The sequence below is a fragment of the Coregonus lavaretus genome (genome assembly GCF_964263955.1).
Source record: "Coregonus lavaretus genome assembly, chromosome: 26".
Taxonomy (NCBI): domain Eukaryota; kingdom Metazoa; phylum Chordata; class Actinopteri; order Salmoniformes; family Salmonidae; genus Coregonus; species Coregonus lavaretus.
In genome coordinates, this window is record NC_140013.1 from 8,348,362 (window position 1) to 8,409,309 (window position 60,948).

The following is a 60,948-nucleotide window of genomic DNA, read 5'->3' on the forward strand; positions in this document are numbered from 1 at the left end:
ATTTGTATTACATCCGGTTATGCAAACCTAGAGCTTAATCGGTGTTAACATGCTTGAAGGGAGTGTGATCAAGACAAAACACATCCTTTCCACTATTATCACACTGATTTAGGTCAAGTTATGGCATGGCACTAAGAGGTGATATCTACCTTAGTCAACAAGAAGAATGAGACAAGAAAGTAGGGACAGACGATTAAAGTAGTTATACTCCTTTCTTTCCTATGAGTTTCACATAATTAACACTAAATCATTTCTGGAGATGCATCACAAAGCACATTGCATCTCTACATTCCTTATAGATGCAACAGAATTAAGCATGAAGTCTCCCACAAAATATATATATTTTTTTTTTTTTTTACTCTTCCGAGTCGGCGAACGCTTCGGCGCGTTCAAATCGCGGGCCGGCTTTAGGACCGCGCAGCATCCAAACCAAGTGACGCAGAGGGCTGCCGTCGATTTCATGCAGAAATGGAGACCCGAAGCTACGTTTTGAGTGTTTGTTTCATGTAAATACACCAACTAAAACCAAAGTTATGATAATTTCAATTCCATGAAAAAAGTGCGTCAAAATATGCGCTCTTTTATGAGCGCTTTGCATTTATTATAATAACTTTGTCGTCTTTTGTGATAAAAAGGAACGGAAAAAAACGTGTGCTTGTGCTAACCCGGTTCTTCAGGATGCACACGAGTATATAAACATTCATTCCCATGACAACTAGCCATTGCGAAAGAACGAACGAGAGGAATTAGTTCAGTTCATGAGTAGTTTTGGAGAGTTTTTCACGAGCCATGTTCCTGTGGCCATTGCCAATGTTGCAGAGGCCAAAGACAAAGCCACAGCAGGCCGCAGGGTTTGTCAACGCTGTAAACAAGTTGACAAGAAGAGGTTTGTCACACCATGGAAGTGCAAGGCCTGTGATGTGGCTCTCTGTGTCATTGTGGACAGGAACTGTTTTGAAGAGTGGCACAAATAGGGTAAAGGCCAGTGGCTATACCTACTTTTTTTGTAAATAGTTGTGTATTGCTTGTATATATCTCAAGAATACTTTTATATGTTCATATTTGCACTTTGTGGTTCAATTTGAAGCTTTTTTTTTCATTTTGGACAGAAACTGTTTTGAGGAGTGGCACAAAAAGGTTTAGGGTTAGAATAGAAGAAAAACGCCAGTGGTTATACCTACTTTTTATTGTAAATAGTTATTTATTGCTTGTATATATCACCAAAATACTTTTATATGTTCATATTTGCACCTTGTGGTTCAATTTGAAGCTTTTTAAATGCTTGGTTCACCATGTTTGAGGGTTTTACAATAAAAAAACCATCTTTTTTCTAAACGGACTTTGTGTTTTCTGTGTGTGTTTGGGTCCAGTGTGTTGAAATAGTATGTCAAAGTGAAAAACTTACTAACAGATCATATAGGTGAGGTTGTGCTGAAAAAAAAGATACCCAACATTGGTCTGGTAAACATTTCTTTATGTAGTATATCAGGGCAAAATTGAAGGTACCCAAAAACGGCCAAAAAAGCTCCAGACTCCGAAGAGTTAAAACATAGGAGAGATGGGAGGCATGAGTGGATATGAGGGGTGCATAGACTTAGAAAAGAGAAAGGCCATCCATCTTAGAACCTACTATCTCAGGTAAATATCATAAATATACTTACCGTAAGATAGAAAAACAGATAGGATTTAAAATCATTCAAACACAACACTGGAATCAGTGCACATAATGGATTGGTCTAGATTAACATATTATACATAATGTAGCAGCCATTGGGCATAACTACAGTAAACACAATGCATTTTGTGATTTTAGAAGGTACAGTAAAGGAACAGAAGAACACAAGAACCATGGTCTTGTGTTAAAGTGCAATATGCCTTTCCTGCTACTCCCTACCTAGTGGCCATCCTTTCATCCATCCTTTCATCCATCCTTTCATCCATCTATCTATCTATCTATCTATCTATCTATCTATCTATCTATCTATCTATCTATCTATCTATCTATCTATCTATCTATCTATCTATCTATCTATCTATCTATCTATCTATCTATCTATCTATCTATCTATCTATCTATCTAGATCTGTCAATCTAATATCATTCTGAGAGACTTCATGGTGTGATGGTCAGAGAGGAAGGAGAAAGCAGGCCGCCCTCAGTCTTTAGGAACTGGATGAGGCGAGGTCACTGGAAAGGAAGTGGCATCACGGACTTTCCAGCTGCAGAGGGAACAATGAGAGTTAACATATATATATATACACAAACGTATGTGGACACCCCTTCAAATTTGTGGATTCGGCCATTTCAGCCACACCCATTTCTGACAGGTGTATAAAATCGAGCACACAGCCATGCAATCTCCATAGACAAACGTTTGCAGTAGACTTACTGAAGAGCTCAGTGACTTTCAACGTTGCACCGTCATAAGATGCCACCCTTCCAAATTTCTGCCCTGCTAGAGCTTCCCCGGTCAACTGTAAGTGCTGTTATTGTGAAGTGGAAACCTCTAAGAGCAAGAACGGCTCAGCTGCAAAGTGGTAGGCCACACAAGCTCACAGAACAGGACCGGCAAGTGCTGAAGCGCGTAGCGTGTAAAAATCGTCTGTCCTCGGTTGCAACACTCACTATTGAGTTCCAAACTGCCTCTGGAAGCAACGTCAGCACAAGAACTGTTCGTCAGGAGCTTCATGAAATGAGTTTCTGTGGCAGAGCAGCCGCACACAAGCCTAAGATCACCATGCGTAATGCCAAGCGTCGGCTGGAGTGGTGTAAAGCTCGCCGCCATTGTAAACGCATTCTCTGGAGTGATGAATTACGCTTCACCATCTGGTAGTCTGACGATCTAATCTGGGATGGCGGATGCCAGGAGAACGCTACCTGCCCGAATGCATAGTGCCAACTGTAAAGTTTAGTGGAGGAGGTATAATGGTCTGGGGCTGTTTTTAATGGTTCTGGCTAGGCCCCTTAGTTCCAGTGAAGGGAAATCTTAATGCTACAGCATACAATGACATTCAAGTCAATTCTGTGCTTCCAACTTTGTGGCAACAGTTTCCTGTTTCAGTAGGACAATGCCCCTGTGCACATAGCGAGGTCCATACAGAAATGGTTTGTCGAGATCGGTGTGGAAGAACTTGACTGACCTGCATAGAGCCCTGACCTCTACCCCATCAAACACCTTTGGGATCAATTTGAACGCCGACTACAAGCCAGGCATAATCGCCCAACATCAGTGCCTGACCTCACTAATGCTCTTGTGGCTGAATGGAAGCAAGTACCCACAGCAATGTTCCAACATCTAGTGGAAAGCCTTCCCAGAAGAGTGGAGGCTCTTATAGCAGCAAAAGGGGGACCAACTCTATATTAATGCCCATGATTTTGGAATGAGATGTTCGACGAGCAGGTGTCCACATACTTTTGGTCAAGTAGTGTAAGTCAATGGAAGGTGAGCTGTGTATTAGGCGTGTATTGCATGGTGTGGTTTGATAGAACACAGGCAATCCAGGTAGTTTCTCTTCATCTCACCTGCATCTTGCTGTAGATCCAGGGCAGTAGGTTGGACACCTTGGTGTAGACCCCTGGCCTGTTACTCTGCCCACAGCCGCTGCCCCAGCTGGTCACTCCCACCAGCTGCCAAAGGTTGTCACTGGCCTGGCACACCAGAGGACCACCACTGTCTCCCTGTGAGAGGAGAGAATGGATGAGTGAACAGTTGAAGTGGTGTTGAAATCACCTGCCACAATATACTGTATGTTTTCAAGTTGTGGATAGCAGATGAGGTAGAAGGGAATTTTCTCAGCCTAAAGGCATCTAAGATGAGGACAAGAGTTGGTGAGTAGCAGGAGAGGACAGTTAGACTCTGGGAAGAAATCAGAATGTTGCTGTCATGGAACATCTGGTGTCCATATGGAGGACAGTTTGCCAAACTCTGCATCTATGGCTCTGTAAAAAAAAGAGCATATTTTCAACGTCTTTTGTATGTTAAATGGAATAGGGAGAGAGAGAGAGGTGAAAGGTAGGAGAAAGAGTGCTGAGAGTAGTGGGCCGAAATCGAAGCCATGCTGACAGCGGTACATTGTACATGTGCTCCAGAAGCAGCGGCTTAGACCTCTAGAGCACCCCAGGGGCCTCATTTATAACCGTTGCGTAAATTTCACACTCAAAATATTGAGAATTATAAACTTGGTGTGTAAACAAGCATTACTCAGCCTGGAAAACACCCTCCATTCACCTTTTTGAACAGCGCCGGAAGAAGATGGCTGCCGTTTTACAGCCCTCTAACCAATTGTACTATTATGTGTGTTTTTCCGCGTTATTTGTAATTTATTTTGTACATAATGTTTATGCCATCGTCTCTTATAACCAAAGAGAGCTTCTGGATATCAGGACAGCGATTACTCACCTCGCGTTGGACGAACACTTTTTTTTCAACGAGGCGTTCGCGAAGGATATTCTACAGACTCCAGACAAGGCCCAGATCCCCGTCATTCGCGTGAGGAAGAGACGGAGATACCGTGGACGTAGGTCGGGGTGCCTTGTAAAGATCCGACGGCGAACGAGTAAACTGCCTCTCCCATCAATCCTATTAGCCAACGTTCAAGCTTTGGATAATAAAATGGACGATTTAAGATTACGGTTATCCTACCAACGGGACATTAAAAACTGTAATATCTTATGTTTCACGGAGTCGTGGCTGAATGACAACAATGACAACATTCAGCTAGCAGGCTATACGCTACATCGGCAGGACAGAACGGCAGACTCGGGTAAGACGAGGGGTGGCGGTCTCTGTATTTTTGTAAACAACAGCTGGTGCACAAAATCAAATACTAAGGAAGTCTCAAGGTTTTGCTCGCCTGAGGTAGAGTATCTTATGATAAGCTGTAGACCACACTATTTACCAAGAGAGTTTTCATCTATACTTTTCATAGCTGTCTATTTACCACCACAAACCAATGCTGGCATTAAGATTGCACTGAATGAGTTGTACAAGGCCATTAATCAACAGGAAAACGCTCATCCAGATGCAGCGCTCCTAGTAGCAGGGGACTTTAATGCAGGGAAACTTAAATCCGTTCTACCTCATTTCTACCAGCATGTTAAATGTGCAACCAGAGGGGAAAAAACTCTAGACCACCTTTACTCCACACACAGAGACGCATACAAAGCTCTCCCTCGCCCTCCATTTGGCAAATCTGACCATAACTCTATCCTCCTGATTCCTGCTTATAAGCAAAAACTGAAGCAGGAAGCACCAGTGACTCGGCTAATAAAAAAGTGGTCAGATGACGCAGATGCTAAGCTACAGGACTGTTTTGCTAGCACAGACTGGAACATGTTCAGGGATTCTTCAGACAGCATTGAGGAGTACACCACATCAGTCACTGGCTTCATCAATAAGTGCATCGATGATGTCGTCCCCACAGTGACCGTACGTACATACCCCAACCAGAAGCCATGGATTACAGGAAACATCCGCACTGAGCTAAAGGGTAGAGCTGCCGCTTTCAAGGAACGGGACTCTAACCCGGACGCTTATAAGAAATCCCGCTATGACCTCCGACGAACCATCAAACAGGCAAAGAGTCAATACAGGTCTAAGATTGAATCATACTACACTGGCTCTGACGCTCGTCGGATGTGGCAGGGCTTGAAAACTATTACAGACTACAAAGGGAAGCACAGCCGCGAGCTGCCCAGTGACACAAGCCTACCAGACGAGCTAAACCACTTCTATGCTCGCTTCGAGGCAAGCAACACTGAAGCATGCATGAGAGCACCAGCTGTTCCGGACGACTATGTGATCACGCTCTCCGTAGCCGATGTGAGTAAGACTTTTAAGCAGGTCAACATTCACAAGGCCGCAGGGCCAGACGGATTACCAGGACGTGTACTCCGAGCATGTGCTGACCAACTGGCAAGTGTCTTCACTGACATTTTCAACATGTCCCTGACTGAGTCTGTAATACCAACATGTTTCAAGCAGACCACCATAGTCCCCGTGCCCAAGAACTCTAAGATAACCTGCCTAAATGACTACCGACCCGTGGCACTGACGTCTGTAGCCATGAAGTGCTTTGAAAGACTGGTCATGGCTCACATCAACAGCATAATCCCAGAAACCCTAGACCCACTCCAATTTGCATACCGCCCCAACAGATCCACAGATGATGCAATCTCTATCGCACTCCACACTGCCCTTTCCCACCTGGACAAGAGGAACACCTACGTGAGAATGCTATTCATTGACTACAGCTCAGCATTCAACACCATAGTGCCCTCAAAGCTCATCACTAAGCTAAGGATCCTGGGACTAAACACCTCCCTCTGCAACTGGATCCTGGACTTCCTGACGGGCCGCCCCCAGGTGGTAAGGGTAGGTAACAACACATCTGCCACACTGATCCTCAACACGGGGGCCCCTCAGGGGTGCGTGCTCAGTCCCCTCCTGTACTCTCTGTTCACCCATGACTGCATGGCCAGGCACGACTCCAACACCATCATTAAGTTTGCCGACGACACAACAGTGGTAGGCCTGATCACCGACAACGATGAGACAGCCTATAGGGAGGAGGTCAGAGATCTGGCCGTGTGGTGCCAGGACAACAACCTCTCCCTCAACGTGACCAAGACAAAGGAGATGATTGTGGACTACAGGAAAAAAAAGAGGACTGAGCACGCCCCCATTCTCATCGACGGGGCTGTAGTGGAACAGGTTGAGAGCTTCAAGTTCCTTGGTGTCCACATCACCAACGAACTATCATGGTCCAAACACACCAAGACAGTCGTGAAGAGGGCACGACAAAGCCTATTCCCCCTCAGGAGACTAAAAAGATTTGGCATGGGTCCTCAGATCCTCAAAAAATTCTACAGCTGCACCATCGAGAGCATCCTGACTGGTTGCATCACCGCCTGGTATGGCAACTGCTTGGCCTCTGACCGCAAGGCACTACAGAGGGTAGTGCGTACGGCCCAGTACATCACTGGGGCAAAGCTCCCTGCCATCCAGGACCTCTATACCAGGCGGTGTCAGAGGAAGGCCCTCAAAATTGTCAAAGACTCCAGTCACCCTAGTCATAGACTGTTCTCTCTGCTACCGCACGGCAAGCGGTACCGGAGTGCCAAGTCTAGGTCCAAAAGACTTCTCAACAGCTTCTACCCCCAAGCCATAAGACTCCTGAACAGCTAATCATGGCTACCCGGACTATTTGCACTGCCCCCCCACCCCATCCTTTTTACGCTGCTGCTACTCTGTTAAGTATTTATGCATAGTCACTTTAACTCTACCCACATGTACATATTACCTCAACTAGCCGGTGCCCCCGCACATTGACTATGCAACGGTACCCCCCTGTATATATAGCCTCCCTACTGTCACTTTATTCTATTGTATATATAGCCTCCCTACTGTCACTTTATTTTTTACTTCTGCTCTTTTTTTTCTCAACACTTTTTTGTTGTTGTTTTATTCTTACTTTTTTTGTTTAAAATAAATGCACTGTTGGTTAAGGGCTGTAAGTAAGCATTTCACTGTAATGTCTGCACCTGTTGTATTCGGCGCATGTGACCAATAAAATTTGATTTGATTTGATTTGATTTTATGGTGACAATAATGCCTTTTATTTTCTGTAACATTTGGAACTATTGGAATTAGGCCACAGCAGTTTCTAAAAGAAAGAGCAATTGCAAATTTGATTCAATGTTTTTGGAGGTGTTGGCAGAGTCTTTTAATATTTTGCAATAACTTATGCTGTATTTGGCAAAGGACTGTGACAGTTTGTGAAAGAAAAAACTATGGGAAATTGTTGTGGACCTGCCAGCAGAACATTTGAATTCAACAATGTTTTGCATTTACTTTTCCCCTCAACCTAAATATGCTGGACTGTGAATTCTGAAACATTGTCTAGCCTAATTTAAAACATTTTAAATTACAGTAAGCTACTCACAGTAGTTGCATACATAATGCAATGTAAAATATAAACTGTCTGTTCACCTGTTAAATTAAACTGTATGTTATAAACCGTGCTGCCTATGGGATCGCATAGGCTTCAGCAAAACTTGAAATACATAGCCTATCTATTTACTAGGCCCAATTAAATGAGAGATGCGCATGGTCTTTTTTCATATGGCTACTTCGGGAATGCATCACGGCCAGAAAAGGTGAGGAATTTCTTCTGCAATTGTTATAAAAAATAAAATAAATAGGAAATAGGTGTGTCTAATCATTTTAGATTCCAAAAACAAAACACATAGATTTTCGCTCTTCTCACTAATGGCAAATGGCTGCATCTTGTTTCCTTTTCCCCCCCTTGTTTAATAAGCGTGTCATCATATCCCCCATTTGCAACAAATACTTACTTGCCTGCTTGCAATACAATACTTCAACCACTAGAACATTTGTGTAGGCATGGTCTGATGTTTTTGCGCGGAGGCAAGCATATCCTCACGCCGAGTTCAGTGCGGCAGTTTTACCGCACGCATGTTTTGGGATATATTTTCTACGTACGATATGTTTATAAAATGAGTCCCCAGACCTGTAAATAGAAGAATTACACAACAGTATGTGGACATGTACCTGACAGGAGTCCCTGCCCCCGTTGAGCTCTCCGGCACACAGCATGTTGTTGGACACACTGCCGGAGTATACTTTGGAGCTGTTACAGACACGCACATCAATGATGTCAACGGTCACCTCCATCAGGTCTTTGGAGGGTTTAGCTGTGAAGGGACACATACAGTACACAGTCTTTCTCCAAACATACACACACACACACTTCAGCTAGCGACACTATAGCTAGTTGCTCTACGCAAACTGTTGCTCTACTGAATATAGCATGGTTTTCTGCAATGAGAAGACATTAAAATAGGATGAATAATGTATGTGTAGCCTCCGTTCTCCACATCACTCTCTCTGTATCACAGAGACGGACAGGCCATAAGGCAATTCTGGAAAATGCCAGATGGGCTGGTTCATTTTTAACCCAGGGGGACTGTACAAATTGTTGTTGTTTCTTATGCAAAATAATAATTATTTGGCTAATAACAGGGGACCTCCAGGGGGGAAAAAAGGGCTGGTGTTGGGGACTCGAGGATAGAAATGGGCCGGTGTGTTAGAAATACCCAGTCCGAATTTTGGTCCCAGTCTGTCCCTGTTGTTTCACTCTAGATAAGCATTCTTTCCTTTAGTATAGTCCGTTTCTCCCTCCACTCCCTTGTCTCTCTTCCTACCTGCCCCCTCATCTGTTGTCCCGAATCCCGAGGTCCAGCATTTGGTTCCTTTGGGGAATGTCTGGTCAAAGGCTGGCAAACAGGCAGGCTGAACTGCATCTGAATAAAAAAACACACACAGGAAGTTAGATAAACAGAGTGGCATACTGACTTCAGACACAAGCACACACAGTTACAAAAATCATACACACACACACGCAAATGAGATTACCATTCTGGACAGTGGATGCATCCCAGACATTTAGACTCAAAGGTCAAACATTTTTACAGTGCTGTCCCAACGTTGATGCTAGCGTTTCCCTAGCGTTTCTCTGATATTGAAGGAATAGAGCCAGACTCACTAGTGAATTCAACTGGTGAGGCCAGCTTCAGTATGGCAATGTCCTGGTCGTTGGTTACGTTGTTGTAGTTCTCATTCAAGATGATCTTCTCTATGAGGTAGGGAGAAGGAAGCTTGTCTTGAGACACCACTCCTCCGTACACACGCCACCTACTAGCATCAAGAACCGGGGGGAAAGACCTTCAATGGGCAAGGAAAAAAAGACAATAAAATATATATTAATTTACTTCTCAAACCAAGGCTGTAGCTTATGACACGGATGTTATTATTATTATTATTATGGTAATAAGGTGTTTAATTGAGTTATGGAGATTGGTTGTCAAGGTGAGGGTGTTGAGGTGATGGGTTGTCGTGCTGCTTGTTCTTGAGTAACGCTGAGCAAGTTGCTGCACAGATTCGCTACTAGTCTGTGTTTTATATGGATATGTGTAAGTGAAAGGACTGACATTCTCCTTAGGCTAATGTCGCGTTCATGACATGTCGGAAACTCAGAAATACAGGCTTCAGAGTGGGACAAAATATATTTGAACGGTCCTCCAACTAGTAATTAAAAGTCAGAAACCCTGGCATCATCCGAGTACTCCGACTTGCTGAACTCTGACTAAGGAAATTACTTCGACAACAGCATTTTTGGAAGTTAAACACAACAATAAAAAGTAATTTATCAAAAACAATCTATTTATATGTTTTTTTTACACTGTTTATGAGCATTATAGCTGTACTTTCTGTTTATGGTTGGAGTAGCTAGCTTGCCGTTAGTCAATTGGCATTCTCAACGAGTTCAAAACAAGTCGGATTTCACTCTGACTTGTCATGAACACAGCAGGGAGGGTAAGGTGGAGCTATTAGCAAGGATCTACATAGCGTGTCTAGAATTAGAGCCAAGGGATCAGTTTGGAACTGAGCATTGTTGTCCTCTAGTCACTGACCTGGGGAAGCAGTGGGCAGCTGTCACCACAAAGTCAGGGGACACCAGGACCCCTCCACAGATGTGTGTTCCACCAAAGTGTAGAGAGAGTTGCCAGGGCCATTGGCCCAGCTTGGCAACACTGCCCCCTATGATCCGGGAGGACAACTGCTGACGCCCACAATCTGGGGAAAGGGGAAAAAGTGGTCAAATGTTTGTATCTAATTTAACTAGAAGTCATATTTCAAACAGAAGGTTGATATGGGCCTGCCTGGCTGAAATATGTGAAATATGAACAGATGAGAGCTCCTTACCAATACACTTTAGAGAGACTGTGTTCTGGTCAGGGCAGGACGAGCTACATAGCAACACAAGCACAACCATGTCAGGAACTCAGGATCTAACATTAAACCACACTGGGATATGTGCAGCATGGCTACAGTTGATTTGAAACAGCCTTCATGAGGCCTATAATGCAGCTATAATGATGACATAACATTACATCCCAACCAGTCATGACAGGTAATGACAGTGTATGACTTAACGCCATCATTCCCTCAACATGACTGGGACTAAAATGTGTAAATACATACGTGCTAAGGTTTGTAGAGGAGTTGAGCTCTCTTACCTGACATTGACCTGGCCCTGGATGGGTAAAGACGATCTGTTGTTCAGGGTTAGACCAATGGACTGCTGGGATTTCACTGCCTTGGTTGCAAAGGACCTGCATGGTCGACACACACAAACACATTTAGATTTTGTCTGCCAAAGCAATACTATAATCAATTCCCCTCCCATGAAGCATTCCCAGAAAGTACATTTGCCACAGGCACACCAACCCCAGAGAGAGAGAGGAGTGCAGAGAATCAATCTGAGAGTAAATACTGAAAATGGCAGCAGTGAAATTAGATGTCACTGAGCAAATGTCTGTGAGTGAAAGTAGTTGCTTTGAGAGGTAGCCTATAAAATGGCTGTTGTGAAATAAGATGATGTCTTACTTTCTGAAGCCCAGTTGGGCACAGGTTTGGTTGGCGTAGCTCTGGTCCCATCCCTGGTAACACACTGGGAGGAAACGACCGTCCTGTGACGTTCTGACATGTAGAGCACCATCCGCCCCAAACCTCACTGCAGAGAGAGGGAGAGGAGAGGATAGAATAATAAGATACGAAAAGGGTTATGTTTGTCTGCTTGTCATACGTCGAGTGTATGTCTACCTGTCCCCCTGGCTTTAATTTCTCTACATCTACCTGCAAGTCTGGTATGTCTGTCTGTTGTGTGAGTGTGCTTACCACAGTTGGACTCGTCGGTGCCCAGTTGGCAGTCCCGCAGAGCGTCACATTGGACGGTGGAGTTGGAGCAGGTGTCATGCACGGGCACGCTCAACTGCACGGGCACGCTCAACTGCTTCTCATAGTGCCCCTCATCCTCATCCTCATGGTGGTCGATGATGGCAGCCGCTTTTGCTAACCTGGGACCGTAACACACTACCCAGAGAGAGAGAGAAAGACATTGGAAATTAAAGAGACCGAGAGACAGAGAGGCGGGGGAAGGGTTGGATGGGGTAGGTTGGGGGCACAGAGAATGTGTAAGGGTGGGGAGAAGAGGAGAGACAGAGGTAGGAGAGGAAGACTGTCAATGTCTACACAAATACAGTAGGGGAGGGAAAGGGGGTACCTAGTCACTTGCGCAATTGTATTCATTCAACCGAAATGTGTCTTCCGCATTTAACCCAACCCCTCTGAATCAGAGAGTAGCTTATGAATAAACAGGCATACATATACATGAGTAACAACATATGAATAAATATGACGACAACCCTGGCCTTACCTCCGAGCCAGATGGCAATGGCCAGGAGGAGCAACAGAACGATGCCCCCTGACCAGCCAAAGCACTTGGCACTATGGTGGCAGCAATTGTATTTCTTCTTCTTGTCAGGAAGAGCTGGAACAACACACGCCATACACGTCAAACAGATATATCCTACTCAGGAGACCATATACAAACCATACACTGTGTCTACAAAACATTAGGAACACATTCCTAATATTGAGTTGCACCCCCTTTTGCCTTCAGAACAGCCTCAATTCATTGGGGCATGGACTCTACAAGGTGTCAAAAGTATTCCACAGGGATGCTGGCCCATGTTGACTCCAATGCTTCCCATAGTTGTGTCAGGTTGGCTGGATGTCCTTTGGGTGGTGGACCATTCTTGAAACACACGGGAACTATTGAGTGTGAAAACCCCAGCAGGGTTGGAAGTTCTTTACACACTTAAGCCAGTGTGCCTGGCACCTACTACCATACCCTGTTCAAAAGGCACTTCAATCTTTTGTCTTGCCCATTCACCCTCTGAATGGCACACATATATAATCCATGTCTCAAGGCTTAAAGATCCTTCTTTAACCTGTCTCCTCCCCTTCATCTACACTGATTGAAGTGGATTTAACAATTAACATTTATAAGGGATCATAGCTTTCACCTGGATTCACCTGGTCAGTCTATGTCACGGAAAGAGCAGATGTTCTTAATGTTCTGTACACTCAGTGTATAGCCACTACATAATGCAGACACATAATGAGGGAGTTAAAATCCCACTTCTCAAGGATGTTTTTTTATTGCTACCACTTCTGTTTCAACTTGTATTATTTTACACTACTTTCACTGGTGGTTTGTAGTCCCCTGAAAGCAAATAACAAACGGAGGGAACTGGACTGGGACAGAACTGGGATAGTCAGGCAGTAGATAGAGAGTACTACTCACATATACTGGGCTGACATTTGTGCTCCGCAGCCACTGGTGGGGGGTGCTGGGGGATGTAGTATAGCTGGTTGGGAGGAGTGTGCCTTGGACCCGCTCCATAGACTACCTCTTCATAGGACTGGAGGGGCGGGAGGGTGTGCACCTCAACAGAGTAGTATGGAGGAGGGAGCTCGTTCTGCAGGGGAGAACACAGAGAAAAAGACAAAAGGCTAAGAAGTCAGTCATTAAAAATATATTCGGATCCAACACCCATGCGGGAACTTAAAGGTCCAGTGCAGTCACAAACGTGATTTTCCTGTGTCATAGTTAATAATACTTTGAAATTGTGAAAAAGATGATAATGCCCTTTTAATGTAAGAGCTGTTGGAAAAGAGTCTGAAATGTCATTGTTTTGGTGGGATGGAGTTTTGGCCTGCCTGGCGACATCACCAGGTGGTAAATTAGTTAATAGACCAATAAGAAAGAGAGTTCGAAAACTCTCTGCCAATAACAGCTTTTCTTCAGTTTTCCCCTCCCCACTCAGACACTCCCAGACATTCTTAGCAAAATTATTTTTTGAGAAATAGTTTTTTGCTAAAAAGCTATTTTTGTTTCTTTTACTATTTTAATGGAAAACTATTACAGTAAGCCACTAAATTGCTACCCAGAAATGATTTGATATGGAGATAAAAACCGGTTGCATTTGGCCTTTAATAATCCCAAGTAAACAACTTCCATGCAGGAACCCCGATTCTTCCATGAACAACAGTGTATGGGGTGCTCCCTAGAGTACACATGTTGATTGCGAACAGGGCTTACAGATGCTTGATGATTGGTGAAAATCGAGCATGTTTGAGATCCCAACACCTGAATAACCAACTCAAGCACAATGGAAGGTCCCATGTCTCTAGGCAACAACGTGCCGAGATTCCCAATGGGCCCCTTATTCATTTCCTCCTCTCTTTATCATGCTCTCATTTCTGCTTTACATTCATCTGCTCTCCATAGCGCTATCAAGCATCTCAGATAATAGAGCTAATCAACGTCACCAGGGCCGCGGCCGAGCTCACATTGCCCCCCGGGAGTCTCTATTGTTGCCACGCAGAAGAAGGGTGGAAGTTGTGGTCGTCCCCTGTCCCTGGCTGGCTGCTGCCTGGTTGTATCACACACACAGTTGATTGTAACCCACATCCACACACAGGTGATTGTAACCCACATCCACACACAGGTGATTTGTAACCCACATCCACACACAGGTGATTTGGAACCCACATCCACACACAGGTGTAGGTCGGTTAGTCTGATAGTGTGCTCTTCCCCCCTGGGGCTGGATGACAGACAGCCAGGGTTCAATATTGGCTTTGAGTTCTGTCTCTCTTGTCCTTGACGACAAAAGGATGCCTTTGGGCGGGGTGGTGGATGGCATTACAGTCATGTTTCCTTGTAGGGATGACATTGCTTTTAACTTCCCTAACTGGTTCTGATGTTGGTACAACATGCAACATTGCAAGATTTTCAGGTGGAGTTTTGATTTCAGAGGGGGCTAGGCTATAGTGATGATCACAAGGATCACAAAGACCATTAGATCCTATAGGTCTACAGCGGACGTGGATCATATTGATGTGTTTGTCTGGTTGAGGATAAAGAGTGCTAACCAAAAATGTGTTGCGTCTACATTGGGGTTTCCATGGCAACTGGTCGACCCAATATTATTTGGACCGATAGTCACTACCCTTGTTGTTCCAAGAACTCAGTCTGTCAGTTCCAGGGCATCTCAGTCAATCCCAGTAACTCTCTCACCCTAGAGAATGGACCATTAGCACTATAATAAGACCTTCCTGAATCACAATAACCTTCACACAGGCACGTACTACCACGCTCCATAGGAAGCCAAGAGGCAGGCATGTACCATATGTGTCTTCTCTACATCTAAAAATCCAAACACCCACTGTATGGTTTATTAGCTCCTACACCTCCATTTAAAGCACCCAATGTATTTTATCAGGAAGTCCATGGAAGGTGCCATTTGACCTAAACTAATAGTATACACAGAAGGAGTTCCTTTCATGAACCTCTATCCTTAGTTCCCCTAAACTATGTGACTATTTAACATACATCTATGTGTTGTCATGGTCACTCTTCCTATATTGCCATACATGTATACAATATACCAATGCAGAACAATAGACAAAGATGGGATTTGCTGTTATCCGTCTTGGTGACATAGAGAAGATTCCTAGGCTCAGTCAGTAATAATACTAGTTTATAACCTAAACCTTTTCTTTGGTAAACAGCTCCAGTTTCATGACCATAGGCACCCAACTCCTACGCAAATGAACCAGAATACTGTACCAAGTGGATTTTCAGTTGGTGGTAGAACCAGTTTGCCTGAATCGATGTAGGTCAATAGACATTGTTCCCCCTTGGCAATTTCCAGTAATTACTGTAAAATGATGAGGTTTTAGGTTCAAGTTACATTTCAAAGGGAAGATGGTACTTATAAACAATGAAGTTGTTATATACTGTAATTTTGAACTTCAATTCCAAAAGAGTCCCTTAGAGCTCAATAGTAGATTTCTAGGTAAAATGGAACCAGCCCACATTGATGGTTGATTCAGTAATCAGGACAGATAAATCCTCTCTGTTACAGATGGAAGTCCACAGTAGCAGCATAGAGCCTATTGGGCTCATTTCCACCTCAAGTCTTATTTCACAATCTGCCCCCGTATTTTGGTTAGACAAACTGGGTGAAAAGACTAGTTTGAGACATAAAACCACTATCCATTCAGACTAAGAACCCCTACTTTCAACACAATATTTATATAGGAGGATTCAACATAAATTCAACACACAATGCGAAGCAACACAGTACAGAGATCAGAGACCGAGACAATCGCAATGAGATCATACGGGGCTCCAGCTACACACCAGCCTGACCCTGTGCCTTAGTCTCCTAGTAGCATATCAACACAAATTGGTTCACATATCCTGCAATCTGTCCATGACGTGGCAAAAAGTACAACTTTTGAGAACATCAGCAATACACAAGGAAAGGCCACTTTTACTTAAACAACCCAACCTGACAGAGGGACAGTGAGAGTACGAGTACAGGATGGTCAGTGTGTGTGAGAAAGAAAAGACTCTTGTTCTGGTGACAGAAGTCAGCCCAGGGGAAACAGATAGAGAACCAGAGAACAAGGAGGAGAGGATAAAGGAAGAACTTACAGGGTCATGCTTTGCCATCGGACGCTGAGGGAGCAGTGAGAAGTGGAGGTGAGATCTGGAAGAAGGGGCTTTTCACAGGGCCACTCAAACAGTCACAGAACAGTGATTAGAGCATAATGACGCCACATTTGACACTCCCCTCCTTCTTTCCTCTCACTGTCTATCCCTGACCCCCTCGTGTGTCGCAGTGTGCTACTTTCCCACCTGCCAGACCGGTTTCAAGGTAGCCAAGGAGAGACAAAGATTGATTCACACCGTGTGGCCTGCTCCATTCCCGGCTCAGGTGACACCAGCTGGGCAATCAGAGCCAGGGACCAAACTGTCGTCCTCTCAGACAGACACATTTTATTTATGTGGCAGATCTTTTTCTCAGGACCTCAGTTTGAAAAAGAAAGTCAGTAAAGTCACAACTAATGTGAGATAGAGTTGTTCCAAATACATAGCAGTTGATCCAATCAAATATGTAGACATTATATTGAAATATTGAGTTGAAATAACTATCAAACTCAAATAAATGTACAAAACAAAATCTTGCTGCCCATACACATACTTCATAATCATGTAACACAGGGATGTTCATGAAATGAACACTGCTTAGGGAAACAAATAGAATGGCGCCTTTTCAATGCAGTTAATGAACTTTAGATATCTTACTCAATATGCCTTTGTGAGCCCACAGTATTTACAGAAAGTGCTTTGTCATAAAACAAGAGCTTCCTTATGGGAAGAATGTGTTTATTTTGTGAAGTGTTTTTTTTTCAGGTAGAAAATATTTGATAGGTGACACATCAAAGTAGCCCAAGAAACATTCCTGAATAAAGCCCTGACCATCCACATACCTGACGATAACTGAAAACTGCAAGCAGACTAGTGGCACCATAGGTCCCAGATTGGTGGGGCAATTTTTTCCCCCTGGGGCACAGAGTTTTTCCTGATCTGTTAACCTAACCAGGAAAACTCTGGACCCTATAAGGTATGAGAGTGATTAATCCGTTGTAAAAAGGTTTTATATGGGCTATGATGGGACCAATTTCTCCTAATAATCCTAAACCTGTCAAACTGCTGCAAACTTATACTTGTTCATATTAATTATATTTAGACTAGATTAATTGGGGGTTTCCATTACCCAGACACAGAGACAACAACTGATAGACAATAGAACTCACTGGGCAGAGTTGCTTTATGCATGTTTGCATCATGCAAGCCTATGCAACTGTAGGCTTACTTAAAAATGTACTCACATCTTCATCACTATTATGTTGATTGATAAATTCCAGTTAATAATTTTGGATTGAAAACGTATAGGCAGCGTAGCCAGCCCAAGTTTGAATATAAACCAAATTTGATCACATTCATATTTTCTCCTGACACACAAATTGACTATTAATTCATAACGTTACCCATTTGTTCACCCTGTCCAGATGGGCAGGGCGCATAGCTGCTATTATTAGTAGCATACAGTTGATCAGATAGAAAAATGGTCTTGTTGTTTAGGTGTAGCCTAGGCTGCTGCAACATTTATGTAATTAGTTTTTGCTTGTGTCTGTCCGGAGTTATTATGTGTTATCACCTTTGCTAAATAAATATAGAAGGAAAGTGGAAAGCCTACTTGAGCGCTCGCCAAAAAATGAGCTGTCAACCTCTCTTTAATCTCACTTTTAATGGATGATGCGATTGATGCTATTAAATCATTTTGAATTGATTTCGACATCCCGTAAATCACAGTCCAACGTTCCTGAAGGGCAAAAATAATTTCCTTGTTTGAAGAAGTAAAACCATAATGGTGTGCTGAGTAGATAGGTCTAGGGACAGTTTGGGCCTCTTGAGGGGACACAGCTCAAAGAGCAGTAGTGGGTTAGATCGACAAATTGGCCAGAAAGCCCAACCTGATTTCTACTTGTTCAAATGCATCAGGTACAGTTTTAATGCATAAGGACCCCACTCTGTGGACTTAGGGAATACTACACCTCCTGAGAGAGAGTCATCAACCCAAGTACTGTAGCAACTTTCAAATTGCCTTGAATGGAAATGCAAAGATCTGTGGTCATGTTCTTCATCTTCAGATTAAGGACCAGAGAGGGCATGACTGCCAAAACGGGCTTGATGAGACCCATTTTATGCATAATGAACACACTGCTTCCCTAATAGGAAAAAAGGGCACTTTTTATTAAATGTATTCCACAACATCAAATTGAAATGGCGTCCTGTGGAAATCTATGATGAGTGCCAGTTGATCCTTTTGAAAAAATGCTATCCTTCTGCAGTATTGAGATGGACAGTCATGGAACAGACATATTTTAGAGCTCCTTTCTAAATCCATTATTCCAGTGATTGAGAAATAAACTGGGTGTGCGTTGTTCATGACTAACACTTGCTAAAACCATTTCACATTTTTCTCATGAATTGATCGAGACATACTGCAACATTTCTATTTCCAGTTTTGAACCCCATTTGAACCCATATGTTATGTTACAGTGGTAAAGTAAGACAAGTGAAACACACATGCAAACACACCTGCTCAGATAAATATGAGCAAATAAATATCTCTGCAATAAGTATCTATGTAAAAGTGGATGACACCTCCCAAGCAGTGCACAGAACCCCCTTGGTCTATGAGGAGAGATGGAAAGAGAGATGGCCTGTCAGAAAGAAAGAAGGGAGAGACAGATCAGAAAGCGGTGAAGAGCGAGAGGAGGGAAGCGCTATGCTACAGTCAGAACAGGAAGCCCGTTGTCAGCAGAGCGAGAGAGAGAGAGTAGAGGTGTGGGAGGTCATATGAGGAAATAAACACATGGCCTCCTCACACTGTCACACAGATCAAACAAGACTGTGAGACTAATGTCAACTATTAACTGTAACTGAGTAAAGTCTCTCATATCACAACATAGCAGTCCAACTGAGCCATCCTGAAATCCACATTTACAGAGGTGATGTAATAGTACAGTATGTTAACACAAAGCAATGAACACAGCCCTTGAGGATGGGTAACGGTTGGCTGATGTAATAATCATCAAAAGTGAACATATGTTAATTTATGCTATCTGTTCACAAGACATAGACCAGGGGTGTCAAACTCATTTTAGCTCAGGGGCCACATGGAGGAAAATCTATTCCCAAGTGGGCCGGACCGGAAAAATCATGGTATATATAACTTAAAAACATCAACTTCAGATTGTTTTCTTTGTTTTAATACGATCAACATACAACATAAAGCTGGAGCCTGAGGACAGTGTGTCCAAAATAGTACAAGCACAACATCACTATTAATCATAAAACACGTCAAGTTTATTTGAAAATTCTAAAGAAAAAGAACACACAAACACACAATGCCTCAGTGATTAACAGAACTGTTTCACAGATCACAGAACTATATCAGGGTGTCATTTCTCTGGCAGAAATGTAGATAAAAATAATGAAATCCTGTTCCCCAAACAAGTGCAAGAACCACAGAGTCAAGAATAGGTTAAATATACAAATAAAATCAATTAAAAACAATAGCACATCAACATAAAAACATATAAACATAAAGCTGGAGCCTGAGGACAGTGTCCAAAAGCACAACATCACTATTAATCATAAAACACCTAAAGTTATTTGAAAGTTCTGAGGACAAAGAACACACAAACACACAATGCCTCAGTGATTCACAGAAGTATATCACAGATCACAGAACTATATCAGGGTGTCATTTCTCAGGCAGAAATGTAGATAAAAATAATGAAATCCTGTTCCCCAAACAAGTGCAAGAACCACAGAGTCAAGAATAGGTTAAATATACAAATAAATTCAATTAAAAACAATAGCACATCAACATAAAAACATAAACATAAATCTGAAAGCGTTGCTCAAACTCCCGTAACAGTCCCGTTATTTTATCTTTGAACCGCTTCATGTCTGCCACATGTTGGGTCGCGCACACATTTTTCAGACAGGGGAAGTGAGCTGCATCACCACCGGCAAGTTGCGTCTCCCACAATGACAGCTTCAACTTGAAAGAACGTATGCTGTCATAATACTGCGTGACAACTTTGTTGCGCCCTTGCAGCTGTTTGTTCAAGTTATTCAGGTGCTCTGTAACATCCACCATAAATGCAAGGTCCTGCATCCATTCTGCGGAATGAAATTCTAACACTGGTTTGCCCTTTTCTTCCATGAACTGTTCAATTTCTTCTCGTAAATCAAAGAAACGCCTCAGCACAGCACCTCGGCTTAACCATCTTACCTCAGTGTGGTATGGCAGGCCATAGATGTGGTCTTTCTCTCTGAGAAGGCTGTCAAACTGACGGTGATTCAGGCTTCTGGATCGGATGAAATTAACAGTTTGGATGACCACCTTCATGACGTTATCCATCTTTAATGACTTGCAACACAAAGCCTCCTGGTGCAAAATACAGTGAAAAGTCAAGAAATCACGTCCTCCATTTGCAGATTGCACTTTCTCTCTGAACTTTGTCACAACGCCTGCTTTTTTCCCGATCATTGAGGGCGCACCATCTGTAGCCAGGCTGACAGCGCGGGACCAGTCCACTCCGACCCTGTCCAGCGCGCCGACGAGTGCGGTAAAAATATCAGCTGCTGTCATTGTATCTGTCATCGCCACCAACTCCACGAACTCCTCGGTGACGGTCAATGTGTCATCAACTCCGCCGATGAAAATGGCCAGTTGTGCAACATCTGTAATGTCCGTGCTTTCATCAATTGCAACCGAAAACGCAATAAATGACTTTACTTTTTGCTTCAACTGGCTGTCCAAATCCACTGAAAGATCGGAAATCCTGTCTGCAACTGTATTTCTTGTCAGGCTGATATTTGCAAAAGCCTGCCGCTTTTCAGGGCACACAATCTCCGCTGCCTTCATCATGCATGTTTTTACAAATTCACCCTCACTAAATGGTTTTGAAGCCACTGCGATTTCATTAGCAATGAGGTAGCTAGCTTTCACTGCAGCGTCACTGATGTCTCGGCTGTGAGTAAACACAGACTGCTGTTTCTTCAGACCCGCCAACAGTTCATTCACCTTCTCTCATCTCCGCTGTCCTTGAAAGTTGTCATATTTGTCGGCATGAAGACTCACATAGTGGCGACGAAGGTTATATTCTTTCAGCACTGCAACATGCTCTGAACACACCAAACATACAGCTTTCCCATTCAATTCCGTGAATAAATAGGATGACCATTTTTCTTGGAACACTCTGCACTCTGCGTCCACTTTTCTCTTTTTTGACAGAGACATATTGGGGCAATGAGGGTGCCAAAGCACATAATGTTAAAAGTAGAAGCCGTAATAAATATCGCGGGCAAAACAAAGTAGCTCATTGGCTGCACGTGCTTGACCTACTTGCTCTGCCCCGGTATAAACAGTTTGCTTGCTTAACACAATTGCTATTTCGCCATCCAGTGGATGCAATTGGAACAGCAGTTTATTTTATTGAAAAATTGCAGCGCATTTTTATACTTTACACACAAAAAATAAAAAAAATAAAAAAATGTATTTATTTATTTATTTATTTATTTTTTTAAATCATCTCGCGGGCCGGATTAAACCCGTTTGCGGGCCTGATCCGGCCCGCGGGCCGTACGTTTGACACCCCTGACATAGACGTATCATGATTCTTACATGTTTCCAGGAGAGTTTGTCTTAAAATGATTGGGAAGGTGACCCTCAGCTAAATTAAATAAAACATTGAAATATTGACGAGGAATAAATACACAGTGAATAACTAATAACAATAAGGAGTAAAAATAACATGCTATATACAGGGAGCACCAGTACTGAGTCGATGTGCAGGGGTACATAGTTGAGGCTGGTGACTTGAAAAATTGAGGAGAATGGGAGACCCACGGTATAAGCGCGGAACGCACGGAGACAACAAAGCGTGTTTCAAAAATTGTCAAAGACTAATTATTTTCACCTAAAGCATGTAATAAACACATTTATAGTACAATATTATAGGGAATGGGAATGAGAGAGCTACTTACACAGTGTTGGGAAGGGATCACAGCAGGGTATGAGGCATGAGTTGAGGTGTTCAGAGGCTTGACTTCAATGCAGGACAAGGGTTGAGGTGTTCATAGGCTTCAGTGCAGGACAGGCTCATCATGGATGGATGGTGTTGGAGAAGAGATCAACTCTTCCACTGAGTGCAGGACAGGATTTGACTGGGAAGACAAAAAAACAATAACACAATACACTACACAGTTAGACAAAAGAGTTAAGAATGAGTTAGTCCATGCAAGGAGTAAAATCATTGATGTGTAATAATGTGATTGTGTTTGTGTGTGAAATTGACTCTTGCGAAATACTTCACCCCCCTTGGTATTTTTCCTATTTTGTTGCCTTACAACCTGGAATTAAAATGGATTTTAGGGGGGTTTGTATTATTTGATTTACACAACATGCCTACCACTTTGAAGATGCAAAATATTTTTTTTTTGTGAATCAAGCAAAAAATAAGACAAAAAAAACCCAGAAAACTTGAGCGTGCATAACTATTCACCCCCCCCAAAGTCAATACTTTGTAGAGCCACCTTTTGCAGCAATTACAGCTGCAAGTCTCTCGGGGCATGTCTCTATAAGCTTGGCACATCTAGCCACTGGGATTTTTGCCCATTCTTCAAGGCAAAACTGCTCCAGCTCCTTCAAGTTGGATGGGTTCCGCTGGTGTACAGCAATCTTTAAGTCATACCACAGATTCTCAATTGGATTGAGGTCTGGGCTTTGACTAGGCCATTCCAAGACATTTAAATGTTTCCCCTTTAACCACTCAAGTGTTGCTTTAGCAGTATGCTTAGGGTCATTGTCCTGCTGGAAGGTGAACCTTCCCTCAAGAAGTTCCCTGTATTTAGCGCCATCCATCATTCCTTCAATTCTGACCAGTTTCCCAGTCCCTGCCGATGAAAAACGTCCCCACAGTATGATGCTGCCACCACCATGCTTCACTGTGGGGATGGTGTTCTCGGGGTGATGAGAAGTGTTGGGTTTGCGCCAGACATAGTGTTTTCCTTGATGGCCAAAAAGCTCAATTTTTGTCTCATCTGACCAGAGTACCTTCTTCCATATGTTTGGGGAGTCTCCCACATGACTTTTAGCGAACAACAAATGTGTTTGCTTATTTTTTTCTTTAAGCAATGGCTTTTTTCTGGCCACTCTTCCGTAAAGCCCAGCTCTTTGGAGTGTACGGCTTAAAGTGGTCCTATGGCCAGATACTCCAATCTCCGCTGTGGAGCTTTGCAGCTCCTTCAGTGTTATCTTTGGTCTCTTTGTTGCCTCTGATTAATGCCCTCTTTGCCTGGTCCGTGAGTTTTGGTGGGCGGCCCTCTCTTGGCAGGTTTGTTGTGGTGCCATAATCTTTCAATTTTTTTTATAACCCAACCCTGATCTGTTCTTCTCATGGTGCCCCTTGCTTAGTGGTGTTGCAGACTCTGGGGCCTTTCAGAACAGGTTTATATATTCTGAGATCATGTGACCAGATCTTATTTAGGGGATTCATAGCAAAGGGGGTGAATACATATGCACGCACCCCTTTTCCATTATTTTTTTTATTTCAATTATTTGAAACAAGTTATTTTTTTCATTTCACCTCACCAATTTGGACTATTTTGTGTATTTCCATTACATGAAATCCAAATAAAAATCCATTTAAATTACAGGTTGTAATGCAACAAAATAGGAAAAACGCCAAGGGGGATGAATAATTTTGCAAGGCACTGTACATTACGAAATAGCCGTAGTTTGCATAACTGTGCATGATGTGTTTTAGAATATGCATAGCCGAGATAGTCTAGCTCATCATTGACGCTGTGCCTGGCGCGAGCTTCGCGAGTCTGCCACTTTCTCCGATCCTAACCTGTGGCTTTACCACCAGACTTGCCAATATTGTGGAAGACTGAGGAGTATTCAAGTGCTTCAAATAATTCGTTCTACATACCATTTAGACTAGGGCTAACTATACAAACGGTTGCATGTTTTGTGTCTGCTCTGCACGAGAAGATTTGGCTGATCTAACATCATACACTGCCACTGTGAAAAGGACACACCCTCATGGCATAGAATAGATGGCATTCAAAAACAACGCTCGACACCACACAGGTTAGGCCTATTTGAAAAAAGATGATGCTTGTACAGACGTTATTTTTGCAAAATAAAATGCAATGCAATGAGTGATTTTTAAAAATTTTATATCCATCATGCAACTTATATTAGGCATGCATAGGCCTATACAAATTGAGACAAGTTGAAGTTCTCAATAAATGATTCACATCAATATTTGAGGAAATTAAATGTTGGCTATATTATTGATTAGCCAATACACCCCTCACAATAAAACCCACATAAAAAACAACAACATGTTATTATCCCCCTAGCACTCGTTTGACCAGAAACCAGATTCCAACATTTTTGCTCCAACTAGGCAGACAATACCACACTGTAGATATGAAAACGCACACAACCCTTTTGCATTATGTCGAAAAACAAACATGCCCAATTGATCTTCTTACCTCTTTCTAGTATCTTGACGTTGAACTATAAATTGATTGAACCCAATCCAAATCAACGACAATGATCAGCTTCTTCTCTCAAAGCGTTATTGTTCAAATTTGTATAACCCGTACCTTCGCACTGTTCAGTTGCAGTCCACGAAGGGTTCTTGATCGAGTTGCGCTCTTAGAATGCAAAACGTAAAAATAGTTTGCCAATGTCTTTGTTGGAGAATCTCAATGTTTCTTTTGTTTTTACAGGTTCATAAACGTCTCTTGATGTCTGTCACTCTCTCTGCCTCACACACGACCACTGTTCATGTTCGTGAGCATCTAGCCATCTACCCACATCTTTGCGCGCGTCTCCCAGTTGGTGAATGGGGTACCCGACTGGTTACAAATATACACTGATTGTGTTTAGATGTAGGCTACAGTGTATTCTGTGTTACACCATCAATATTGGGAGACTGGAGAGAGAGATTTACATAAGGAAGCATTCGAAATGTACACAATTGTTACCTGGAGGAAAATGGGGGAGGGTCATGTTTTTTTCAATTTCAGTCAGGGGGAGGGCTTAGTATTTATTTATTTTTTTTTCCAGGGGAGGGTCATGTGATTTGTAATAGATAAAATGTCATATTGCTCAGGGTTTGAGAATTAGTTGCTTATTATAGTATCTAGATGTGTGCCCAATGATGTGTGCATCCTTGATTCTCTGCTGGGCGTGCAATATCAAGTGGGCCTAGTGTGGTCTCAATAAAATGATTCATAGCCTATATGAAGAGCATGCTCGGAGAAGCTCAGGGCAAAGTTAGAAAATGTACTTCCTGAGTTTTTGCGCTCTTGGGATGGTGTATATAAAACTAGGCTACACTGCATTACACATGGCAATGAATAGGCCTTCCCAATAATGAGCCCCAGCCTGCCCTGCTCTTGCTGATGGAACAACAAGCTCTCACAGCTTCACGTCAGACTTGGACGTTCATCCATGTTTCTCAAACTTCAAATTTGGAAGTTGTTCAAACGGGAAATTTCAAAGTGATTAAGGTTAAGCGTAGGCATTAACTCCAAATTTAAGGTTAGGGTTAAGTTTAGATATTAACTCCAAAATCTTAAGGTTAGGTATTAACCTCTGAATGGTTAAAGAAAGGGTTAAGGTTTGGGATAGGCTTTAAACAAAAATCTCAAAAACAACTTTCTATCGGGGGCTTATAACATGCAACCTTTGGCACCAGAGGCAGATGCTTACCTACTTGAAGGTAACAGCGCTCACTGTTGCCCCTAGTGTCCGGTTTCCATGTCATCTCCCGACATCCTCAGACATGTATGGATGTCGAATACTGACTTCTATCATGGGTGACCTGGCTGGATGTAAACCCTTTTGTGCACCAATGACTGTGCTGTGGCACTTCAGGAGGTGATTTGTCAAAACAATTATAAATCTGTGCACGCAGACTAGGCCTACTGATGTCCTGTTCAGTTTGAGAAGGAGAGCGTGAAGAAGAGGAGCAGGGCTGGCTGTAAGCTTTCTACTGCTCTAATTGATTTGAATAAAAACAATGTTTCGTTGCCCATAATGAAGCTATTTATCAGCGTTATTGACCTCACAATAAGCCATATTCAAGTAATTTACATAACTTACATTACTATGAAACGGCATCCACGGAAATGGACAGCGCATGGGTTCTGAAAGTAGGCAAATTCGATGAGGCCTAATTAATTTCAACAGTCTTTATTTTAATTTGACTTTAGGCTACTAAGTAGAGGGCTTTGTGTTGGAGCCTATTTCTTCCTATTCAAGAAATAAGAGGTAGGCCTACCTGTTTGACAGACAAAATTATAGTCTACTATCCATACATTTTGATTTTGTCAGCAAATCCCTTCAGTCACCATGCACTCCTTAAATATCTCAGTGTCAGTGAAGATCTTGGTGTAAGTTAAAACCAGGGCTCGAATTGAGGGGGTATGTGAAGGTAATTTGGCTTTTGTTAAAGAATATGGCTAAAGGCATACCCATTTTAGTTTAAGACTTAAAAAAAATAAAACATACTTAGAAATAAATGATAATGAAACGAAAAATGCTTTATTAGGCTTTATACAACGTGTGGGTCTAATCCTGAATGCTGATTGGTTAAAACCGCAACAGCGGAGAGTCGGGACGAAATAAATGATAATGAGCAATTATTAGGAAATGGAAGACATACAAGACCACTGATAATCTCCCTCGATCTGGGGCTCCATGCAAGATCTCACCCCGTGGGATCAAAATGATCACAAGAACGGCGAGCAAAAATCCCAGAACCACACGGGTGGACCTAGTGAATGACCTGCAGAGAGCTGGGACCAAAGTAACAAAGCCTACCATCAGTAACACACTACGCCGCCAGGGACTCAAATCCTGCAGTGCCAGACGTGTCCCCCTGCTTAAGCCAGTACTAGTCCAGGCCCATCTGAAGTTTGCTAGAGTGCATTTGGATGATCCAGAAGAGGATTGGGAGAATGTCATATGGTCAGATGAAACCAAAATATAACTTTTTGGTAAAAACTCAACTCGTCGTGTTTGGAGGACAAAGAATGCTGAGTTGCATCCAAAGAACACCATACCTACTGTGAAGCATGGGGGTGGAAACATCATGCTTTGGGGCTGTTTTTCTGCAAAGGGACCAGGACGACTGATCCGTGTAAAGGAAATAATCAATGGGGCCATGTATCGTGATATTTTGAGTGAAAACCTCCTTCCATCAGCAAGGGCATTGAAGATGAAACGTGGCTGGGTCTTTCAGCATGACAATGATCCCAAACACACCGCCCGGGCAACGAAGGAGTGGCTTCGTAAGAAGCATTTCAAGGTCCTGGAGTGGCCTAGCCAGTCTCCAGATCTAACCCAATATAAAATCTTTGGAGGGAGTTGAAAGTCTGTGTTGCCCAGCGACAGCCCCAAAACATCACTGCTCTGGAGGAGATCTGCATGGAGGAATGGGCCAAAATACCAGCAACAGTGTGTGAAAACCTTGTGAAGACTTACAGAAAACGTTTGACCTGTGTCATTGCCAACAAAGGGTATATAACAAAGTATTGAGAAACTTTTGTTATTGACCAAATACTTATTTTCCACCATAATTTGCAAATAGATTCATAAAAAATCCTACAATGTGATTTTCTTGATTTTTTTTCCTCATTTTGTCTGTCATAGTTGACGTGTACCTATGATGAAAATTACAGGCCTCTCTCATCTTTTTAAGTGGGAGAACTTGCACAATTGGTGGCTGACTAAATACTTTTTCCCCCCACTGTATTCCCATGCCACAGTCAACCCACATCTACTCTGTAACAACAATATCATTGAAACAAATGAATACATTTGAAAATGATATAGTTTCCCAAATGATAAAAAGTTACAAGTGCATATAGGCCTACCTGATGATATGTGGCTGCTGTGTTTGCTTTTTCTTGAATTCATTGATGATCAGATACTTAAGTTGGAACTGGTTCTGTTGCGCTACATTCTTACAGTTGATACACAACTTTAGCACTGTTTCAAACTTAAGACTATCCTCTTTTTTAACAATAGCCTGTATAGAAATCAAAACGTCTCCGTTGCTGCAGCATGCACTCATTCGTTGTCATACTCGGTTGTGGTATTAAAAAAAGTCTCTGCTTGTCTCCAGTCATGTAAAATGAATTGTATGAAATGTGTTTATGAAAAGCAATTTTTTCTTTGTTCTCTGCTACCCAATTTATGTTTGAATTATTATTTTGGGTATGGGGAGGGTCACTTGTATTTTTTCAAGCGTTCAGGGAGGGTCAGGTAAAAATATATTTTACTGAAGGGAGGGCCATCCATTTTAATTTCAGAGTGGTCTGATCTTCTTAGGTATCTCTCATTATAAACAACGTACAGTCCCTTATACAGAACATTTGTATTACATCCGGTTATGCAAACCTAGAGCGTAATCGGTGTTAACATGCTTGAAGGGAGTGTGATCAAGACAAAACACATCCTTTCCACTATTATCACACTGATTTAGGTCAAGTTATGGCATGGCACTAAGAGATGATATCTACCTTAGTCAACAATAAGAACGAGACAAGAAAGTAGGGACAGACAATTAAAGTAGTTATACTCCTTTCTTTCCTATGAGTTACACATAATTAACACTAAATCATTTCTGGAGATGCATCACAAAGCACATTGCATCTCTACATTCCTTATAGATGCAACAGAAATAAGCATGAAGTCTCCCACAAAATAATTTTTTTAAACATGTTTTTATTAAACATAGGAGAGATGGGAGGCGTGAGTGGATATGAGGGTTATATAGACTTAGAAAAGAGAAAGGCCATCCATCTTAGAACTTACTATCTCAGGTAAATATTATAAATATACTTACTGTAAGATAGAAAAACAGATAGGATTAAAAATATTTCAAACACAACATTGGAATCAGTGCACAGAATGGATTGGTCTAGATTCACATGTTATACATACTGTAGCAGCCATTGGGCATAACTACAGTAAACACAATGCATTTTGTGATTTTAGAAGGTATAGTAAAGGAACAGAAGAACACAAGAACCATGGTCTTGTGTTAAAGTGCAATATGCCTTTCCTGCTACTCCCTACCTAGTGTCTATCTATCTATCTATCTATCTATCTATCTATCTATCTATCTATCTATCTATCTATCTATCTATCTATCTATCTATCTATCTATCTATCTATCTATCTATCTATCTATCTATCTATCTATCTATCTATCTATCTATCTATCTATCTATCTATCTATCTATCTATCTATCTATCTATCTATCTATCTATCTATCTATCTATCTATCTATCTATCTATCTATCTATCTATCTATCTATCTAATATCATTCTGAGAGACTTCATGGTGTGATGGTCAGAGAGGAAGGAGAAAGCAGGCCGCCAGCGGTCTTTAGGAACTGGATGAGGCGAGGTCACTGGAAAGGAAGTGGCATCACGGACTTTCCAGCTGCAGAGGGAACAATGAGAGTTAACATATATATATATATACACAAACGTATGTGGACACCCCTTCAAATTTGTGGATTCGGCTATTTCAGCCACACCCATTTCTGACAGGTGTATAAAATCGAGCACACAGCCATGCAATCTCCATAGACAAACTTTTTAGTAGATAGGCCTTACTGAAGAGCTCAGTGACTTTCAACGTTGCACCGTCATAGGATGCCACTGTCACGGTTTCGGCCGAGGCTGCCTCTCTCCCTTGTTCGGGCAGGCTTCGGCGTTCGTTGTCTCCGGAATACTAGCTGCCACCGTTGTATGTTTCATGTTCGTTTGCTTTTGTCTGTTTGTTGTCACACCTGTTCTTGTTTAAGCCTAATTAGTGTTCTATAAGTTTCTCGTTGTGTTTGTCTAGTGTTGTGTGTTATTGATTTTTTTCAGTCGTGTATAGGGCGTGTTTCCTGTATTTCGCTCGGTTGAGCTTCCCTCCACTGTTGGAGTATTTACGCACCTGTTTGTGCGCTTTTGTTTTGTTCGCCTTCGTGCGTATTTCGCCTTCGGGCAAGAGTGGACCTATTGCCGTGTTTGGCGATCACTAAAGTCTGTTGGATTATCCGTCTGTGTCCTGCGTTTGATTCCACCACTGCACCCACCTACAGCACGCGTTGACAGAATAACACACCTTTTAAATGGAATCAGCAGGAGCCGCAGCAGCCCAGGCGACACTGGAGGACAGGGTCCGGGAACAAGGTGACCAGATCCTGCAGATGGGGACCGCACTGCAGGAGGTGATCACCACCATCCGAGGCTGGGGGATGCCTCCACCGCCACCCGCCCTGCCAGCACCATCGGCCAGTCAGCCTATTCCCGCACCGGAACCCCGAGGAGTCCGACTCTCGCTCCCGAGGGCTTACGATGGAACCGCGGCCGGGTGCCAGGGTTTCCTTCTCCAGGTGGAGCTGTACCTGGCCACCGTGCACCCGGCGCCCTCGGGACATGAGAGCGTGTCCGCTCTGATCTCCTGCCTGTCCGGGAAGGCGTTGGAATGGGCCAACGCGGAGTGGAGGAGGATCGACGCGGACACCATAACCTACGAGGAGTTCTCCCGCCGCTTCAGGGCGGTGTTTGACCATCCCCCGGAGGGGAAAGCGGCGGGGGAGCGTCTGGTCTTCCTCCGGCAGGGGAGGAGGAGTGCTCAGGAGTTCGCCCTCGAATTCCGTACTCTAGCGGCAGATGCAGGGTGGAATGATCGGGCTCTCGTCGATCACTACAGATGTAGTCTACGAGAGGACGTCCGTCGGGAGCTGGCCTGTAGGGACACCAGCCTCACGTTCGACCAGTTGGTCGACATGTCCATCAGGCTGGATAACCTGCTAGCTACCCGCGGACGTCCCGAGGGTGGTCCGTCCATTTCACCCTCCAGCGCCTCCGAGCCGTGCCCCATGGAGCTCGGGGGCGCTGGCGCTAGAGAGAGGAGGGGTCGGCTTACTAGGGGGTCCATCCCCTGCACCAACTGTGGTCGGGGAGGACACACCGCGGCTAGGTGCTGGGGATGGCCTCCTAGGGGAGAGGACGACAGGTCCCGCACTGGGGATTCCTTCCAGGTGAGTAGGCGCCCCACTCACCCAGAGCTCTCTGTTGCACATTTCTGTATACCTGTGCGTTTTCCACAGGTAGCACCTCATTCCCAGCATAAGGCGCTGGTAGATTCAGGCGCGGCTGGGAATTTTATTGATAAGAAGTTTTGTTTAGCTTTAGGGATTCCCCTTCTTCCTGTTGATGTCCCTTTCCCCGTTCATGCCCTAGATAGTCGTCCGTTGGGTGCGGGCTTGATCAGGGAGGTCACTGCGCCACTTAGGATGTGTGCGCAGGGGGGTCATCAGGAGATGATTCAGCTATTTCTGATTGACTCTCCTGCGTATCCGGTGGTGCTGGGCATGCCCTGGTTGAGTACCCATAACCCATCTATTTCGTGGCAGGAGAGGGCTCTGATGGAGTGGTCTGCCCAGTGTGTGGGTAGATGTTTAGGCGTTTCCGTAGGGGCTACCTCGGTGGAGAGTCCAAACCAGGTGCCCGCATTGCACGTTCCCCCTGAGTATGGGGATTTGGCTATTGCGTTTAGTAAGTCGAGGGCGACGCGGTTGCCGCCCCATAGGCAGGGAGATTGTGCGATAGACCTCCAGGCAGGAGCTGCGCTCCCACGGAGCCATGTGTATCCTCTGTCTCAAGAGGAGAAAAAAGCTATGGAGACCTACATAGACGAATCTCTGAGACAAGGATACATACGGCCTTCCACTTCCCCTGCGTCCTCAAGTTTCTTTTTTGTGAAGAAGAAGGATGTTGGTTTGCGCCCGTGCATCGATTACCGTGGTCTCAATCAGATTACGGTGAAGTACAGTTATCCACTCCCGCTGATTGCGACCATGACTGAGTCATTGCATGGGGCGCGCTTCTTCACTAAATTAGATCTCAGGAGCGCGTACAACTTGGTGCGCATCAGGGAGGGCGATGAATGGAAGACAGCCTTTAGTACCACCTCGGGCCATTACGAGTATCTGGTCATGCCATACGGGTTGATGAACGCTCCGTCAGTTTTCCAATCATTCGTGGATGAGATCTTCAGGGACATGCAGGGGCAGGGGGTGGTTGTGTACATAGATGACATTCTCGTGTACTCGCCTACCCGTGTCGAGCATGTGGCCCTGGTGCGCCGAGTGTTGCGGAGGCTGGTGGAGCACGACCTGTATGTTAAGGCAGAGAAGTGTCTGTTTTTCCAGGAGTCGGTCTCCTTTTTGGGGTATCAGTTGTCTGCGTCAGGGGTGAAGATGGAGGTAGACCGGGTGTCGGCCGTGCGTAATTGGCAAACACCAACCACTGTGAAGGAGGTGCAGCAGTTTTTGGGGTTTGCAAATTACTACAGGAGGTTTATCCGGGGTTTTGGACAGGTGGCAGCTCCCATCACGTCTCTTTTGAAGGGGGGTCCGGTGCGTCTGCAGTGGTCGGCCGAGGCGGACAGGGCGTTTGGGAGGCTGAAGGACCTGTTTACCTCGGCCCCGGTGCTGGCGCATCCGGATCCCTCTTTGCCGTTCCAGGTAGAGGTGGACGCGTCAGAGGCCGGTCTAGGAGCCGTGCTTTCACAACGGTCTGGCGCGCCACCTAAACTCCGCCCCTGTGCTTTTTATTCTAAGAAGCTCAGTCCGGCGGAGCGGAACTATGACGTAGGGGACAGGGAGCTGTTAGCCGTGGTACAGGCCCTAAAGGTGTGGAGGCACTGGCTTGAGGGGGCTCAACACCCTTTCCTCATTTTGACGGACCACCGTAACCTGGAGTACATCCGGGCAGCGAGGAGGCTGAACCCTCGCCAGGCAAGATGGAATATGTTCTTGACCAGGTTTACATTTAAGATCACGTACATCCCTGGGTCACAGAACGGTAAGGCAGATGCGCTGTCTCGGCGGTATGACACGGAGGAGAGGTCCGTGGAGCCCACTCCCATACTGCCGGAGTCGTGTCTGGTGGCACCGGTAGTGTGGGAGGTCGATGCTGAGCTCGAGCGGGCGTTACGCACCGACCCTAGTCCACCGCAATGCCCTGAGGGTCGGAAGTACGTTCCGCTCGAGGTTCGGGATCGATTGATCTATTGGGCTCACACGTCACCCTCCTCTGGACATCCTGGTATCGGCCGGACAGTGCACTGTCTTAGTGCCAAGTACTGGTGGCCCACGTTGGCGAAGGATGTGAGGGTTTATGTTTCCTCCTGCTCGGTGTGCGCCCAGTGTAAGGCGCCTAGACATCTGCCTAGGGGTAAGTTACTACCCCTGCCCGTTCCACAACGACCATGGTCTCACCTCTCGGTGGATTTCATTACTGACCTTCCTCCTTCACAGGGGAACACCACTATACTGGTCGTTGTGGACCGGTTTTCTAAGGCCTGTCGTTTGCTCCCCATGCCGGGCCTTCCTACTGCCCTGCAAACCGCCGAAGCACTATTCACCCATGTGTTCCGGCACTACGGGGTACCCGAGGATATTGTGTCTGATCGGGGTCCCCAATTTACCTCCAGGGTCTGGAGAGCCTTTATGGAGCGGTTGGGGGTCTCGGTGAGCCTCACCTCGGGTTACCACCCGGAGAGTAATGGGCAGGTGGAACGCGTGAACCAGGATGTGGGTAGGTTTCTTAGAACATACTGCCAGGACCGGCCGGAGGAGTGGGCAAGGTACGTTCCCTGGGCCGAGATGGCCCAGAATTCCCTACGCCATTCCTCCACTAACCTAACCCCTTTTCAATGTGTGCTAGGTTACCAGCCGGTTCTGGCACCTTGGCAGCAGAGCCAGATCGAGGCTCCTGCGGTGGATGAGTGGGCGCGGCGCTCGGAGGAGACATGGAACGCTGCACACGTCCACCTGCAGCGGGCCCTCCGACGTCATAAGGCGAGCGCCGATCTCCACCGCAGTGAGGGACCGGTGTACGCACCTGGTGATCGAGTCTGGCTCTCTACCAGAAACCTGCCCCTCCGCCTGCCCTGTCGGAAACTGGGTCGGCGGTTTGTAGGGCCATTTAAAGTCCTGGGAAGGTTGAACGAGGTGTGTTACAAATTACAACTGCCTGTTGAATATAAAAGTATTAACCCCTCGTTCCATGTGTCCCTTCTCAGGCCGGTGGTAGCTGGCCCACTCCAAGAAAGTGAGATCAGGGAGACTCCTCCGCCCCCATTGGACATCGAGGGGGCACCGGCGTACACTGTGAGGTCCATCTTGGATTCGAGACGTCGGATGGGGGGTCTCCAGTATCTAGTGGAGTGGGAGGGGTACGGTCCGGAGGAGCGGTGCTGGGTGCCGAGGAGAGACATCTTGGACCCGTCTCTCCTGACGGAATTCCATCGTGGGCACCCGACGCACCCTGCTCCGCGTCCTCCGGGTCGTCCCCGAGGCCGGAGTCGGCGCACGTCTGGAGCCGCGCGTCAAGGGGGGGGTACTGTCACGGTTTCGGCCGAGGCTGCCTCTCTCCCTTGTTCGGGCAGGCTTCGGCGTTCGTTGTCTCCGGAATACTAGCTGCCACCGTTGTATGTTTCATGTTCGTTTGCTTTTGTCTGTTTGTTGTCACACCTGTTCTTGTTTAAGCCTAATTAGTGTTCTATAAGTTTCTCGTTGTGTTTGTCTAGTGTTGTGTGTTATTGATTTTTGTCAGTCGTGTATAGGGCGTGTTTCCTGTATTTCGCTCGGTTGAGCTTCCCTCCACTGTTGGAGTATTTACGCACCTGTTTGTGCGCTTTTGTTTTGTTCGCCTTCGTGCGTATTTCGCCTTCGGGCAAGAGTGGACCTATTGCCGTGTTTGGCGATCACTAAAGTCTGTTGGATTATCCGTCTGTGTCCTGCGTTTGATTCCACCACTGCACCCACCTACAGCACGCGTTGACAGCCACCCTTCCAACAAGTCAGTTTGTCAAATTTCTGCCCTGCTAGAGCTTCCCCGGTCAACTGTAAATGCTGTTATTGTGAAGTGGAAACCTCTAGGAGCAAGACCGGCTCAGCCGCAAAGTGGTAGGCCACACAAGCTCACAGAACAGGACCGGCGAGTGCTGAAGCGCGTAGCGTGTAAAAATTGTCTGTCCTCGATTGCAACACTCACTATTGAGTTCCAATCTGCCTCTGGAAGCAACGTCAGCACAAGAACTGTTCGTCAGGAGCTTCATGAAATGGGTTTCTGTGGCAGAGCAGCCGCACACAAGCCTAAGATCACCATGCGTAATGCCAAGCGTCGGCTGGAGTGGTGTAAAGCACGCCGCCATTGTAAACGCATTCTCTGGAGTGATGAATTACGCTTCACCATCTGGTAGTCTGACGATCTAATCTGGGTTTGCGGATGCCAGGAGAACGCTACCTGCCCGAATGCATAGTGCCAACTGTAAAGTTTAGTGGAGGAGGAATAATGGTCTGGGGCTGTTTTTAATGGTTCTGGCTAGGCCCCTTAGTTCCAGTGAAGGGAAATCTTAACGCTACAGCATACAATGATATTCAAGACAATTCTGTGCTTCCAACTTTGTGGCAACAGTTTCCTGTTTCAGCATGACAATGCCCCCGTGCACAAAGCGAAGTCCATACAGAAATGGTTTGTCGAGATCGGTGTGGAAGAACTTGACTGTCCTGCACAGAGCCCTGACCTCTACCCCATCAAACACCTTTGGGATCAATTTGAACGCTGACTACAAGCCAGGCCTAATCGCCTAACATCAGTGCCTGACCTCACTAATGCTCTTGTGGCTGAATGAAAGTAAGTCCCTGCAGCAATGTTCCAACATCTAGTGGAAAGCCTTCCCAGAAGAGTGGAGGCTCTTATAGCAGCAAAAGGGGGACCAACTCTATATTAATGCCCATGATTTTGGAATGAGATGTTCGACGAGCAGGTGTCCACATACTTTTGGTCAAGTAGTGTAAGTCAATGGAAGGTGAGCTGTGTATTAGCCATGTATTGCATGGTGTGGTTTGATAGAACACAGGCAATCCAGGTAGTTTCTCTTCATCTCACCTGCATCTTGCTGTAGATCCAGGGCAGTAGGCTGGACACCTTGGTGTAGACCCCTGGCCTGTTACTCTGCCCACAGCCACTGCCCCAGCTGGTCACTCCCACCAGCTGCCAAAGGTTGTCACTGGCCTGGCACACCAGAGGACCACCACTGTCTCCCTGTGAGAGGAGAGAATGGATGAGTGAACAGTTGAAGTGGTGTTGAAATCACCTGCTACAATATACTGTATGTTTTCAAGTTGTGGATAGCAGATGAGGTAGAAGGGAATTTTCTCAGCCCAAAGGCATCTAAGATGAGGACAAGAGTTGGTGAGTAGCAGGAGAGGACAGTTAGACTCTGGGAAGAAATCAGAATGTTGCTGTCATGGAACATCTGGTGTCCATATGGAGGACAGTTTGCCAAACTCTGCATCTATGGCTCTGTAAAAAAAGAGCATATTTTCAAAGTCTTTTGTATGTTAAATAGAATAGGGAGAGAGAGAGGTGAAAGGTAGGAGAAAGAGTGCTGAGAGTAGTGGGCCGAAATCGAAACCATGCTGACAGCGGTACATTGTACATGTGCTCCAGAAGCAGCGGCTTAGACCTCTAGAGCACCCCAGGGGCCTCATTTATAACCGTTGCGTAAATGTCACACTCAAAATATTGAGAATTATAAACTTGGTGTGTGAACAAGCATTACTCAGCCTGGAAAACACCCTCCATTCACCTTTTATGGTGATAATAATGCCTTTTATTTTCTGTAAAATTTGGAACTATTGGAATTAGGCCACAGCAGTTTCTAAAAGAAAGAGCAATTGCAAATTTGATTCAATGTTTTTGGAGGAGTTGGCAGAGTCTTTTAATCTTTTGCAATAACTTATGCTGTATTTGGCAAAGGACTGTGACAGTTTCTGAAATAAAAAACAATGGGAAATTGTTGTGGACCTGCCAGCAGAACATTTGAATTCAACAATGGTTTGCATTGACTTTTCCCCCCAACCTAAATATGCTGGACTGTGAATTCTGAAACATTGTCTAGCCTAATAAAATAAAAATAAAATTACAGTAAGCTACTCACAGTAGTTGCATACATAATGCAATGTAAAATATAAACTGTCTGTTCACCTGTTAAATTAAACTGTATGTTATAAACCGTGCTGCCTATGGGATCGCATAGGCTTCAGCAAAACTTGAAATACATAGCCTATCTATTTACTAGGCCCAATTAAATGAGAGATGCGCATGGTCTTTTTTCATATGGCTACTTCGGGAATGCATCACGGCCAGAAAAGGTGAGGAATTTCTTCTGCAATTGTTATAAAAAATAAAATAAATAGGAAATAGATGTGTGTCTAATCATTTTAGATTCCAAAAACAAAACACATAGATTTTCGCTCTTCTCACTAATGGCAAATGGCTGCATCTTGTTTCCTTTTCCCCCCCTTGTTTTATAAGCGTGTCATCATATCCCCCATTTGCAACAAATACTTACTTGCCTGCTTGCAATACAATACTTCAACCACTAGAACATTTGTGTAGGCATTGGTCTGATGTTTGCGCGGAGGCAAGCATATCCTCACGCCGAGTTCAGTGCGGCAGTTTTACCGCACGCATGTTTTGGGATATATTTTGTACGTACGCAATGTTTATAAAATGAGTCCCCAGACCTGTAAATAGAAGAATTACACAACAGTATGTGGACATGTACCTGACAGGAGTCCCTGCCCCCGTTGAGCTCTCCGGCACACAGCATGTTGTTGGACACACTGCCGGAGTATACTTTGGAGCTGTTACAGACACGCACATCAATGATGTCAACGGTCACCTCCATCAGGTCTTTGGAGGGTTTCGCTGTGAAGGGACACATACAGTACACAGTCTTTCTCCAAACATACACACACACACACTTCAGCTAGCGACACTATAGCTAGTTGCTCTACGCAAACTGTTGCTCTACTGAATATAGCATGGTTTTCTGCAATGAGAATACATTAAAATAGGATGAATAATGTATGTGTAGCCTCCTTTCTCCACATCACTCTCTCTGTATCACAGAGACGGACAGGCCATAAGGCAATTCTGGAAAATGCCAGATGGGCTGGTTCATTTTTAACCCAGGGGGCCTGTACAAATTGTTGTTGTTTCTTATGCAAAATAATCATTATTTGGCTAATAACAGGGGACCTCCAGGGGGGAAAAAAGGGCTGGTGTGGGGGCCTCGAGGATAGAAATGGGCCGGTGTGTTAGAAATACCCAGTCCGAATTTTGGTCCCAGTCTGTCCCTGTTGTTTCACTCTAGATAAGCATTCTTTCCTTTAGTATAGTCCGTTTCTCCCTCCACTCCCTTGTCTCTCTTCCTACCTGCCCCCTCATCTGTTGTCCCGAATCCCGAGGTCCAGCATTTGGTTCCATGGGGGAATGTCTGGTCAAAGGCTGGCAAACAGGCAGGCTGAACTGCATCTGAATAAAAAAACACAGACAGGAAGTTAGATAAACAGAGTGGCATACTGACTTCAGACACAAGCACACACAGTTACAAAAATCAGACACACACACACGCAAATGAGATTACCATTCTGGACAGTGGATGCATCCCAGACATTTAGACTCAAAGGTCAAACATTTTTACAGTGGTGTCCCAACGTTGATGCTAGCGTTTCCCTAGCGTTTCTCTGATATTGAAGGAATAGAGCCAGACTCACTAGTGAATTCAACTGGTGAGGCCAGCTTCAGTATGGCAATGTCCTGGTCGTTGGTTACGTTGTTGTAGTTCTCATTCACGATGATCTTCTCTATGAGGTAGGGAGAAGGAAGCTTGTCTTGAGACACCACTCCTCCGTACACACGCCACCTACTGGCATCAAGAACCAGGGGGAAAGACCTTCAATGGGCAAGGAAAAAAAGACAATAAAATATATATAATTTACTTCTCAAACCAAGGCTGTAGCTTATGACACGGATGTTATTATTATTATTATTATTATTATTATTATTATTATTATTATTATTATTATTATTATGGTAATAAGGTGTTTAATTGAGTTATGGAGATTGGTTGTCAAGGTGAGGGTGTTGAGGTGATGGGTTGTCGTGCTGCTTGTTCTTGAGTAACGCTGAGCAAGTTGCTGCACAGATTCACTACTAGTCTGTGTTTTATATGGATATGTGTAAGTGAAAGGACTGACATTCTCCTTAGGCTAATGTCGCGTTCATGACATGTCGGAAACTCAGAAATACAGGCTTCAGAGTGGGACAAAATATATTTGAACGGTCCTCCAACTAGTAATTAAAAGTCAGAAACCCTGGCATCATCCGAGTACTCCGACTTGCTGAACTCTGACTAAGGAAATTACTTCGACAACAGCATTTCTGAAAGTTAAATGAAACTATAAACAGTAATTTATCAAAAACAATCTATTTATGTTTTTTACACTGTTCATGAGCATTATAGCTGTACTTTCTGTTTATGGTTGGAGTAGCTAGCTTGCCGTTAGTCAATTGGCATTCTCAACGAGTTCAAAACAAGTCGGATTTCACTCTGACTTGTCATGAACACAGCAGGGAGGGTAAGGTGGAGCTATTAGCAAGGATCTACATAGCATGTCTAGAATTAGAGCCAAGGGATCAGTTTTGAACTGAGCATTGTTGTCCTCTAGTCACTGACCTGGGGAAGCAGTGGGCAGCTGTCACCACAAAGTCAGGGGACACCAGGACCCCTCCACAGATGTGTGATCCACCAAAGTGTAGAGAGAGTTGCCAGGGCCATTGGCCCAGCTTGGCAACACTGCCCCCTATGATCTGGGAGGACAACTGCTGACGCCCACAATCTGGGAAAAGGGGAAAAAGTGATCAAATGTTTGTATCTAATTTAACTAGAAGTCATATTTCAAACAGAAGGTTGATATGGGCCTGCCTGGCTGAAATATGTGAAATATGAACAGATGAGAGCTCCTTACCAATACACTGCAGAGAGACTGTGTTCTGGTCAGGGCAGGACGAGCTACATAGCAACACAAGCACAACCATGTCAGGAACTCAGGATCTAACATTAAACCACACTGGGATATGTGCAGCATGGCTACAGTTGATTTGAAACAGCCTTCATGAGGCCTATAATGCAGCTATAATGATGACATAACATTACATCCCAACCAGTCATGACAGGTAATGACAGTGTATGACTTAACGCCATCATTCCCTCAACATGACTGGGACTAAAATGTGTAAATACATACGTGCTAAGGTTTGTAGAGCAGTTGAGCTCTCTTACCTGACATTGACCTGGCCCTGGATGGGTAAAGACGATCTGTTGTTCAGGGTTAGACCAATGGACTGCTGGGATTTCACTGCCTTGGTTGCAAAGGACCTGCATGGTCGACACACACAAACACATTTAGATTCTGTCTGCCAAAGCAATACTAGAATCAATTCCCCTCCCATGAAGCATTCCCAGAAAGTACATTTGCCACAGGCACACCAACCCCAGAGAGAGAGAGGAGTGCAGAGAATCAATCTGAGAGTAAATACTGAAGATGGCAGCAGTGAAATTAGATGTCACTGAGCAAATGTCTGTGAGTGAAAGTAGTTGCTTTGAGAGGTAGCCTATAAAATGGCTGTTGTGAAATAAGATGATGTCTTACTTTCTGAAGCCCAGTTGGGCACAGGTTTGGTTGGCGTAGCTCTGGTCCCATCCCTGGTAACACACTGGGAGGAAACGACCGTCCTGAGACGTTCTGACGTGTAGAGCACCATCCGCCCCAAACCTCACTGCAGAGAGAGGGAGAGGAGAGGATAGAATAATAAGATACGAAAAGGGTTATGTTTGTCTGCTTGTCATACGTCGAGTGTAAGTCTACCTGTCCCCCTGGCTTTAATTTCTCTACATCTACCTGCAAGTCTGGTATGTCTGTCTGTTGTGTGAGTGTGCTTACCACAGTTGGACTCGTCGGTGCCCAGTTGGCAGTCCCGCAGAGCGTCACATTGGACGGTGGAGTTGGAGCAGGTGTCATGCACGGGCACGCTCAACTGCTTCTCATCGTGCCCCTCATCCTCATCCTCATGGTGGTCGATGATGGCATCCGCTTTTGCTAACCTGGGACCGTAACACACTACCCAGAGAGAGAGAGAAAGACATTGGAAATTAAAGAGACCGAGAGACAGAGAGGCGGGGGAAGGGTTGGATGGGGTAGGTTGGGGTCACAGAGAATATGTAAGGGTGGGGAGAAGAGGAGAGACAGAGGTAGGAGAGGAAGACTGTCAATGTCTACACAAATACAGTAGGGGAGGGAAAGGGGGTACCTAGTCACTTGCGCAATTGAATTAATTCAACCGAAATGTGTCGTCCGTTATTTAACCCAACCCCTCTGAATCAGAGAGTTGCTTATGAATAAACAGGCATACATATACATGAGTAACAACATACAAATAAATATGACGACAACCCTGGCCTTACCTCCGAGCCAGATGGCAATGGCCAGGAGGAGCAACAGAACGATGCCCCCTGACCAGCCAAAGCACTTGGCACTATGGTGGCAGCATTTGTATTTCTTCTTCTTGTCAGGAAGAGCTGGAACAACACACGACATACACGTCAAACAGATATATCCTACTCAGGAGACCATATACAAACCATACACTGAGTGTACAAAACATTAGGAACTCATTCCTAATATTGAGTTGCATCCCCTTTTCCCTTCAAAACAGCCTAAATTCATTGGGGCATGGACTCTACAAGGTGTCGAAAGCATTCCACAGGGATGCTGGCCCATGTTGACTCCAATGCTTCGCATAGTTGTGTCAGGTTGGCTGGATGTCCTTTGGGTGGTGGACCATTCTTGAAACACACAGGAACTATTGAGCGTGAAAACCCCAGCAGGGTTGGAAGTTCTTTACACACTTAAGCCAGTGTGCCTGGCACCTAGTACCATACCCCGTTCAAAGGCACTTCAATCTTTTGTCTTGCCCATTCACCCACTGAATGGCACACATATATAATCCATGTCTCAAGGCTTAAAGATCCTTCTTTAACCTGTCTCCTCCCCTTCATCTACACTGATTGAAGTGGATTTAACAAGTGACATCAATAAGGGATCATAGCTTTCACCTGGATTCACCTGGTCAGTCTATGTCACGGAAAGAGCAGGTGTTCTTAATGTTCTGTACACTCAGTGTATAGCCACTACATAATGCAGACACATAATGAGGGAGTTAAAATCCCACTTCTCAAGGATGTTTTTGTATTGCTACCACTTCTGTTTCAAGTTGTATTATTTTACACTACTTTCACTGGTGGTTTGTAGTCCCCTGAAAGCAAATAACGAACGGAGGGAACTGGACTGGGACAGAACTGGGATAGTCAGGCAGTAGATAGAGAGTACTACTCACATATACTGGGCTGGCATTTGTGCTCCGCAGCCACTGGTGGGGGGTGCTGGGGGATGTAGTATAGCTGGTTGGGAGGAGTGTGCCTTGGACCCGCTCCATAGACTACCTCTTCATAGGACTGGAGGGGCGGGAGTGTGTGCACCTCAACAGAGTAGTATGGAGGAGGGAGCTCGTTCTGCAGGGGAGAACACAGAGAAAAAGACAAAAGGTTAAGAAGTCAGTCATTAAAAATATATTCGGATCCAACACCCATGCGGGAACTTAAAGGCCCAGTGTTTTGTATCATATTGTACAAAAGTTGAAAAAGTGTGAAAAAATGTGATCCGTTTTATTTCCTGATAGTAGCTGGTTGATAATACAATCTACACAGGACCTTCAAAATGACATCACCAGGCGGTATAGGTTTTTAAAGGCCCAGTGCAGTCACAAACGTGATTTTCCTGTGTTATATTTTATAATACTTTGAAATTGTGAAAAAGATGATAATGCCCTTATAATGTAAGAGCTGTTGGAAAAGACAGTCTGAAATGTCATTGTTTTGGTGGGATGGAGTTTTGGCCTGCCTGGTGACATCACCAGTTGGTAAATTAGGTAATACACCAATAAGAAAGAGAGTTCCAAACCTCTCTGCCAATAACAGCTTTTCTTCAGTTTTCCCCTCCCCACCAGACACTCCCAGACAGTCCTAGGAAAAGTATTGCATGAGAAATTGCTCTTTGCTAAAAAGCAATGACAATTTTAATTGAATACAATCACAGTAAGGTACTTAATTGTTACCCAGAAATGATTTTATATTGAGATAAAAATGCTGCATTTTACTTTTTAATAGACCAATAACAGAGTTCTAAACCGTTCTGCCAAGAACAGCTAGTTTTCAGTTTTCCCCTCCCCACTCAGAACACTCCCAGAAAGTCTTAGCAAAATTATTTTTTGAGAAATAGTTTTTTTTCTAAAAAGCTATTTTTGTTTCTTTTACTATTTTAATGGAAAACTATTACAGTAAGCCACTAAATTGTTACCCAGAAATGATTTGATATGGAGATAAAAACCGGTTGCATTTGGCCTTTAATAATCCCAAGTAAACAACTTCCATGCAGGAACCCCGATTCTTCCATGAACTACAGTGTATGGGGTGCTCCCTAGAGTACACATGTTGATTGCGAACAGGGCTTACAGATGCTTGATGATTGGTGAAAATCGAGCATGTTTGAGATCCCAACACCTGAATAACTAACTCAAGCACAATGGAAGGTCCCATGTCTCTAGGCAACAACGTGCCGAGATTCCCAATGGGCCCCTTATTCATTTCCTCCTCTCTTTATCATGCTCTCATTTCTGCTTTACATTCATCTGCTCGCCATAGCGCTATCAAATATGTCAGATAATAGAGCTAATCAACGTCGCGGTGGATGGCATTCCAGTCATGTTTCCTTGTAGGGATGACATTGCTTTAAACTTCCCTAACTGGTTCTGATGTTGGGACTTTTGCTGATCTGCCCATGACAATGTTTATGTTGCAATGACCGACATGGAAAGAATCTGCTTCCTGATGGTACAACATGCATACACACACATACATTACCTCCACTTGGATTCCCACAACATATTAGTAGTGTGCTCTGCTCTACATCTAGAGGTGCTGAGGATTGGTGGAGATTTACACAACATTGCAAGATTTTCAGGGTGAGTTTTGATTTCAGAGGGGGCTAGGCTATAGTGATGATCACAAGGATCACAAAGACCATTAGATCCTATAGGTCTACAGCGGACGTAGATCATATTGATGTGTTTATCTGGTTGAGGATAAAGAGTGCTAACCAAAAATGTATTGTGTATACATTGGGGTTTCCATGGCAACTGGTCGACCCAATATTATTTGGACCGACAGGCACTACCCTTGTTGTTCCAAGAACTCAGTCTGTCAGTTCCAGGGCATCTCAGTCAATCCCAGTAACTCTCTCACCCTAGAGAATGGACCATTAGCACTATAATAAGACCTTCCTGAATCACAATAACCTTCACACAGGCACGTACTACCACGCTCCATAGGAAGCCAAGAGGCAGGCATGTACCATATGTGTCTTCTCTACATCTGAAAATCCAAACACCCACTGTATGGTTTATTAGCTCCTACACCTCCATTTAAAGCACCCAATGTATTTTATCAGGAAGTCCATGGAAGGTGCCATTTGACCTAAACTAATAGTATACATAGAAGGAGTTCCTTTCATGAACCTCTATCCTTAGTTCCCCTAAACTATGTGACTGTTTAACATACATCCGTGTGTTGTCATGGTCCTGTTTTGCCATACATGTATACAATATACCAATGCAGAACAATAGACAAAGATGGGATTTGCTGTTATCCGTCTTGGTGACATAGAGAAGACTCCTAGGCTCAGTCAGTAATAATACTAGCTTATAACCTAAACCTTTTCTTTGGTAAACAGCTCCAGTTTCATGACCATAGGCACCCAACTCCTACGCAAATGAAACAGAATACTGTACCAAGTGGATTTTCAGTTGGTAGAAGAGCCAGTTTGCCTGAATCGACATAGGTCAATAGACATTGTTCCCCCTTGGCTTTTTCCAGTAATTACTGTAAAATTATGAGGTTTAAGTTACATTTCAAAGGGAAGACTGTACTTATGAACAATGAAGTTGTTATATACTGTAATTTTGAACTTCAATTCTAAAGAGTATTTTAGAGCTCAATAGTAGATTTGTAGGTAACATGGAACCAGCCCACATTGATGGTTGATTCAGTAATCAGGACAGATAAATCCTCTCTGTTACAGATGGAAGTCCACAGTAGCGGCGTAGAGCGTATTGGGCTCATTTCCACCTCAAGTCTTATTTCACAATCTGCCCCCGTATTTTGGTTAGACAAACTGGGTGAAAAGACTAGTTTGAGACATAAAACCACTATCCATTTAGACTAAGAACCCCTACTTTCAACACAATATTTTCCACAAGGAGGATTCAACATAAATTCAACACACAATGCGAAGCAACACAGTACAGAGATCAGAGACCGAGACAATCGCAATGAGATCATACGGGGCTCCAGCTACACACCAGCCTGACCCTGTGCCTTAGACAGAGGGACAGTGAGAGTATGAGTACAGGATGGTCAGTGTGTGTGAGAAAGAAAATACTATTGTTCTGGTGACAGAAGTCAGCCCAGGGGAAACAGATAGAGAACCAGAGAAGCAGAGAAGCAGAGAACAAGGAGGAGAGGATAAAGGAAGAACTTACAGGGTCATGCTTTGCCATCGGACGCTGGGGGAGCAGTGAGAAGTGGAGGTGAGACCTTGTAGGAGGGGCTTTTCGCAACAGTCACAGAACAGTGATTAGAGCATGCTGATACCACATTTGACACTCCCCTCCTTCTTTCCTCTCACTGTCTATCCCTGACCCCCTCCACCCAGCCCACACAGGTGGGTTTGCCCCCCTCCATCCAACCCCTCCCTCTCTCATCTTCACAGAAATTGGTGTGTCCCAGTGCGCTACTTTCCCACCTGCCAGACCGGTTTCAAGGTAGCCAAGGAGAGACAAAGATTGATTCACACCGTGTGGCCTGCTCCATTTCCGGCTCAGGTGACACCAGCTGGGCAATCAGAGCCAGGGACCAAACTGTCGTCGTCTCAGACAGACACATTTTATTTATGTGGCAGATCTTTTTCTCAGGACCTCAGTTTGAAAAAGAAAGTCAGTAAAGTCACAACTAATGTGAGGTAGAGTTGTTCCAAATACATAGCAGTTGATCCAATCAAATATGTAGACATTATATTGAAATATTGAGTTGAAATAACTATCAAACTCAAATAAATGTACAAAACAAAATCTTGCTGCCCATACACATACTTCATAATCATGTAACACAGGGATGTTCATGAAATGAACACTGCTTAGGGAAACAAATAGAATGGCGCCTTTTCAATGCAGTTAATGAACTTTAGATATCTTACTCAATATGCCTTTCTGAGCCCACAGTACTTACGGAAAGTGCTTTGTCATAAAACAAGAGCTTCCTTAAGGGAATAATGTGTATATTTTGTGAGGTGTTTTTTCCAGTGTGTAAATTTCCAGAATGTGCTCAGACTGCATTCCTTCTACTAGAGAAAGCACAGGCATGCAGACGCACCCATGATCACGCACGTACACACATTTTAAAGTCAAATTATCTTAGATTCATCCTTGAAAGCCTCTTAATAGAATGTTGCATATTTACATTAGATTAAACGGCTCTTCCTCCTAAACCTTTCCAAACAGAAAAGGATGGACACAAGTAAAATTAACAAAAGGAAGGAGCTACCAACAATCATCTATGGTCAAGTTTACCATAACAAATGATGACACCTTCAGCAGAATATGAAGCAGACTTCAAAAACTGAAATCAGCATTTACAGAGGTGATGTAATAGCACAGTATGTTAACACAAAGCAATGAACACAGACCTTGAGGATGGGCATCAGTTGTCGAATGGAATAAGCATAAAAGTGAAAATATGTACATGTATCATTTATGCTATCTTTTCACAAGACATAGACGTATCATGATTGTTACGTTTCCAGGAGAGTGCATCTTAAAAAGTATATCTAAAGATTGGGAAGGTGACCCTCAGTTTGACAATTAACTTACATTAACCACTTATCACCACCAGAGGGTGATGACGCCAGACTCGATGTAACATGCACTGTCTACTGCTCTCCGCTAGAGAGCTCATTGTTATGGATGAAACCACTATTGTCTCAACTCAACTGAGCTGCATTTGTGTGGTGGTGTCCATTTTCAGGAGAGAAACCAATAGAGACATAGATCGAAAGAGAAATAGTACCGATGTTGAATTACTAGAAAAAGGAAGTGGACAGGCGACAGAGACAGTAGAAGCTAAAATCATCAATTGAAATTAAATTTTATTTGTCACATGATTTGTAAACAATCGGTGTAGACTAACAGTGAAATACTGCGCCATAGTAGGTTTGGGCAACGAGTTTCTCCATGAAGTTAAACTCAATTCACAAAGTCAAACACAGACTGCGCATCTCGCCCACTTGGTATGAAAACCCTGTCAAACTGCAGAAACCTTATACTTGTTCATATTAATTATATTTAGACTAGATTAATAGGGGGTTTCCACTACCCAGACACAGAGACAACAACTGATAGACAATAGAACTCACTGGGCAGAGTTGCTTTATGCATGTTTGCATCATGCAGGCCTATGCAACTGTAGGCTTACTTAAAAATGTACTCACATCTGTCATCTCTATTATGTTGATTGATTAATTCCAGTTAATAATTTTGGATTGAAAACGTATAGGCAGCGTAGTCAGCCCAAGTTTGAATATAAACCAAATTTGATCACATTCATATTTTCTCCTGACACACAAATGGACTATAAATACATAACCTTACCGTGACCAGATGGGCAGGGCGCATAGGCTGTATGCAGCTGCTATTAGTAGGAACCTACAGTTGATCAGACAGAAAAATCGTCTCCTTTTCCTCCAGATCTCTAATGTTTAGGTGTAGCCTAGGCTGCTGCAACATTTATGCAATGAGTTTTTGTTTGTGTCTGTCCAGAGTGATTATGTGTTTTCACCTTTGCTAAATAAATACACAAGAGGAAAGCCTACTTGAGCACGTGCAAAAAAATGCGCTATGTCAACCTTTCTCTTTAATCTCAGTTTTAAATGGATGATGTGATGGAAGCCATCAAATCATTGTGAATTGATTTCGACATCCCATAAATCACAGTCCAAAGTTCCATAAATTCAGCAAGTAAAGCATCTTAACATGCAATTACTTCTGCAAGCTCCTTGTAGCTGCCCTTGTTAGGAGAACTTTCCCTCTCGTCGTGTCTTCTAAAAGCCAATTCTTGCATGCTCAAAAATGCACTAGCGGTGTCGATAAGCCGCTTGAGAACATCCCTGTTTCTTCATACTTTCTCGTTGTGTTGCACAGTTTGAATACGCAGACCTTTGTCCATTACATGACCGATGCGGCTTTTTCCCAGAAGTTTAAACCTGATGTAGGCATTTATATGCTCCCTGCTTTTGCTATGCATTTTAGCTGAACGATCGAAGTTCTTCAGGTCACTGTACCCCCCTTTCGCCCAAGACTCAGACTTTCCAAAAAGCAGGCAAGGCCAGCAATACAGGCGGCTTGATGAAGCAAGGCTGGCTCCCTGTGAATCAGCTATACTTTTGATCCTCTGAGTCGCCTCCACTGATGTACATACAGTGAGGGAAAAAAGTATTTGATCCCCTGTTGATTTTGTACGTTTTTCCACTGACAAAGACATGATCAGTCTATAATTTTAATGGTAGGTTTATTTGAACAGTGAGAGACAGAATAATAACAACAAAATCCAGAAAAACGCATGTCAAAAATGTTATAAATTGATTTGCATTTTAATGACGGTACCGTTTACGGTTTGCCGTGCGGTAGCAGAGAGAACAGTCTATGGCTTGGGTGACTGGAGTCTTTGACAATTTTTGGGGCCTTCCTCTTACACGCCTGGTATATAGGTCCTGGATGGCAGGGAGCGCGGCCCCAATGATGTACTGCGCTGTACACACTACCCTCTGTAGCGCCTTGTGGTCGGATGCCGAGCAGTTGCCATACCAAGCGGTGATGCAGCCAGTCAAGATGCTCTCAATGGTGCAGCTGTATAACTTTTTGAGGATCTGAGGGCCCATGCCAAATCTTCACCAGGATCCAGTTGCAGAGGGAGGTTTTCAGTCCCAGGGTCCTGAGCTTGGCGATGAGCTTGGAGGGGACTATGGTGTGAAATAAGAAGTTGAATAAGGAGTTGTAGCCAATGAACAGCCTTCTTACATTGGTTTCCTTTTGTTCAGGTGGGAGAGGGCAGTGTGGAGTGCAATAGAGATTGCATCATCTGTGGATCTGTTGCGGAGGTATGCGAATTGGAGTGGATCCAGGGTGTCTGGGATGATGGTGAGCCATGATGTGAGCCATGACCAGCCTTTTAAAACATTTCATGGCTATAGATGTAAGTGCTACGGGGCGATAGTCATTTAGGCAGGTGACCTTGGCATTCTTGGACACAGGGACTATGGTGGTCTGCTTGAAACAAGTTTGTATTAAAGACCGGGTCAGGGAGAGGTTGAAAATGTCAGTAAAGACAACAACCAGCTGGTCAGTTCATGCTCTGAGTATGCATCCTGGTATTCCGTCTGGCCCCGCGACCTTTGCGAATGTTAACCTGCTTAAAAGGTCATACTCACATCGGCTACGGAGAATGAGATCACACAGGATATCATCAGAGAGAGGTTGTGAGGTCTATGTTTTCTGAAAATATACAGAAGTGAAACTGCTTTCTCAGAATCAAGAGCATGACTAGAAAACAGAAGTGATAAATGTTAGCATGTAGAAACTGAAATCTCCTGATGGGCCCAAAGAATTTCCTTGTTTGAAGAAGTAAAACCGTAATGGTGTGAACTATCTCTTATAAGCATTTTGGTGTATGACTCTGCATGCAGCAGTGTTGTTGGGGTGCTGAGTGGATAGGTCTAGGGACAGTTTGGGCCCCTTGAGGGGACACAGCTCAAAGAGCAGTAGTGGGTTAGATCAGACAGACAAATTGGCCAGAAAACACAACCTGATTTTTACTTGTTCAAATGCATCAGGTACAGTTGTATTGCATAAGGACTCCACCATGTGGACTTATGCAATAAATAAAGGGAATACTACACCTCCTGAGAGAGCGTCATCAACCCAAGTACTGTAGCAACTTTCAAATCACCTTGAATGGAAATGCACAGAGCTGTGGTCATGTTCTTCATCCTCAGACTAAGGGCCAGAGAGGGCATGACCCAACAGTCATGGAACAGACAGATATATTTAACAGATATATTTAAGAGCTAATTCCATTATTCCAGTGATTGAGAAATAAACTGGGTGTGCATTGTTCATGACTAACAATTGCTAAAACAATTTCACATTTTTCTCATGAATTGAACATCAAGACATACTGCAAAATTTATATTTCCATTTTTGAACCCTATTTGAACCCATATGTTATGTTACAGTGGTAAAGTAAGACAAGTGAAACACACACACACATACACCTGCTCAGATAAATATGAGCAAATAAATATCTCTGCAATAAGTATCTATGTAAAAATGGATGACACCCCCAAGCAGTGCACAGAACCCCCTTGGTCTATGAGGAGAGATGGAAAGAGAGATGGGCTGTCAGAAAGAAAGAAGGGAGAGACAGATTAGAAAGGAGTGAAGAGCGAGTGGAGGGAAGCGCTATGCTACAGTCAGAACAGGAAGCCCGTTGTCAGTAGAGCGAGAGAGAGAGAGGAGGGGTGTGAGGTCATATGTGGAAATAAACACACAGCCTCCTCACACTGTCACACCGATCAAACGAGACTGTGAGAGTAATGTCAATTATTAACTGTAACTGAGTAAAGTATTTCATATCACAACATTGCAGTCCAACTGAGTCATCCTGTCTCCTGTATTCAGAGAGAAGGCAGAAGGCTGTGATAAGGAACGCCAGAAGTGTGTGGATAATATCTACAGTATGATGCTGATTATCTAAAGATCAGAGCATATATTGGACATGGATTGGACCTTCTGGATTTCCATTCTTGCCCTCCTGATCATCTCAGACTATGTGTCAGGTAATGAAAGCTTTAATAATTTATTGGCTGGTTAACACTGTTTAGTTCTCACAATAGACTCTCTAAATATAAGAACATTATAGCATATACACTACCGCTCAAAAGTTTGGGGTTACTTTCCTTGTTGGGGTCTAATTTCCTTGTTTTCGAAAGAAAAGTAATTTATTTGTCCATTTAAAATAACATCAAATTGATCAGAAATACAGTGTAGACAATGTTAATGTTGTAAATGGCTATTGTAGCTGGTAACGGCAGATTTTTAATGGAATATCTACATAGGCGTACGGATAGTACCCGCAAAACACCAGTCTCAACGTCAACAGTGAAGAGGCGACTCCGGGATGCTGACCTTCTAGGCAGAGTTGCAAAGAAAAAGTCCAGTGTCTGTGTTCTTTTGCCCATCTTAATCTTTTCTTTTTATTGGCCAGTCTGAGATATGGCTTTTTCTTTGCAACTCTGAAGGTCAGCATCCCAGAGTCGCCTCTTCACTGTTGACGTTGAGACTGGTGTTTTGCAGGTACTATTTAATGAAGCTGCGGACCTGTGAGGTGTCTGTTTCTCAAACTAGACACTCTAATGTATTTGTCCTCTTGCTCAGTTGTGCACCGGGTCCTCCCACTCCTCTTTCTATTCTGGATAGAGCCAGTTTGCACTGTTCTGTGAAGGGAGTAGTACACAGCGTTGTACGAGATCTTCCGTTTCTTGGCAATTTCTCGCATGGAATAGCCTTCATTTCTCAGAACAAGAATAGACTGACGAGTTTCAGAAGAAAGTTATTTGTTTCTGGCCATTTTGAGCCTGTAATCAAACCCACAATTGCTGATGCTCCAGATACTCAACTAGTCTCAAGAAGGCCAGTTGTATTGCTTCTTTAATCAGCACAACAGTTTTCAGCTGTGCTAACATAATTGCAAAAGGGTTTTCTAATGATCAATTAGCCTTTTAAAATTATAAACTTGGATTAGCAAACACAACATGCCATTGGAACACAGGACTGATGGTTGCTGATAATGGGCCTCTGTACCCCTATGTAGATACTCCATAAAAAATCTGCCGTTTCCAGCTACAATAGCCATTTATAACATTAACAATGTCTACACTGTATTTCTGATCAATTTGATGTGATTTTTCTTCGAAAACAAGGACATTTCTAGGTGACCCCAAACTTTTGAACTGTAGTGTGTGTGTGTGTATATATATATATATATATATATATATATATATATATATATATATATATATATATAATTGCTCTATATAGTTATAATTTCAGGAAGTATCAATAATAACCACAGATAATTGATAGCGAATCATTGGAATTTGAGCAAATATTGTCATGAGTCAACTGTAAACGTTGTGACATTTCATAGCGAAACTGTTTTAGAAAACCCCTGATGAAACACAGTCCCCTTTGGGAAACCCACCAACTACTTATTGCTCTTCTGGATGACCAGGCTTCCTAGAAAATATTTGTACTTTCAAAATCTCATAAAAATGCCTGGAAATTCTTTAACATTTGGAATGTTATTATTGTGACAGGTAAAGACCTACTGAAGCCAGTCAATCTGATGGTGGATATATGGGACGGGGAGGTGACGTTGCACTGGGACCCCCCTGAAGGGGCCCCGCCACTGGCTCAGTACCAGGTGCAGATGGCCAGGTATACCCCACACTCCTTACTTCCTCTTAATTTACTCATCCCTTCATTCTCAGACAGGTCACTTAGCTACCGCACTTCAGCATGCATCCATCTCAGAGTCCTCCCTATCCACTCTATCACCTTTATCCTCTTCAATCATTCTTCCATACCACCCTCTCCTCATCTTTGAAGAAAGTATAATAATTAATATAGCTACTTTCATGTGTCTTTCCTCAGGTATGTCAATAGTAATTGGACCAATGTGACCAGCTGTGACAGGACCCAGCTGGCATATTGTGACCTGTCCTACCTTATTGATGACTTCGTCATGGTCTACAAGGTCCGGGTTCGACTGGTCACTGAGAACAGCATCTCTGCATGGTCACGGTGGAAGAGGTTCAACCCCAGAGAAAGTAAGTCAAGTACAGCTAAGTTTAGTGGGCGAGTTGAATAAGTATTGGGTTCAGAAATTTGCTCATTTATTTCTAGTTTTATAGTGACACAATGCCAAAACTTGTCCATTGCTTTCCTTTCCCCTCTACCCCTGTTCTTCCAGGTAAACTGCAGCATCCCTCCAGTACGCTGTTGGCCACCTCCAGTTCAGTAACAGTCAGTGTTCATAGGAAGCCATTACTAAAAAAAATCTTCCCATTTGGCCTGACTTACACTATCTACCTACAGGGAAGAGGACAGGACAACAAGGTACTGATCATACATTGTTTAAAAACATACTAGTAACAGTACTTCTAATGTAATAAAATAAATAATTACATGTGGTTCATCCTAGTTCATATATTCAGGTTACTGTATTGACTGACATTTTCATTTATTGGCTTGCAGACCGTCATCCGGCAATTGAAGGATGAAGATGACGAGGATAAGGCAGAGGTTCAGTTTACGTCTCTTCACTGGGGACAGGAGTACTGTGTCAGCCTCAAAGTTTCAGGCAATGGAGGAGAATTCACCAGTGACGTCTCCCCTAAACAGTGCCTCCTGCTGCCAGAGCAAGGTAATACAACTCAGACTACACAGCTCTACATGACCATATATGGCTCAACATTCTGATACGTCATATACCAGCCTAATGTCTAGAATCTTATTAACTAAACTAATTAGGCTAAACACATGTTCTGTTTCTCATCAGAGTGGTATATCCTTGCTGTGGTGTCCTTCTCCATACTATGTGTGATGGGGGTCCTGGTCATGCTGGCCCTTTGCCTTTGCTGCTTCCTGAGGCGTCCTGAGAAAATGCCTGTTGCACTGGTAAGTTTCTTTGAACAGTTTAATTAATGCACAACTGACTATGTCTATCAGTTCAGGTAAAGGACACTTCAGGGAAAGGACAAAAATGCTGTTTTCTTAAAGTGCAAAAAAGGAACCAACACAATAGATAGAAGTTTCAACAATAATAAGAAATAATAAAATATAAGGAATACGAACATAAAATAAATGGCTCAGTAAAGGAGTTCAGTGGTGCTCTGTTCTACCACATACAGTACATATATATTCATTTCCTGCAACTCCACAGATGGGGAAACACCAGGCTTTTAAGAAGTATTTATATAAACTGTCTGTTTAACCCTGAATCTCTTAATCAAAACTAGAGGCCTATTGTCATTCTATTTCCTGTTATCTTTCACTTCCTCATTCTAGGAGGTTGTTCAGGGATTCATGTGTTTTTTTTTTGTCCTCTTTTACCTCAGAAATCCCCAGGCAGCGGCTGGCAGCCTCTCTGTGTGGGAGAGGTCCCAGTGGAGATCGTCACAGACAAAGGCTGGTTCATGAGCACCACCAGAACTGATGCCATGGTCTGCTTGGCCGACAAAATGACTACTCCAGCAGGCAAGGGAGAGCAGGAAGAAGGAGAGGACAGAAGGACGTGTCTGGACAGTGGGGCTTGCACTGAATCCCACATTTCTGGGAATGGAAATGGAGGAAGTCCGGCAAAGCAAGAAGACAGTGGCTGTGGAAGCCTGGGAGCACCAGAGAGTGCCGTCAGCAGCAGGAGTGGAACTGGAGAGCCCCCCCTGCTGGATAGGAGGATTAACACAGACATCAGCCTGAAAGAGGACAGTGGGGTGGGGCTGGGCTGCCAGTTAGGGTGTGCTGGAAGTCTACATGGGGAGGACTGTGGAATCTTGCCTGAGATGGTAATGGTCACAGGGGATGGCTACCGGAGCCAGAGCCCTTCTTCGGTGGATGCCCATGTTACTGAGACAGAGCAGAGTTTTCAACAAATCTCATGCGAAACAGTTATTGCTGATCCTGTTGTGGGATACAGGTCTGCTCACATGGCATGCGTTTGTTTAGGGGCAAGCGAATGTGTTTGGTGCCAGACAAGAAGACACTATGAGAGGAGTGTCGATGGACAGTCTGTAGCCCTATTTAGTTTTACAGATGAGCAGCTAAACTGCAGCAATCTCACATTTGACATATGTGAGATGGAATCTACATGCTCCAGCTATAAAAAGAACAATCTCCACATAGAAACAGTAGTAAACTTGGAGGACTCAGTAACCTTTTCCTACCTGCCTACATGCATAGGTGAATCCTTCCCACTCCTGACGGCTTTATCAGAGTTGCCCCTAGTGGAGGGAGGACTGAACTGCAACATGAACACTATGCTTTTTTCTCTGGGTGATGTGGAAGTGACATTTGATTGACATGGTCCACGAACTGAGGACACTGTGTGACACACAGAAGGGTTTGTTTAGCCCTCCAGATTGTGGGGAGTCATGCAATATGTCTACAAACCCTTTGTATGCCATTTCAAGTAAACACTCCTTTTCCTAACTGAAAAAATCAGCAACCATAACTCTTATTTGTAGCTATTTAAGTATTTTTGGAGCCTTTTTTGGAACCTTTAGTGAATAAGATACCATGTTTATTCACTTTAGTTAACTCTGAGGAGTCACTTAAAGCAGTCACTGACATTGTCAACTGTTATTGACAAAGTGAAAGCAGAAAGAAAATAGTGGTTGAGCTGCTTTTCAAAACAGCAGAGAGCAGTTGGCTGCTGGCTGTTGCTGTTTGGTGGGTCTTTAAAGATTTGAGCAGGAGATGGGAAACCCAATTTCTGACATGCCTTCACCCATTTCAACTGACAGGAAGCATTTAACCAGAAGTGGAAAAAGGAGAGAAACTGTTTTGACTTGGTAGATGGCGCGAGAGGGTGGATTATAACAGCAATACAACATTTATCATATTAAAGGATTCTATATGCACTCTGTGAATACAAGTTTTACAAGTTATAATGTTCGGATAGTTATCAATGTTGGTCAGACTCATCTGTAAAGTTTTCCACAGAAAATTCACACATTTGACAACATAACCCCCCCCCCACAGTATAGAAAAGGAAGCCAACACTGTGTGCACCACAAGTGAGATATAATTTAATCAATTTAAACTACAAATAACCATATCTCTTTCTATCGGGTGGTTTATAGGTCAATTATTACTAATAACTGCAGCTACTGAAAGTAGAACAGAATGTAGTTTGGCTTGCAATAAACTGACGTTAGCTATGAAAATGTTATAATATTTACATTTTGCTGTTCAGTTCCCTTCCCTGACTACTCCATATGTGACTCCTTGGACATATTTACTGGGCTTTGGACTTCACAATCATGTATTCATTACACTTTCTACATGTGGACTTAACACAAATATGTATTTATGAACTGTGTTAATCTGACGTCATGTTGTATTTAGTCTTGTGTTCTTTTTCTGAGGAAGGATCTGATAGTAGTATTTATTCATCTCAGTATGGAAAGAGCATACATACAGTATGTGAATGAGGTAAAACAGACATACAGTATATAAATGGGGTTAAACAGACATTCAGTATGTGAATGGGATTAAACAGACATACAGTATGTACACTATGCGAAGTAGCACTCAATCTCTGTATAACATACAGCAGAGAGAAAGTAAGAGTCAGTCAAAACGATGAAAAAGGACAGAGTGGGACTGAAAAAGAAACATCCTCCAGCATGACATGGCATAACACAAAGATACATTAGGGATTCCCACATGCAAAAATAATGATACTGGGGAGATTCTGAATTAGATTAGTGGTTTTCCCAACTCGATTCTCAACTAGATTAGTGGTTACACAGAATAGATAGCCACTTCCTCTTTCAGTCTTCCCCTAAGTCTCTGACACTACACTTAAAGTTTTCATCAGGGGAACACCTTATCAAATGACAAGCAGACGACTATATTAATTAACCATCATACAGTTTCATGTAATACCATTTATAGATTATATCCTAGTTTTATTGATATAGAAAATATCAGAATAGAGTACAGGTATTTGCACTTTCTCACTAAAATCAAGAGTATGACCCCACAAAAAGACACTTGACATTAACAGAATCAATGTAGTCCTCACATGCTGAATATTAACTGTCATTTCACATGTATCAAACACGTGGAATATAATTTCTCTCTCACTTTTTTCCACATCCTGTGAACCAGAGTGTCACGCCCTGCCTCTGGAGACGCTTGTATGTTGAGCCAGGGTGTGAGTTTTCATTTGTTTTCATTCTAGTATTGTGGTTCTATGTTGGCCAGTGTGGTTCTCAATCAGAGGCAACGAGTATCAGCTGTTGCTTGTTGTCTCTGATTGGGAACCATACTTAAGCAGCCAGTTTTCCCACAGTGTTTGTGGGATCTTGTTCCAGTGTGGTTTGTGTTAGACCGTGGACGTCACGTTATCGTTTGTTGTTTTGTTCGTATAAATCCTTAAATAAATAAGTATGTTTGCCTTCAACGCTGCGCCTTGGTCCTCTGTTCCCGACGATCGTGACACAGAGCCCTGGGGGTACCCCTATAGGCTCTATCTATGACTTGCACAGCAGCCATGACAGTGAGGAGCTATTGTCTGCTCTAAAAGGGAGCAGAGATTTTAAAAAATCTCCTCCTTAGATAACCTGGTATATCACCCGTGGCACCATGCCCTTCTCTCAACCCACAGGGCTGTTATGGTAAACACACCGCCTTAAACTCTCACCATCACAAGAATTTCACTCCAACACACTCAACCACGGATAAACAAAAACCTACATTTTATTTTCAATGTCTTATAAGGTTCTTTGAAACTCCCACTACTCCTCCATCATGTTTTCTGATTGCCATGGGTTTCACATAAAACAGCAGGGGAAGGGGGAATTACGCAGATGAAAATACATCATATGGTATCGGGATAGACCATGAGTATGTAAATGTAGTGGTGACATGTAGTGCAATATATTCCAAGCAAAGTTGTTGTATGTCAGAGACCATCTCCTTCATCAGAGAAAACTGATGATCTGCCTACTATGAATATATTAACCCTGATTATCACTAATATAGATCCAGTGTTCCATGTAATGAGCTGGTTGATCTCTGTTCTGTCACAAAAGATCTTAGAGGAAGATAGCCAGTCAATATCAGAAAGGGAGATATTTGCAATAAAATGTTCAACAACACATACTGTAGAAGGAATAAAGACTTCAAAAAAATATCATCAAAATGTTAATTACTTTACCCACACGCAGTCACACATTTATTTACAAATTAGCGTTATCTGTCATTAACAAATACACTTGATACCGAAACAGAACTGGTACGGAAACACATATCTGAGAGAGATACGTGGGACAAACAAAGACAAAGAATCCAATGTTTAAATGATCAAACTGACCTAAAATGAGACTTTAGAGGAATGTTACCTCCAGCTTATAAGAAAGAGGATGTGTGAGTTTCTCTGGTTAGCTTGTTGACGAGCTGCCAAGGCACCATTCTCCTTTTCGTCATCAGTACCCTTTCCTCCACAACCAACCCCTGGGTCTCACACCTTTCTGTATTTTCCACTATCAATAGAGACACCCTAAGCCACATGTTTGTCTTCATCCAGAGATGACAAAGTGTGACAGTTGAATAGTAGTTACATTTTTTATTTGTTTTCTATTATGATAGAAACAAAATGTGTTATTACAACAAAGTTCAAATACACTCCCCTGTCTGCATTAACTCCGTTTGACGTGGGCCGGAAGAGAGGTTGTTTGAGGTTTGTGTGGTGAGAAATGAGTGAGAGAGAGAGCATTAGAAACATTGAAATAACTGATATGCTCCATCTTATGTGAGTTTACCAGGGCCATACTTTAAAACACACGCTCCTCCATTACTCTGCATCAGCCTACAGTGACATACTCATGAGACACAAAGGTTATGCTTTGTAAGTCTAAGATAAGATGGAAATGAAGTCCCCTGTAGCTCAGTTGGTAGAGCATGGCGCTTGCAATGCCAGGGTTGTGGGTTCGTTTCCCACGGAGGGCCAGTATGAAAATGGATGCACTCACTAACTGTAAGTCGCTCTGGATAAGAGCGTCTGCTAAATTACTCTTCTGCTTTTTATCCAATCCCTTGATGTATACACACGCGGATGGAGAGGCTGGAGCAGCCGCAGTGCAGCTCCCAATTAACAGTTTATGGGGTTAATTTCCTTGCTCAAGGGAACATTACCAGTGGGTGGCACCTGATATATTGATGCCAGCAACCCTCCCGTTGCCAGCTCACTCCCCGCCAGCACTGGGATTCAAACCGTCAACCTTGCAGTTGCTGGCCCGCTTCTCTAACCTCGAGGCTACTGCCAAAGACATACTGCACTATATTCACTGGAGACACAGTATTACATTCAAACACATGACTGTCAGATCAATATTAGAGAGCAAGATACGGAGAAAGAAAGGAAGTGAGAGACTGTAATCAACAGAGATGTTCTCCTGTGTGATGCAGGTCCTCTACTTCATACAGCCACTGATGGAGAAGGGAGGGGGATACTTCTTTAGGCCTACCTTCCTGTGGAGATCAGATTTTTTAATAAACACAGCTCTCACACACACACGCTCACACACAGGGAGTGCAGTTCTGTAGAGGAACGATTTACCACCATTACCATCCCCATTAGTAAACTGGTTGTCAACACTCACGTAAGCACTTTGTCTTTCAGTGATGGCTCTGGAGAGAGAGAGCGAGAGAGAGGGCTGTGATTATTTTGGGCAATGTGACAGCTCAGGTTCTTGATGCAGTCAATGATTGCAATCAGATAAGTGACAGGGGCCAGCTAGCAAGCCAATTACTGGCCTTTGTATGTCATATTACAGGTACACACAGGAACAGTAGATTCACACTAGATTGCTACATGACAGGTGTGTGAGGTCAAATCAAAATGTATTTGTCACATACACGTTTAGCAGATGTTATTGCGGGTGTATGCCCAGACAGTGTGGCAGGCAGTTGTCATAGAGGTGATATCTTTTAAAGTGTCTTGGGAGATGATAGAGGTCCCAGGTAAAGCTCAGGTAAAGTCCAGTGAGGATGTAGACTTACCATTTTTCTTGCAGCGTTTCCTGCATTTCTTGAAGGGTTGCTTGCAGCAGAACTGCACAATGCCGATGGTGATGAGGAGAGCCAGGAAGGTGCATCCCACAGCCACCCCGATCGCCACAGAGCTTACTTCGGCCTCTGTAACACGGTCAGAAGAAACAGTATGGCCATAATGAGGCAGGGTCACAATGAGGTTACAGTCAGTACCGCAAAGCTAAGGTCAGAAGGATATGGTAAATCCAACATGGTCGTGACATGCTCGTGGAGAGCCAAACAATCTCATGGAGGACGTTAAAGTTACAGTCAATAATACTGTATTATTGCTTGCTCACACTTTACTGATCACAAGTTCAATTCAGGGTCATGGATAATTTTTTCCTGACCATCCAAATCCTCAACTGCTATCTTATTGATTCAGTACTAGCTGTTTGAAGTTGCATGGGAAAATCAATAATTTGCAATGTGCTAAGCAGACTTATTATCTCCAC

At 43.7% G+C, this 60,948-nt stretch overlaps 3 protein-coding genes across 3 annotated transcripts; 1 reads left to right on the forward strand and 2 right to left on the reverse strand.

Annotated features, from left to right (window-relative positions):
* Positions 1 to 2,204: 2,204 nt before the first annotated feature.
* On the reverse strand, positions 2,205 to 16,454 carry LOC311101502 (transmembrane protease serine 13-like; the record flags this gene model as incomplete). Its single annotated transcript, XM_084142651.1, has 13 exons — positions 2,205 to 2,219; positions 3,523 to 3,678; positions 8,573 to 8,715; positions 9,226 to 9,324; positions 9,567 to 9,745; positions 10,495 to 10,657; positions 10,787 to 10,830; positions 11,101 to 11,196; positions 11,471 to 11,597; positions 11,762 to 11,956; positions 12,300 to 12,413; positions 13,233 to 13,407; positions 16,437 to 16,454. The coding sequence occupies 13 exons, from the start codon at positions 16,452 to 16,454 to the stop codon at positions 2,205 to 2,207; spliced, it is 1,524 nt and encodes a 507-aa protein (XP_083998777.1).
* Positions 16,455 to 22,514: 6,060 nt separating this feature from the next.
* LOC311101503 (transmembrane protease serine 3-like) lies at positions 22,515 to 46,063 on the reverse strand (the record flags this gene model as incomplete). Its single annotated transcript, XM_084142652.1, has 13 exons — positions 22,515 to 22,595; positions 36,428 to 36,583; positions 38,112 to 38,254; positions 38,765 to 38,863; positions 39,106 to 39,284; positions 40,068 to 40,230; positions 40,360 to 40,403; positions 40,674 to 40,769; positions 41,044 to 41,170; positions 41,335 to 41,511; positions 41,856 to 41,969; positions 42,788 to 42,962; positions 46,046 to 46,063. 13 exons carry the CDS (start codon positions 46,061 to 46,063, stop codon positions 22,515 to 22,517), a joined length of 1,572 nt encoding a protein of 523 aa, XP_083998778.1.
* Positions 46,064 to 51,222: 5,159 nt separating this feature from the next.
* LOC311101756 (uncharacterized protein) lies at positions 51,223 to 56,000 on the forward strand. Its single transcript, XM_084142939.1, has 7 exons — positions 51,223 to 51,450; positions 52,990 to 53,110; positions 53,327 to 53,502; positions 53,646 to 53,791; positions 53,930 to 54,098; positions 54,234 to 54,352; positions 54,793 to 56,000. The coding sequence occupies exons 1-7, from the start codon at positions 51,390 to 51,392 to the stop codon at positions 55,750 to 55,752; spliced, it is 1,752 nt and encodes a 583-aa protein (XP_083999065.1). The 5' UTR covers positions 51,223 to 51,389; the 3' UTR covers positions 55,753 to 56,000.
* The last annotated feature ends 4,948 nt before the right edge of the window (positions 56,001 to 60,948 follow it).

Bases quoted from the DNA above. Each gene is read 5' to 3' on its own strand.
- LOC311101756 (XM_084142939.1), top strand. From the start codon at position 51,390: ATGGATTGGACCTTCTGGATTTCCATTCTTGCCCTCCTGATCATCTCA. The intron at 53,503-53,645 runs GTAAGTCAAGTA...CTGTTCTTCCAG, and splicing joins GAGGTTCAACCCCAGAGAAA to GTAAACTGCAGCATCCCTCC. The intron at 54,099-54,233 runs GTAATACAACTC...GTTTCTCATCAG, and splicing joins CCTCCTGCTGCCAGAGCAAG to AGTGGTATATCCTTGCTGTG.